The 72,089-nt window shown below is 38.0% G+C and overlaps 1 non-coding gene across 1 annotated transcript; it reads right to left on the bottom strand.

Moving 5' to 3' along the window:
- Positions 1 to 26,864: 26,864 nt before the first annotated feature.
- Positions 26,865 to 26,937, bottom strand: Trnas-aga. The gene has a single exon. It is a non-coding gene; the product is annotated as a tRNA-Ser (tRNA).
- Between the last annotated feature and the right edge of the window lie 45,152 nt (positions 26,938 to 72,089).

The raw sequence follows: 72,089 nt of genomic DNA, 5'->3' as shown, positions 1-72,089 counted from the left end.
GGATTTTTCCGCCCAATAATTGGTACGGAGAAGCCTTCACTCCGCCACCAATGACAATAGCCTAAGACTAATAACTTTCGCTGCAGCTAGAGGGATGGGCATCAGCAGCACCTATTTTGCACGCAAAGACATCCAAAAGCACACCTGGATGTACCCAAATGGAATGAGAAGAATGTTGCCAGAAGCCGGATGTTAGTGTCTGGTACCCGGCAGAATAGAAAGCGGTACAAGGAAGCTAGAGCAGCCTAGAAACGAATTCACCGCAGAAAGAAAAGGCAGAAGACATCATTACTGAGACGCAAAACAGCATGGAACAAAATGAGATGCGGAGATTTTACGAAACTGTCAATGGCGTACGGAGAAAAACTGCGCCGTCTCGCGTCATGTGCAATGACCGCGAAGGTAACTTGCTGACAGACAAAATCTTGGTGGCTGCCAGGTGGAAAGAACACTTAGAGCAATTGTTGAATGGAGAGAATACGAGAGCGTCTGAGAACAGATTAATCATCAGCAACGATGGACAAGCTGTGGAGCCCCCGACGCTAGATGAGGTTAGTAGAGCGATTAAGGAGTTGAAGAACTGTAAGGCTGCTGGAAAAGACGAGTTCCCGGCCGAACTTTTCAAGCACGGTAGTGATCAGCTGTTTGAAATACTGCACCGTACTCTGTTAAGGATATGGGAGGAAGAAGAATTGCCTGCTAGCTGGCTGGAGGGCCTCATCTGCCCTCTGTACGAAAAGGGCCACAGATTGAAGTGCGCCAATTACCGAGGAATGACGCTCCTCAATACGGCGTACAAAATAATGTCGCGTGTTCTGTTCGACAGATTGAGACCGCCATATATGTTCAGGGCCGACCAACGACGGATCAAATGTTTACCTTGCGATAAATCCTTGATAAATTTCGGGAATACAATTTGCAGACTCATCATCTGTTCATTGATTTCAAGGCGGCGTACGATTCAGTGAATAGAAATGAGTTATGGCAGATAATGGTACACAGTTAAAAATAATGACGATTACATGATTAAAGTCATTATATGCCATGTAATCAATTTTGGATATAATTTCAACTTCGGTTACGAAATTTGCTCTAATCATATCCAGCTTTTAACGCTAGCTTTAAAACTGCAGGGGGTGATTCGCTTTTAACATTTCTTGAAAACAGATTTTATGGTATTCCCTTAGTAGGCAAAGATTTGAGATTGTTTATTGAACTGTCAAGTATTTATAATGTGTTCATTTTCGTCTACCATTTATTTGTTCTGCATAGGTTATCAGTAATTTGATTCTTATCATTTTGGGTGGTCAAATCATGTATTGGGGGTAGATAATAGATTTTAGTAGGTTTTTTTTTATACGACTCAGTGAACACACCAACATAACCAAAGCAATAGTTCCGCTGCTATCGTTTTTAAAACCTCCTTTTTAATTTTCAGTTCATTTATAGGTTCTTCCAATAGAAGAATAAATGAAAAAAATGGCACAAACATGATCTATGCAGAAATCATTTCATTTCATCATCATATGCATTTCAAATCCATAACACAACAGATGACAATGCCACATTTTTTCGGCGTCAATCCGGACTTTCAACTCTGCTTTTTAAGTTCGCCAACCTTAATTTATCAGAACATTAGAATAAAATAGTAAATTTAAAGTTTATCGATACCCAATTCATAATAACAAGACTGCAATGTTTTGACACTACTATATCGACGCGAAAAAAAAATTCAAGCTCAAAAAGTTTAAATCGTGTAGGCAAGAAATGTCGGAAAGAGGTGATTCAAATTTTAGACCAAGCCAGGGTAACAATCTGGATATAGGGTATCCGATAAATTACGAACAACAAATTATGGGAAAAAAAAAAAATATTCACAGCTTGCCAATTGCACTTTGGGTAAAAATTGGTGTACAAGTATTTATATCCTTATGATAGGTCTAGAAACGCTCTTATGTAAAAAAAAATTAAATTTTAGTCTTATTTTGTTCCATGCAATGGAAGTCCGATCTAAAATTACAATTGTCACGTTTCAAAACAACAAATTGCCTTAACTTTCACAAATATCAAACGATTTATATGATATTTGGAGCGAATATCCCTTACAAGCATTCGAACCACTATCACATTTGTAACATTTGTTTTGAATTGAGAAAGATATCTTATTACGAACTCCACTTTATTATAAATAAAGTGAAATCATAGAAATGAATAACTACTTTTTGAATCAACTAGGACGATTAAATAAATGTAGCTTTACTTTTTGAATGTGATCTGTGTGGACTGTTCATTTTATAAAGTGGACACTTTGGACATGCAATATCTTTTTAATTTATCAATGAAATCGAAATCGGTTTTCTGTACATCGTTCGACTAATATTATACAATGCTGTGGTAATAAAAAAGTTACCAAAATAATATGATTTCACACTAATAAGGCACAACGTTTAGAACGGTCGATTTTTGGAGGTTATCAAAATCAAGGATTATTAAAAATCGGCAGGAAAATTCGACAATTTATATTTTTTATTTTCAAAAAATGGTTGTACTTAGAAAGCATCATCAATTGGAAGCTTGCTAAAAAATATCAAGTTATTTTTGAAGAAGCAATTTTGCAGATATCATAAAATCATTTTTTATCAATTTTTTTATAAGAAAAATATCTTAAATTTAAATGGAACTGATATGAGTAGAATTTTAAGGTTTAAAGTACGTCCAGACGGAAGTAATAATATAGTATTTATTACAAAAATAACTTACGCCTTCATAGAGTTGCTGATTTAGTCCCCACGTCATATTTTAAGCACAATAGGAAAACAAATAATTTATTTTCAGAAGACCACTCAAAGCACAATGACAATCATCAAGATTGGGAACACTGCATGAATTAAATCAAATTTATTTTGCATGTATTATTTTCAGAATGTGTTATTCTGAGACTACCTATCAAAATATTTTGAGAAAAACGCTTACAGTTTGCTCTAGATCGATAAATATCGATAAAATCGGTATTGATGTTTTTAAAAGCTCTACCTTAAGTTGAATAGTAAAGGATACCAACATACAATTTGTTCATTAAATTTAGGATTTTTTTCATGCGAAAAATAATGCTTAAACTTGACGAACAGTTTTTCTTAGGAGTTTTTGCAAAAACTATTTAGTTCTTCAACCGAAAGCATTTTGTAAGTTTCTGTATTTTCATAACATTGTAGAATAATAGTTGAACGATACACAGAAAACCGTTTACGATTTCATCAATAAATAAAAAAGATATAGCATAAACAAGGTATCCACTTTATAAAATGAACAGTCCTTACAAATTGTTTCATGAAGCTTTGTAAAACAGTTTATAATTCGCTTTGCCCTAAACCGATGCTTAAACCCTATTATATCAAATCACAACTAGATGGTTGAATTACTTATACGTTATCGAGTAGTTCTACGTTAACTTTCTGTCTTTAATATAGACATTACTCATTCCTAGTAGACTTTTTGGCGTGAATGCTAATTCACCTTACGGTTACCTCACTTGCAACACATGTAGCCAATAAAATTCAGCATCCGAAAGTATAAGATGATAAATTCAATCTAATAGAACATAAAACGACCTCCGGGTACAACATCGCTATAACTGGTATAAACTGCCAGTTTTGCCATTCTCCAGCTGTGACAAAGTTTCATTCATTAACAAGTGCGAAGTACAAGCGACCTGGTGTCGTCATCGCCATAAATCTCACTGTAGTCAAATATATCAAGATTAATTGTTTTCAACAAAGCCGGTGAAGATGCCGACCGGATGCTGCACCATGACAACACTCGTTGGAAGTGACTCTTGTTTCACAGGACACTTAAACGTATCCACTCCCTGTGACCTGAGCCAAAATCGTTTCAGTGCACCGTAAAGCGGTGTATCTTCGATTCTGAGTATCGTTGATAGCCTAGCTAAAGCAGAACTTCAACTCTCAACTCTCTTAGCAAAAGCTTTTTCACAAATCGATATTTATTCAGAGCTATAGTTTTATACAAATTATTATAGACTTATAATGGTGTTCGTCATGTTTGTTTCAACTTAAATCACTTTTTTGTAGGATTTTGTTTTACCTGCTATCGATAACTATACTCGTACTGGATATAAAAATATAATATAAAAATATTTAAAACAGAATGCATATAAAAGTAGATTGTCTGCAGACAAGCTCACGAAGTTACTCCGTCTCTCGGTACCAAGTACCCTACGTTAGTGTTTACGCAAAAAAAAAAACAAAACATTTTGCTCAACGTTTCGTTCAATTGGCTTCTCAAAATGTAGTGTCACTACACTACTAAATATTTAGTACAGTGCAACAGGACACTCGGATTACCGTGCTTTAAATTTGTGTGCGAGCCGTCCCGGAAAATAAATCGTTCTGGATGAACTCCCTTATCGTTGCTTGTGTGTATGGGCGTTAAAAAGACAATAAATTTCAGGCTTATTCGATGAATCACTCCCGGAGCGCTATTTTAGTGCGACCACTAATGTACTCACTACTGTTCACCAGCGCTCTCACTTACACCGTTATGGTTGAGATATATTAACAGTTATCGACAGCCGTACCGTGCTGGAAAAGTTCCTTATTACCACATCATTAAACAGATGGTGAAGGTCGAATGGTTTTGTATATCTGCTGGCCGTATCCAGTTGGTTTTGAATCTAGCGAACGTCAACGTAATTACCGTTGTGGGCGCTATAATAATGTGTTTATTGCTTGATAATTTGTTATTGAATTAGTAAATTATGAACGAGGCTACGCTCAAAGCTACTACCTATAATATAAACAACATCAGAATTTGGAAGCTGCACCAATAGTTACATTATGTGCGGAGGTGAAGATTGTTGGAATGAATGTACAGTCACCCCACAGTTATGGATAGCACACAGTATGGATCAAAGTTGGCTTAAACGGAGAATATCTTATTAAATAGTGTTACAATAATGCAGAACACATTTTATCTACGTGAACCATAAATCTGTACAGCGTTACAATCAATCATAACTTCTTCTAGCATATTTGATTCGTCCGTATGAAATAAAGTATTATCCGTAGGGTAAATTATGTATTTTGGACAGGCTAAGCATATGTCTGGAAACGGCGATCGATTTACTTCATTAGATACTAATATTTTATTACGTAATGTTACCTATATGCCTAATGTCTCATTGTACTTTGAGTTTCTAAGAAACAAAAGCTTACAAACTGTAGCATTAGCTTCCAAAATAGCGTTGTTCAGCAGTCTGTCTGTTATACATTTTGGACACCAAATATACATTTTGGACACCCTCATGTGAATATAATTTGGACAGGGGCGTTATCTCAATATCCATACAATGGTTTCTTAATAAGACGGTCATATCATAAAATTTTAAGAGTTGGGCATTTTTTTTAATTATCGGACAGGTTTGGGCCGGAGGTTCTCCGATTTGCATGAAATTTTTACCAGAGGTAGAGCTCGTGGATACATGACCAAAAGTGAAATTCAAAAAAATTATAGTGGCTTATTTTCCCTGAAAATTCTAGATGAATTTTCACGATTTTCCTATATACCTCAAACTTGAAAAATTAATATCTCCTGAACTATGCATCGTAGAACAAAATTTTTTAATGAAATCGAAAGGAAATTTTCTCAGCAATCTATTAAAAATATAAAAAGAAAAACATTTCTCAGAAAATTTTTCACCATGGAAAAAATTGTCGGAAAAATAGCCAAAAAACTATCGTCTGTATCATGAAAAAATTTCAAAAAAATATTTTTTGTTTCATCAATCCATACTCTAACTTTCGTCCATAGGCGCCAAAGTGGTATCTTTTACCGTTTAGGCGACAGAACTGAAAAACCGATGACCACCCGCACGCTTCCCATATGAAAATGTGTTCTATTGTGGAGCTCATAACCGTGCGCTGACGACGAACAGTAATTTACACGCATTGTAAGTGTAACGCAGTAAACCATCCTTCCTTTTCCAGTCAGAAGAAGCTTTTCGTCAATCGGACCACTCCCCATTGGTCTGTTGGGTGTTTTGTATGCCCTTTATTCGTAACCTTTACTATTGATACTAACAGTCTTTAATTGAAAACGATCCTAACATTTAATAATATTGGTAATGATATAGGTAATAGGTACTGACTCTCAGTATCATATATTTGCCAAGAAAAAAAAATTATACAAACATAAAGTGTTATTTGTAAATTACTTGCTTTTTTAAATTTTGATCAATTTATCAATTGATTCGATAATGAACAAAATGAACAGAACTGAAAATTTATTCGCGCGCTTCTAAATTTTCAGTTTTGTTTTCTATACAAAATGATATGTTTGATATACATTCTGATTGTTGCTTGGAAGAATATAGTATAGTTTTTGCACGTATATAATATCAATCAACTGTATTACGGGACGCCATCTATTGTTCCGTTGATGGCTGTTGTGGAATATTCCACTGCCAGTCAGCGTGCAGCCTCTTCAGTTGGAGCCAACACAACAGCGCGCTTAACTGTATTGAGCAAACGCGCGTAATGGATAATTTTTGTATGTTTTATCTGGCCGTATCGTGCACTTATATAAGACGCACCCATTTAACTTGTAAGAATGTAGTTTCTCTCGTTTCCTTACCGAGTAGGCATGCTGCCTCTCAGTGGCAATGAATCTATTGAAGTGAAAGTCGTTCGTTTGATTTGTCGTCCGTTGTATCGTAAAAGACACAACGAAAGAAAGACGTCCGGGCCGAAACAATACATATACATATTTACAATATATTGATAAGTTTTCAAACAAAGTGGATTTTGAGATTTGATCATTCAAACGTTAGCATAACGATTGATTGTAACAAGAATTTCCCGTGCGGCTCCCATAGAGGCTGTTAGCTTTAATACTAAATAACGTTGCTGATGAAGGGCACACAAAACACCAAACTGGCACAATGGAGAGTGGTCCGATTGACGAAAAGCTTCTTCTGACTGGAACTGGAAGGATGCTATACTGCGTTACACTTACAATGCGGGTAAATTACTGCCGCCGTTAGCGCACGGTTATGAGGCCCACAATAGAACACATTTTCCTATGGGAAGCGTGCGGGTGGTCATCGGTTTTTCAGTTCTGTCACCTAAACGGTAAAAGATACCACTTTGGCGCCTATGGACGAAAGTTAGAGTATGGATTGATAATACAAAAAATATTTTTTTGAAATTTTTTCATGATACAGACGATAGTTTTTCCGCTATTTTTCTGACATTTTTTTACATGGTGAAAAATTTTCTGAGAAATGTTTTTCTTTTTATATTTTTAATAGATTGCTGAGAAAATTTCCTTTCGATTTCATTAAAAAAAATTTGTTCTACGATGCATAGTTCAGGAGATATTAATTTTTAAAGTTTGAGGTATATAGGAAAATCGTGAAAATTCATCTAGAGTTTTCCGGGAAAATAGGCCACTATAATTTTTTTGAATTTCACTTTTGGTCATGTATCCACGAGCTCTACCTCTGGTGAAAATTTCATGCAAATCGGAGAACCTCCGGCCCAAATCGTCCGATAATTAAAAAAAATCCCCAGTTTACATGTGACTTATTCATTTTTACGCCTATTGGATGTGTATATTAGTGATAATCAATAATTTAATTTAATGCAAGCAAATATCATCAGATCTACGGAATGCGCCTGCAAATATGCTTGCATGCAACAATCCAATGTGTTTCATCAGATGACCAAATTATATCAACTGAACAAAAATCGTAATCTATTTTGGACATCATCTGATTCATGACTTATATAATCATGTTAAGATTTTAGATGAAGTTAGCATCAATTTTAGACATATTTTATCATATTGCCACTTTTAAACTTTTTATCAATGCCAATTCTGAACGCTATGATTGCATTTAATGTATGTTCTTGAAATGTTCATCCTCTTGCATTCGTAGGTTTCATAGATGTTCTGTTGATACAATTTACAATTTGGATATGTTTTAAGCCAATTTGTAATTTTTATGAAAATGGTCACCAATAATAAGTAGCATAGTGTATTAATAATGCAATACATGATTTTCTGTACAAAGATATCCCACCATCTAATTGGAAATAAGCATAGAACGACCAGCCTGTCCAAATTATATGCATGTCCAAGTTATATACGTTACCCTATTCATACAATCGTTGATTCACTATGTTATTAGTTTTTTTTTTTTGAAGATTGTACTTACAGTATTTTGGGTTTCACTCTCATCCATTTGGGCGGAGGTACGGTTACTGAATCAACCAGGACACTGAACCTGTAATTAAATGAAATTCTTCAATAGTGTACATAGGTGTACATAATCTGGGTTTTTGAACTGGCTTCCCATTTTTTTTCTTCTCTCTGGCTCTACGTTCACCATGAAACTTAGCGCGCCTTTTCAACTTAGTATGCATTTAGCATTCCATAGTTATTAATTGATAATCTATGTAAGGAGTGTCGGTAAATATTCTTTATCGACCGGACCAGGAATCGAACCCGCCGTCTCCGGATTGCTGATCCAAAGTCTTAATCAATAGTCTAATTGGAGACCCGCTGACTTGGACTTGCCCAAACTGTGAAAACGACATCATTCACCGAAAAAAAACGCGAAAATTTCGAAACATACCACAACAGGTAGCGAATTCCGGCGCACAATCCCTTCGGGGAGAATAAATTTTGTTCCCCTTCTCACCAGCAAGAAAATTTCTCTTCGAAGAAATTGTGCGTCGGAATTCGTTACCAGCTGATGAATTCCGGCGCACAATTTCTTCGAAGAGATTTCTTGCTGGTAGGCAATGGGTGAAAATTTCTTCTCTTCAAAGAGATTGTTCGCCGGAATTCGCTAGCAATTTATCAAAAACGCGATGGAAAATACATAAAGCATTCTTCCTAGATAATTAACTTTTAGTTAAACATAAAATAAACTAACTTACCTTTACAAAACAGCTGAAAATTACCGTAAAGCTGAAGTTCTCCTGCACACCGAGCTGCTTCTCGCACTGCAAAAAGATAAACAAAACAAATCGTCTACCGCAAAGTCAAGCGCAAGATTTGAAACGAGTCAAATCTTCCGGTTGACTTTGCGGTCGATGTTGCGTTTAGTACAATTTAGTACCAAACCGCAAACTCAATCCGGATGCATTGTGCGTTGATCCATATGATCACGGCCATTTAAAATAGTTGTCAAAAATCCGGATTGCTAACCGGATCCATTGTGCTCCGGCCTTTATGAATAAACGATAAGACGATTCCGAAAGAAACGCCGAAAAGTATACTTTCACTAACACACCATTCGTTTACTTCACAGATAAATTGCTTTTATAGTGTTCTGATCCATAATATGAGTCGATTTGATCCATAATAAGGACCCTCCTGTTCCACTGATCCACATCTGTGGGATGGACAACGTTTGAAATTTCTATCGAAATCGACACTTTTTCGTAAATAACCGCGATATTTTATGTGTATTCCTAAAAACAACTATATTCTGCACTGCCAGGCGGGTAATTTTGTTTTGTACAAGGTCACCATGATTTGTAGTCATATTTGATTCTAAAAAATGACCCTTAGCTGATCCATAATTGTTGGGTGACTGTAGTTTTATCATTTTCACCCAAATAAGAAACCTGTTTACGCAATTTCAGCGTTTGTGCTATACCACATCGTTAATAACAAGAACCATACAGATTGTGGATTGTGGCCGTAGTTTTGTAATACAAGTCTTATAGTTACGTGTGAGAGTAGGTGAAGTATCATAATTCAGGTTGTACCTTATCATTAGGGTTATATCTTCTGTATTCAAATATATGAACTTTCAAGGGAGCTGAAAAGGATTTCTTTGTGGTCACAGTTTTTTCACCTCTATGAGAGTAATCTTTTCAAGCTTTTTTCCATGACTTTAGTGAGCATTCAAGTTCATTCAAGAAACTATCAAATAAATTGAATACTTCAATATTCTAAATATCTATATATTCAGGTAAAATGGTCTTCGTGTTAAGTTGTAGAAAAAGAACCGAACTGTATCTGGAACATTTCTGAGAACAACATCAGATTGAGGAACCTCACATTTACTGGAAAAAACATGATTAAATTCTTGTGACACGCAAAAATGTTACTGTGATCGATGCACACAGGAAAAAAGAACAAACGACGCCAATAAAAATGACCATGCCTAAAATTTACTTATGAGTTTATCAATTGGTCATATCAATTAGTGAACAGCAATTTCATCGATGAATTCATTTTTAATTGGTTTTATTCGGCTCTCCCATTTTCATTTATTACTCTTTTTTGTTGACAGCCATTCAAGCTTGTAGTTCTGTTCGTGATTGCCATCTTCTTTCTGCTGATGCTTGATGTCCCGATCAATACTGGACATTTTTTTCCAGAGTATTAAATTACTATCGGGCAATTCACTGCCTTCCTTTCCGTCACATATGAATGATTAATGCTCACGAAATTTTTCATCCCCATCACGTGGGTAATTGAGTTAAAATGCACATGTACATATGTACATTGTGCGGAGCCGAGGTTATTCGCTCTAGCGTTCTATACTAATATTCTGCTGCTTTATTAATTACTCAATTAAGAGCAGATTTCGTGGAGTAGAGAAAAAGCGTTCAATATAAATTGAATATTTTATTGAAAAAAAAAAAAAAAAATGACTTCGAATATTAAACTTTTCTCATCGGCATTACGGAAATCTAAGGGGAGCCAACCTATAAAAAAAATACACGACGTGACAAGGAAACACAGCGCAACAAAAATATATTTTTGCGTGTCTCAAAGATTAAATAATGTGTCTGTAGTAGATTTGGGATTGCTGAATCTGATGTTGTTTTCAGAAGTGTGCCAGCACGTTACAATTTTCAGCATCAGGCCGCAAAAGTTGTGTAAAACACTAGTTTTAGTGGTGTTTGTATAAAAATTAAAGTAGGATTTATCTTACTTAACTCAGTGATATAATCCATTCAGCATGCAGAATAGGACTTCAACTTTTATTTGAAACTAGTGGTCCCGGCAAACTTCGTCTTGCCATCAAGTAGGCTGTTGAAAAACACTATGCAAGTCCCGTGTAGAAAATGTCAAATTAGTTTACTCCCGTTTTCTCCACTATCCCGAAGACTTTATTAATTTTTTCTTCGCACAAACACGTCGGAGCCCTGGACGAATTCAACAGTTAAAGAATCATGAAAGTCCAATCACCCGTTCTCAAGTTATTTCGTGACATACAAACATCATTCCATTTTTATTTATATAGATATAATCTGATTAAATCGATTTTTTTAACATGCTTGCAGTCTCCATACAAAATTATTTATTTACATATAAGAGACTATAGGGTAACCAATATATTTTGGACCCCTGGTCCATTTTCTTGCAAATTTACAAGTTTGATTCGATACATTCATTATTTCTTATATCTAGGTGTTCTGTGTTATTAGACAACACTATCATCCTGATGCCGGATAGCTCAGGATCCAGGCCATTTAGAAAGATGGCACCTCCGGCAAAGTTGTTCAGTAGCTCAAGCGCTACCATAATAAAAGCTATGAGATTCAAAATGTTGCCATCAGGCGGCGCTAGTGAGCATAGAACTTTTGTTTTGCGTATAGCTCAGGATCCTGACCACTTAGAAAGATGGCGCCTCCGGCAAAGTTGCTCATTAGCTCAAGGACTATCAGTATTCTAGCCAAGAGATTTGAGATTTTGCCACCAGGCGGCGCTAGTGAGCTTAGAACTTTTGTTTTGCGGATAGCTTAGGATCCTGACCACTTAGAAGGCGTCTTCGACAAAATTGTCCATTAGCTCAAGGACTATCATTATAAAAGCTATGAGATTTAGGATTTTGCCACCAGGCGGTAGTGAGCATGAAACTTTTGTTTTACGAATATCTCAGGATTTTGCCACCAGGCGGCGCTATTGAGCATATAACTTTTGTTTTGCGGATAGCTCAGGATCCTGACCACTTAGAAAGATGGCGTCTTCGGCAAAGTTGTTCAGTAGCTCAAGGACTATCATTATTTTAGCCAAGAGATTCGAGATTTTGCCACCAGGCGGCGCTAGTGAGCATAGAACTTTTGTTTTGCGGATAGCTCAGGATCCTGACCACTTAGAGAGATGGCGTCTTCGGCAAAGTTGTGCAGTAGCCCAAGGACTTTAATTATTCCAACCAAAAGATTCGAGATTTTGCCACGAGGCGGCGCTAGTGAGCATAAAACATTGGAACTCCAAAAGTGATGGTACGGGCAAACATTCGAAAAATTCATCAGTAATGTTTAGATCGACGTGTATCTGGTTTCTAACACAAGCAAGCAAGCTGGCTTGCGACTGGAAAATGCATAAAAGATAAATCGGCCCCAAATTTACGTCTTTGCTATTTCGATATTCTCTCATGGTGTAATTTAGAGGCTTCGCTTCCATCTGCGCTCCTCCATTCTCCTATACATCCGAGGCGGTTTTGAAAGGGCTACAGTTTGCAGTAGCCAATGTGGGGATCCTCACCAGGTAATTCGGTAGATTGTTGTAAATTGTCGTTTGGTGGTCGTAGCAAGAAAATAATATTGGCAACTGTAGTGTTGTACGACGAGACATACTGCTCCGAAGCTGCCCGGTATCCGGATCATTTTGAATGTTGACTGATTTCATCCAATTTAGAACAGCTCGAAAATCATTTCCTTTGCATCTTATGATCTGGAGCGCAGACCGGAACGCGATCTGCGAGTATGCTGTAGGGTGACTGTAGCATCGATACGATATTGCATGATGTGTCAGCCTCAAATCAGCCATACAATCGCTATAACAGATCGTGTTGTTTCTGCTGCACAGTCTGTATATCGTAGTGACTCTCGCCACCCTGCTCTCGTAAACAATTATCTTCTTTTTTTTTTAGTATCATTTCAAACATTACATTTATTTCTTATATCTAGGTGTTCTGTGTTAGACAACACTATCATCCTAATTTGGTAAAACAAATCTAAGATTTTATTAACTTTTTGTTAATAACATATTACATTTCATTTGCCGTAGCAGTTCAGATTTTTTACAGGTGAGTTGATTTCGCCTGCTTATAAGAGAAAAAAAAAGTTTTTAATATACTTAACCTGACTTAACCTAAACATATAACGCATTAATCGTGGCAATAGAAGATTGTGACGATTTTTGCCTGAAATTATTGATTATTTTATTTGACATTTGTTCCAATGTTTCAACACTGGATTTTCTATGTAACTCATTGGTACTATACCAGGGAGGAAGCCTCAGAATCATTTTCAAAATTTTATTTTGAATTCTCTGCAGAGCTTTCTTCCTGGTATTACAACAGCTAGTCCATATTGGTACAGCATACAACATGGCTGGCCTGAAAATTTGTTTGAATATCAAAAGCTAGTTCTTACGACAAAGTTTTGATTTTCTATTAATAAGGGGATATAGACATTTTACATATTTATTACATTTGGCTTGAATGCCCTCAATGTGATTTTTGAAAGTTAAATTCTTATCTAGCATGAGCCCTAGATACTTAACTTCATCTGACCAATTTATTGGAGCGCCTCTCATCGTGACAACATGTCTACTTGAAGGTTTCAAATAAAGAGCTTTTGGTTTATGTGGGAATATTATTAGTTGAGTTTTGGAAGCATTAGGAGAAATCTTCCATTTTTGCAAGTATGAAGAAAAAATATCCAAACTTTTTTGCTATCGACTACAGATGACACGTAGGCTTCGTACTTTGGCGGAGAGGCCTGTGTCATCCGCAAACAAAGATTTTTGACATCCCTGAGGTAGCTCAGGTAAGTCAGATGTGAAAATATTGTATAATTGTCTGGAGTTCTGATAATTAACCTGAAGTGTACGATTTGACAGATAACTTTGAATTATTCTAACAATGTATGTTGGAAAATTAAAGTTTTTCAATTTTACAATCAAACCTTCATGCCAAACACTGTCGAATGCTTTTTCTATGTCTAGAAGAGCAAGACCAGTAGAATAGCCTTCAGATTTGTTGGAACGAATCAAATTTGTTACACGTAAAAGTTGATGAGTGGTCGAATGTCCATGGCGGAATCCGAACTGTTCATTGGCAAAAATTGAATTTTCGTTAATGTGGGCCATCATTCTGTTCAAAATAACCTTTTCAAAAAGTTTACTGATGGAGAAAAGCAAACTGATTGGACGATAGCCAGAAGCTTCTGCAGGATTTTTGTCTGGTTTTAAAATTGGAACAACCTTAGCATTTTTCCATTTGTCAGGAAAATATGCTAATTGAAAACATTTGTTAAATATATCAACTAAAAATGATAAGCTACTTTCGGGAAGTTTCTTGATGAGGATGTAGAAAATACCATCATCGCCAGGAGCTTTCATATTTTTGATTTTTTTAATAATAGTTCTCACTTCTTCCAAATCAGTCTCCCAGGCATTTTCGAAAACGTTCTCTTGATTGAGAATATTGTCGAACTCCTGAGTAACTTGATTTTGAATTGGACTAGTAAGTCCTAAATTAAAATTGTGCGCACTTTCAAACTGCATAGCAAGTTTTTGAGCTTTTTCGCAATTAGTCAGTGTTTTCCTCTTTCAATGCCGGTATTGGTTTCTGAGGTTTTTTCAAAAATTTGATAGGATTGAGAATCGCTTCATGGGATATTTGAAATGTAACAGGGACATGATCAGAATCAAAATCAGCATGAGTAACTAATTGACTACAAAGATGACTAGAGTCGGTTAAGACCAAATCAATCGTAGATGGATTTCTAGAAGAGGAAAAACATGTGGGGCTATCAGGGTATTTAATTGAGAAATATCCTGAAGGGCACTTATCAAATAAAATTCTGCTGTTGGAATTACTTTGAGAATTATTCCATGACCGATGTTTGGCATTAAAGTCACCAATGACAAAAAATTTTGACTTATTGCATGTCAATTTTCGCAAGTCAGTTTGGAGCAAATTAACTTGCTGTCCAGAGCATTGAAAAGGCAAATAGGCAGCTATGAAAGTATATTTACCAAACTGTGTTTCAACAGAAACACCTAAAGTTTCAAAAACTTTAGTTTCAAATGACGTAAGCAGTTGATGTTTTATACGCCGATGAATGATGATTGCAACTCCCCCACATGCCCCATCAAGTCGATCGTTACGATAAACAAAAAAGTTAGGATCTTTTTTGAGTTTAGATCCAGGTTTTAAATAATTTTCGGTAATAACTGCTATATGCACGTTATTAGCTGTAAGAAAATTAAACAGCTCGTCCTCTTTACCATTCAGAGAACGAGCATTCCAATTTAAAATTTTTAAATTATTATTTGGATCCATTAGAAAAACGTAATCCAATAACAATTTGATTTGTAAATTTTACACCTACTTGGACTGCTTCAGTCATAGTGGTGGCTTTGAACATTGCATCAATCATGAGATTCAATTGTTCAGTTAGAAAATTAAAATCAGAGGCAGACATATCACCTGATGATTTCTCATTGGACGAAGAAGCGGAGTAGGAGTTACCTGTGGGGTTTTTTTTCCATTTGATTTGAAACAAGTAGAATGGGTACTCAAGGAACGAATAGGGGAAGAGTTCGAATTACCTGCTACGATGTCGGCAAAGGATTTACCGTGGGTAGATACATTCGAAATTGAAAGATTCGAACGGCTACCCGACGGATTAAAATTTGTTTGTGAATGAGCATGATTATGATCTTCCTGGTGGGAATGATTTTTAATCAAGCGACCGTTAACTGAAAAATGAGCATTGTTCCGGAAACGACTGTTATCGTAACGGATATTATCCTTATTCACGGATATTATCCTATTCATCTGCCTGGCACGAGCCTCAACGACTCTTTTGCGTGAAGGGCATTCCAAAAAGTTAGCTTTGTGAGGGCCCTTGCAATTGGCGCTAGTGAGCTTAGAACTTTTGTTTTGCGGATAGCTTAGGATCCTGACCACTTAGAAGGCGTCTTCGACAAAATTGTCCATTAGCTCAAGGACTATCATTATAAAAGCTATGAGATTTAGGATTTTGCCACCAGGCGGTAGTGAGCATGAAACTTTTGTTTTACGAATATCTCAGGATTTTGCCACCAGGCGGCGCTATTGAGCATATAACTTTTGTTTTGCGGATAGCTCAGGATCCTGACCACTTAGAAAGATGGCGTCTTCGGCAAAGTTGTTCAGTAGCTCAAGGACTATCATTATTTTAGCCAAGAGATTCGAGATTTTGCCACCAGGCGGCGCTAGTGAGCATAGAACTTTTGTTTTGCGGATAGCTCAGGATCCTGACCACTTAGAGAGATGGCGTCTTCGGCAAAGTTGTGCAGTAGCCCAAGGACTTTAATTATTCCAACCAAAAGATTCGAGATTTTGCCACGAGGCGGCGCTAGTGAGCATAAAACATTGGAACTCCAAAAGTGATGGTACGGGCAAACATTCGAAAAATTCATCAGTAATGTTTAGATCGACGTGTATCTGGTTTCTAACACAAGCAAGCAAGCTGGCTTGCGACTGGAAAATGCATAAAAGATAAATCGGCCCCAAATTTACGTCTTTGCTATTTCGATATTCTCTCATGGTGTAATTTAGAGGCTTCGCTTCCATCTGCGCTCCTCCATTCTCCTATACATCCGAGGCGGTTTTGAAAGGGCTACAGTTTGCAGTAGCCAATGTGGGGATCCTCACCAGGTAATTCGGTAGATTGTTGTAAATTGTCGTTTGGTGGTCGTAGCAAGAAAATAATATTGGCAACTGTAGTGTTGTACGACGAGACATACTGCTCCGAAGCTGCCCGGTATCCGGATCATTTTGAATGTTGACTGATTTCATCCAATTTAGAACAGCTCGAAAATCATTTCCTTTGCATCTTATGATCTGGAGCGCAGACCGGAACGCGATCTGCGAGTATGCTGTAGGGTGACTGTAGCATCGATACGATATTGCATGATGTGTCAGCCTCAAATCAGCCATACAATCGCTATAACAGATCGTGTTGTTTCTGCTGCACAGTCTGTATATCGTAGTGACTCTCGCCACCCTGCTCTCGTAAACAATTATCTTCTTTTTTTTTTAGTATCATTTCAAACATTACATTTATTTCTTATATCTAGGTGTTCTGTGTTAGACAACACTATCATCCTAATTTGGTAAAACAAATCTAAGATTTTATTAACTTTTTGTTAATAACATATTACATTTCATTTGCCGTAGCAGTTCAGATTTTTTACAGGTGAGTTGATTTCGCCTGCTTATAAGAGAAAAAAAAAGTTTTTAATATACTTAACCTGACTTAACCTAAACATATAACGCATTAATCGTGGCAATAGAAGATTGTGACGATTTTTGCCTGAAATTATTGATTATTTTATTTGACATTTGTTCCAATGTTTCAACACTGGATTTTCTATGTAACTCATTGGTACTATACCAGGGAGGAAGCCTCAGAATCATTTTCAAAATTTTATTTTGAATTCTCTGCAGAGCTTTCTTCCTGGTATTACAACAGCTAGTCCATATTGGTACAGCATACAACATGGCTGGCCTGAAAATTTGTTTGAATATCAAAAGCTAGTTCTTACGACAAAGTTTTGATTTTCTATTAATAAGGGGATATAGACATTTTACATATTTATTACATTTGGCTTGAATGCCCTCAATGTGATTTTTGAAAGTTAAATTCTTATCTAGCATGAGCCCTAGATACTTAACTTCATCTGACCAATTTATTGGAGCGCCTCTCATCGTGACAACATGTCTACTTGAAGGTTTCAAATAAAGAGCTTTTGGTTTATGTGGGAATATTATTAGTTGAGTTTTGGAAGCATTAGGAGAAATCTTCCATTTTTGCAAGTATGAAGAAAAAATATCCAAACTTTTTTGCTATCGACTACAGATGACACGTAGGCTTCGTACTTTGGCGGAGAGGCCTGTGTCATCCGCAAACAAAGATTTTTGACATCCCTGAGGTAGCTCAGGTAAGTCAGATGTGAAAATATTGTATAATTGTCTGGAGTTCTGATAATTAACCTGAAGTGTACGATTTGACAGATAACTTTGAATTATTCTAACAATGTATGTTGGAAAATTAAAGTTTTTCAATTTTACAATCAAACCTTCATGCCAAACACTGTCGAATGCTTTTTCTATGTCTAGAAGAGCAAGACCAGTAGAATAGCCTTCAGATTTGTTGGAACGAATCAAATTTGTTACACGTAAAAGTTGATGAGTGGTCGAATGTCCATGGCGGAATCCGAACTGTTCATTGGCAAAAATTGAATTTTCGTTAATGTGGGCCATCATTCTGTTCAAAATAACCTTTTCAAAAAGTTTACTGATGGAGAAAAGCAAACTGATTGGACGATAGCCAGAAGCTTCTGCAGGATTTTTGTCTGGTTTTAAAATTGGAACAACCTTAGCATTTTTCCATTTGTCAGGAAAATATGCTAATTGAAAACATTTGTTAAATATATCAACTAAAAATGATAAGCTACTTTCGGGAAGTTTCTTGATGAGGATGTAGAAAATACCATCATCGCCAGGAGCTTTCATATTTTTGATTTTTTTAATAATAGTTCTCACTTCTTCCAAATCAGTCTCCCAGGCATTTTCGAAAACGTTCTCTTGATTGAGAATATTGTCGAACTCCTGAGTAACTTGATTTTGAATTGGACTAGTAAGTCCTAAATTAAAATTGTGCGCACTTTCAAACTGCATAGCAAGTTTTTGAGCTTTTTCGCAATTAGTCAGTGTTTTCCTCTTTCAATGCCGGTATTGGTTTCTGAGGTTTTTTCAAAAATTTGATAGGATTGAGAATCGCTTCATGGGATATTTGAAATGTAACAGGGACATGATCAGAATCAAAATCAGCATGAGTAACTAATTGACTACAAAGATGACTAGAGTCGGTTAAGACCAAATCAATCGTAGATGGATTTCTAGAAGAGGAAAAACATGTGGGGCTATCAGGGTATTTAATTGAGAAATATCCTGAAGGGCACTTATCAAATAAAATTCTGCTGTTGGAATTACTTTGAGAATTATTCCATGACCGATGTTTGGCATTAAAGTCACCAATGACAAAAAATTTTGACTTATTGCATGTCAATTTTCGCAAGTCAGTTTGGAGCAAATTAACTTGCTGTCCAGAGCATTGAAAAGGCAAATAGGCAGCTATGAAAGTATATTTACCAAACTGTGTTTCAACAGAAACACCTAAAGTTTCAAAAACTTTAGTTTCAAATGACGTAAGCAGTTGATGTTTTATACGCCGATGAATGATGATTGCAACTCCCCCACATGCCCCATCAAGTCGATCGTTACGATAAACAAAAAAGTTAGGATCTTTTTTGAGTTTAGATCCAGGTTTTAAATAATTTTCGGTAATAACTGCTATATGCACGTTATTAGCTGTAAGAAAATTAAACAGCTCGTCCTCTTTACCATTCAGAGAACGAGCATTCCAATTTAAAATTTTTAAATTATTATTTGGATCCATTAGAAAAACGTAATCCAATAACAATTTGATTTGTAAATTTTACACCTACTTGGACTGCTTCAGTCATAGTGGTGGCTTTGAACATTGCATCAATCATGAGATTCAATTGTTCAGTTAGAAAATTAAAATCAGAGGCAGACATATCACCTGATGATTTCTCATTGGACGAAGAAGCGGAGTAGGAGTTACCTGTGGGGTTTTTTTTCCATTTGATTTGAAACAAGTAGAATGGGTACTCAAGGAACGAATAGGGGAAGAGTTCGAATTACCTGCTACGATGTCGGCAAAGGATTTACCGTGGGTAGATACATTCGAAATTGAAAGATTCGAACGGCTACCCGACGGATTAAAATTTGTTTGTGAATGAGCATGATTATGATCTTCCTGGTGGGAATGATTTTTAATCAAGCGACCGTTAACTGAAAAATGAGCATTGTTCCGGAAACGACTGTTATCGTAACGGATATTATCCTTATTCACGGATATTATCCTATTCATCTGCCTGGCACGAGCCTCAACGACTCTTTTGCGTGAAGGGCATTCCAAAAAGTTAGCTTTGTGAGGGCCCTTGCAATTGGCGCATTCAAACTTTCTGGTATCTTCTTTCACAGGACAGTCGTCCTTAGCGTGAGAAGAACCTCCGCAAATCATGCATTTAGCATCCATGACCATGTACCATGACCCCACTTTTGGCACCGACGGCACTGAGTGGGGTTCTGGTAATTTCCTCCAGGTTTCTGGAAATGTTCCCACGTCACACGGACATCGAATATGAGTTTAGCTTTTTCTAAAGCTTTGTTAAAGTTCTTTTTTGTTAAAGTGAACTAAATAATATTCTTGAGAAAGCCCTTTCCGAACAATGCCAGATTGGGTTCTCTTTTTCATAATGATTAGTTGGACTGGGGAAAATCCAAGTAAATCATTTATTCCATTTTTGATCTCTTCAGGTGATTTATAGTCACTTGAGAGACCTTTCAAGACAACTTTGAACAAACGTTCAGTTTTGTCGTCATAAGTAAAAAATTTGAACTTCTTCTCTTCAAGATGTCTGAGAAGAAGTTCACGATCTTTAATAGTTTACGGCAAAACGCGACAGTCTCCTTTCTTTGCGATTTGGAAGGAAACCTTGATTCCCCTAATGGAGTTCAAGATCTCCTGCCTAAATCCCCCAAATTCGGAACAACTAACCACGATTGGCGGCACTCTTTGCTTCCTCACTTGAATCAAAGAGCCTGGGCTAGAGGCTGCTTCGATTTGGTGTTCGGAAAATTTGTCTAGAGCATCGAACTGATTGCTCATTTCGATACAATTATTCATTTCACCCTTGGAAGAAACTTCGCATTACGGGGAAACGTCCTTTCTTCCATTCTTGCCACGTGTAGTGACAGCTTTGAAAACCACTTTTTTGGAAGGAAGTAGTGAATTCAGAGATTCACCCTTCCTTTTGTTAGTTGTTGATACCATGTTTAGTTAATAAACGAGAAAGACGTGACCTTCGAGAGGTTTTTCCCCTAAACGGTGTCCAAGAAGGATTACCACCGCTAGCTTTCGCCAACGGGTCCAACGAAAAATCGAAGGCACAGGTCCTAACAAGGATCGTAAAGGGATCAATAGTAGAAAAAATAGTACTGAAAAGTACTGTTTAAGAAGCACTGAAAAGTACCGTTTTTAATTTTAGCACTGAAAAGTACTGTTTGTGTAGCACTGAAAAGTACTGTTTTATTGCTTTAGGCAGTTTTTAAGAAAACTTCCAAAAGCAGAGAGAATTCGTGTACGCACAGCACGAAGGTACGATGCGCACTGAACGATTATCTTCTTGTGATTTACTTCTCGAACTGGTTTTAGTTTCCGTTTTCTGTTTGAGTCTACGGAGGTACGGCGCTGCCACCTCCGTAGTCGCGAATATTGCTTGATGCGAGATATCGGCCGGATTACCGATTGAACCATTCCAAACTTTGCATCCAGTGCCACATTTGCGTTGCTGCCCTCATTGTTTGATCTTGATGATAGTACAGAGGAAGTTTGTGATACATCGTACCACATATTCGTCACCGTATCACAGTTGGTGACTCCGTATCTTTTGTCTGCGGTAGAATTGAGTAACGCGTCGATATTCGACTGCTGTGTCTCATTCCGTTCAGATCGATTCGCTGTGGGATCTTCCTGCATTAGCTTCATTTTATCGAATTGCGACTCCTTCACGTTGATTGATAGTCTGTTGTTGTCTGTTTTAGAGAGAGTAATTTTCTTTTCCAGTTGCTCTTTTAGCAATCTATATTTGGCTTCCATAGCCTTTCGCTCCAAAGCCAGAGCTCGTTCTCTGCCTCAAACGCACGCTGCTGTATTGCGCGCTCCGCTTCCAGTTGCTCCAACTTTAGTGCAATAAGTGCAGATTTGCCTCTGATCGTTGAGCATGAACCGCGACTTGTCATCGGTCGCTCGTTGCATGAATCGGGGCGCGAACGGTTACCGCAGTCTCCCGATTCTTCTTCATTTCTATCCATCGGGAAATCCATATTCTGCGAAATTTCTTTAAGTTTGTTACGGGAACAATGGACTCATTGCCGAACTCTTTTTAGCAAAACGCAAACTCCGGGATGTTGGGTGCGAGGTAGCTTAAAGCTGAAACATTTTATTTTTAATTAGATTTAAGAACAAGCTTACAAATTTCGGTTTCGGAGCCTGTTTCCATTGTATTGTGCGCATGATTCGTGATTGTCTATCAACTGTGATATTAGTTGTAGGTTAGAAATAGTTACTAATCGTTTTATATAATAATAACTTACAAATCGCACTATCTATGATTGTTTAGACATAAGTTTTAACGTTAGGTTTAAGTTCAATTGTAAATAATTGTGAGATAAAGATATAATTTTATGCTCACAATAGTTCCAATATAAACCCGTATCACTGAGCACAGCGAGCCAACAAACTTCCTATTCTTCTCTCGTGTCATCTGTTCATCATTGAATTGTAAATCTATCGCTGTATTCTATTCTCACGGCGGGGCAGTGTTGGCAGCAACACTAATAGTTTTCGATTTTAGACAGGGATACAATGGATTTTTGATTGATGGTAATCAATTTTAAAATTAATCAATTTTTGTATTAGTGTACATGAAGTACCAGTTTTACAATAGTATCAGTGTGGACGTAAGAATATAACCTTAAACGAAGCAATGGTGCGAAAACTTCAACATATTCAAGTATTTATGCTTAACATTGACGAATGGTCCACTTACCCCACTGATACACTTCCCCCACTGTACCTTACCTATTTTTTCACTTCTTCACTTTTCGGAGAATTTATGTGGTGAAAACGTTTTAAAATTCACTATTAAAATTGTAAATTGGAATTTGGAATTTGCTTATAGTCAGAGTACGATTTATTTTTTTAGAATCGCTTCGTGGGAAATTAGAAATGTAGCAGTGGTATGATGAGAATCAAAATCAGCATAGTTGACTGAAGTCGATTAAGACCAAATTAATAGTAGAAGGGTTTCTCAAAGAGGAAAAACAAGTAGCAGTTAGTAATTCGTAGTAGGCAGCAACAAGTGGCAAGAATACATCTTTATTATAGTATCGATGTTTTGAGAATTACCAACCCTCTTGTAGAAGCAAAGGTCACATTCCGTATGCATTTGTCGTTGATGACGAAATAAAGGCTTTCCGACGAATCAGAAGATTTTTTCCCGATCAGCTCATTTGCATGAAATGAGCTGTTAATCTGCAATATCGAATGATTATGACAGTATAAAGAAAATATGCTTTTAATTAAATCAGGCGGATATTCTGTAATGAATATGATGGAAGATTTGCAATGGCTTGTATAGCCGCAATGTCTATTTTTATCCAGTACTCCAAATTAATTATGAAATTTAAGCTTCCACAAGTAATGCAATATATGTGTACACCCATAACCTTCAGGATCAGCAGTCACACTTTCAGGTGTAATTAAAATTAATTGCACGTCTGTCCATGGACTCCTTCCGCCACTTCTCGTCTGACATCGGTGAGGTGTTCGATTTCTGCAATCAATCAAGGCACGTGTGCACCTTTTTGTAGCAATTGTGTTATCGAATGACACACTTCAGTGAGCCAAAAAAAACTTGATAACATCACGTATGCTTCCGAGCATGACGCAACCCAAGCATTGATTCAAGAAACATTTTCAAGGAGAAAATTATCACTTCTTGATGTCCTACTCGAGAGTATGAACCGTGGGTGTAGTCAGGGGGGCATTGCCCCCAAGTAACACAGAGAACATCTTCTCGGTGAGCTATCCGAAAATGATGTTGTAATCAGATGTTAAAGATGAAATCCAATACATCTTCTGTTCTAAAACAGTTCTCGAGATGTTTTAGAAGAACATATCCATTCTGCAAGCTCAGATCCAATGTTTATGTTATATTCCTGATTGACAAACGTATATATTACTTAATTTAAGCACTCCCCATAACCAAACTTCAGTTTATGCAAATTTAGTTATAAAGTTGCTCTTAAATACATCTTTCGTACATGTTTGTTTGATTGTTTTGATAGAGATGTTATAGTTATGTTTTTTCTGTCAAATGAAAAACATTTTTAGCATGTGTCTCTATGACATCTCAGTTTCTCCCCGAAGATGGATGCAGAAACTTGTAGCAAAACTAAATCTGTAGCGAACAAATAAGTAAAATGGTAGTTAATGCAAGCGGAGAAGAAAAATGACTGAACATATACACGAAAATAGTGCGCAAATGAAAGTTCTTCAGATGTGATTTGTTCCAATGACAACGAGCATTTCATCTCAACGACGAAATTTGACATTTTCAATGAATTGAGCAGCATTTATATTTGTTATTTTGAACATGTACTGAATACGTAGTTATAACTTCATTCAAATATAAAATTGCTTCCAACACTCCAACACAACTGTCTTCTTTTCCAAAGCAATGCCATGTTACAGCACCGATCAGAAAAATTAAAAACTGTAGAGCTTTCATTGCAAGCAATTGACATTTAGCTGAATTATGGTTTTCAGCACAAAACGCCAGGAATAGGTTCGACCCAGCTAAAAGGTTTGTTTTTTTTTTATATTACGTTCTATTGAAAAAAAAAAACACATCAACCCATTGTATTTTTAGGTACCTAATCCAATAACCATTCCAAAAAGTTTTAACCTACCCGGTAGGCATCTAATTGAATCCACCATGTTTCTCGCTTGTTCCTCCAAAGAAAAAAAATCACACAATCGGATATATTTCACTGAACTTAAGCTGCAATTGCGCATGTTTTAAATGGCGCATCAATAAACAAGGAGTACAACACTCAGTTTCACCTAAATTATAATGCGGCACCTAAAAAAACATACACCATACATGCACAAATATTACTTTATATTTTAAAACTCGTAACTTGCAAAAACAAATATCCCAAGTAAATCTCATGCAGCAAAATGCTTGTTTTTCATCACGTTATTGGCACCATTTGAAGTCAATGGATGATTTATTTTGTTTTTTGTTTTTTGAGCTGTCGAAATATTTCAAACACCTAATACACAAAATGCATTTGTATTCTAATACGGAAAATCACGTCTTGATAACTTGATAACAACTTATTGGTATTAATGATAATGAATATGATAATGAATATAACTTTTATATAACTCATCAGAATGCTATGAGAAGTATGAAGTAGGTATTTTAAAACATCTAATTGGACTATGAAAGATGTTTTAAATCATTCACCGCCTGCGCTTTTTCGGTTATAAAGGAGTATGATATTTAGTATTGTTCATTCGAAATAAAACAGCGGCGATGTATGAAAGGTGTATTTTGACCACGTTTATGACAAAATGTGTTACTTGCCCCCCCCCCCCCCTTGGCTAACAAAAACAAAATCAACTGGTTTGTTGTTTGAATTAAAAAATATGGTCTTCAGCATTCATGTTAAAATTGTGTTATGATAATAAACTTTTTGAATAAATCTTGGAGTCTAACTTAAAATCAGACTTCTTCCAAAGTTCTTACCAGAAACTATTCGGAGCTTTTATCAACAGTTCACAATTGTATCTTGTTTTCGAAAAGCGGTTATGAAACTCAAAATGTTTTTGACTAGCATCTGTTCGTTATCTTAAAATCAATTCATGGAGGAACACTTCAAAGAAATCGTAAAGGAATCCGATAAGGGATAATTCCACATTTTCGTTATGTTCTTCAATGATGATACCATATGCTTTGGGGTAATCGAATTCAATTTGCCTCCGAGCGTCGGAGCCTTTCAAGAGGCTCCGCAGCCCCCCAAACCGCCTCTGACGAAAATCCTGATCACGCCCACGGTATGAACATTCTCGATAATCACACGCCGAGAAGTGGCAACTTTTCAACTCCCACCTATTGTCCCTCGTAGCAAAGGTTCCGACCGGCAGAGGCTCACTTTGTTCGTTTATGCAGCGAATTGGAAAATCGCTTTTCACCTTCATCACTATCATCAACACCATCTCTTTCTCGACTGGGGCCATTCAATGTTGGGGGCGGTTTAGATAGATACTGCCGAGTCATCATCGTTATCATCAGCGTCATCAACAAGAACAACATTGTCCATGTTTTGTGCCTGTGCCATCGTTTGTCCTTCGTTGAAAATTCCTAGCTGAACTGTGCATATGAGGCTGAATCGAGTGGGACTGACTTCTGCTGAGACATGTGGAAAAGAAACAATTGTGAGAATTTATTGATTCTTCATTGGAAAGTGTTTACTGAAGTTCTGGTCTGGGAAAACAAAGTCATCATTTTTCATCGGTTTTATCACACTCGTTGCTAGGTCTGAGGCAGGCGGTAGCTCGATCCAGATAGCGCACATTCTCAGAAGAGCAGTGTAGTAGCCCACAAGATACTTTAGATGATTCCTGTTAAAAATTTGTGGGCGATGTGAGGAATGATAACCATTCTAGAAGACACAATAATTGAGGATTAGACTTGTAAGCATCCTACCTAATGAGCATGAGCATAAGCATTGATGACCGTGCATTTTGTAGTTGCTACTCCGTGATTGGCCAGAATAATCAAAGTTGCACAAGGAATCATTAGATATAGCTTGGAAGTAGTTTGCCATATGCCACACAATGTATCATTCATTTCTTATATCTAGGTGTTCTGTGTTAGACAACACTATCATGCTAATTTGATAATACAAATATAAGCTTTTATTAACATTTTGTTAACAACATATTACATACTTGTTTTTAATTATGAATCGTGGTTTACGGCTAACCAGCCGAGTGGAAGTTTAACAACTACCAAAAAGCTAAACATTACATATAATTTGCAATTGGATTAGATGGACAAATTGATGTGAAGATTTGCGAAAAAGTTACACGTCCTCTCAGTGAGAATCGAACCCACGACTCCCCGATCTCTAGTTGGGGCGCGTTACCACTACGCCATGAGAGGACTCATGAACGCAGAAGTTAACCTGAATTCGATTTCAGCTCAATAATCACGTGGTCCTTTTTCGCAAAGTGCACCTCTTTCGGAAGAATTAGATGCCCATCCAAACACAACGCTTTCTATATATATCCAATGCCTAGCCCGAGAGCGCATTGTTTTTCAGGTATAGGAATAGCACACTACACTAGCCAGCAACTGCGCTGGCTGAGGTATCTATTGTGTGGGCTTCCAATGGGTCGCGACGTTCTCTAACGACCGGTTACGGAACATGAGTCCGTTGCTCGATAATCCAATTGCAAATTATATGTAATGTTTAGCTTTTCGGTAGTTGTTAAACATATTACATTTCATTTGCTGTAGCAGTTCATATTTTTCACATGTGAGTTGATTTCACCTGCATATAAGAGAAAATAAAAACACGTTTTCAATTTACTTAACCTATATTAACCTACACTTTTTTATATATTAAACTTTGGGAGGGATTACACTAGTTTACAACATTTCTGAACTTAGTAAGCTGAGCTTCATTTTCAATGTAAAATCGTACGCTGAATCCAAAAAAAAATGTCAAAAAAATTCACAGTAGAACAGTTTTTGAGATACGCTCAATATTTGATTTTTTTGGTTTTTCAAAAAAGTACATTTGCTAAAATTGATGTATCTCCGGATTTAGAGCACCAAATCTAAACTTTTTTTTAGAAAAATAAAGCTAATTAAATGTGCTTTCTACCGTCTGAACATCACTTTGTTGTGCAAATTACGGTTTTCTAGATATTTATGGCATAATCAAATTTTTTCGATATTTTTGAGTAAAATTTAACCAAATTTTCAACTTTTAGCTAAGTTTTAAGCACGATGCTGATGTTTTAAAATTCGTTTATCATGTTGAACTCAAGGTATGTAAAAAACCAAAAGAAAAAAGTACCTAATGACTGAAATCGGTTGAAAATTGAAGATGTTATGGCATTTTTTGTAGAACACTTGAATTTTGAAGTTTTTACGATTTTCAAGCGATCTCAACAACATGAAGAAAATTTAATGCATTTTCATTTAGATTTGCTTAAACTTTCAACAGTTAATAAGTCTTAGTTAAGATTTAATGTTGTGTTATCAATCCATAATTTTAGATCACGACTAATCTGTAAAAAGGGCGTTTGTATTAACAGAGCTTCTACTTCACTCAGAACATAAGTTTTATCTCTACTAATTATCTCTACAACAATCAGTTCATTTCATATATATCAAAGCTTCCTTAAATTAAGCTATAAATTCACATGTAAAAAATATATGTTTAAAAATGGTTGTTTGAATCACTCCGTCTGTTATGCTTGCAATTTGTTTCTCGAAAGAGAAACCAACAATAATCGCCCATCATCACTTCATCCCAAAATCCTTGATAACGACGTTCCATTATTTTCATTTGCTGATGAAAACGTTCCCCGTGCTCATCGCTTTCGTCGCCGAGGTTTTCAGGGAAAAATTTCAAATGCGAGTGTAGGAAATGTATCTTCAGAGACATATTCACACCTGTTAAAATAAAATGTAAAATTTTACAGCTGAAAGTAAATAAAACAAAACTTTAAAATTTATCCATTCTCTTGTAGTTTTTGAGTAAATCGGCTACAATTTCTTCATAGTCTGGGCTCCTGGTGTTCCCCAAATACTCCGCAACTACATGCTGGAACGATTTCCATGCTTCGGCTTCATGATTGTTCAATACGGTGTAGAAATCTTCATCGTTTAACATTTTTTTTTAATTTGAGGACCAACGAACACACCTTCCTTAATCTTGGCATCCGACAAGTTTGGAAAAATGGATTTCAGGTATCCGAAAGCTGGTCCTTCCTTGTTAAGCGCCTTTACAAAATTCTTGAACAACCCAAGCTTTATGTGCAGTGGTGGGAGTGTTATCTGTTCCTTCGCTACGAGAGGATGGCACCTTACATTCTCTTGACCAATTGTAAAAGACTTTCGTTCGGGCCTATTTTCCCGAACGTAATGTTGTTTACGTGCTCGGCTATCCCATTTGCAAAGAAAACACATGAACTTAGTATATTCCTGTTGCAAGCCAGTCAACATTGCAACAACTTTGAGATCTGAGCATATTTTCCAATTATGTTGGTTGTAGCATATCAGGTCAAGTATAAAAGCCATCGATTCGTATGATTCCTTCATGTTCACGGCATGAACTAGCGGAATCGAAGGCGTATTGTTCCCTTGATGCAACAGAACAGTTTTTAAACTTAATTTACTACTGTCGATAAACAAACGCCATTCAGAAGGATCATATGGTTCACCGAATTCTTCAAACAAGCCTCTTATGTCATGGCAAAAGCAAGCACTGTCTTTTTTGGAAAAATATTTTCCAAATTTTTCATGACGCTTTCTGTAGGAAGTAACTTTTGTATCAGCAGAAAGAAAGTTTCGTGCCATCAAGCGCGATGCCAACAATTCTGATTTTTCTTTTGATAAGTCCAAGTCCCTTATCAAGTCATTGAGTTCCGCTTGTGTAAACAGCATCGGCTTTCTTTCGTATTCCACGTCGCTTTCATCAAATTGTGGTTCGTCACTGTCATCCACTGAAGGCTCTCGTTTTCGCTTTGGACAAACAGGATAAGGAGATGAATCTTCATGTGGAATCGGTTTTGTCATTGATTGAACTTGTGGATATTCAACTGCTTTGTGACGTCCGTGTTGCATGACTTTGGTTAAGCAGAAATAACAATCCGCTGCATGACAAAATGGTTGGCGCCATATTGTCGGTACAACAAAGGACAAATGGCTACTGGTACAAGATTTGTTAGTTAGTTAGTTAGTAAATAGCACTTGTTAGTCATTTGAATGTAGAAAATTAAATAATTACCTTTCTCCAGACATCCATCTAGCCAAGCATGTTTTGCGCGAACTACACACAACGTTTGGAGTCCACGTTTTGTCGAGGCTTTTGGGATCAGTTTTGAAATAAAGCCGATATGCAGTTTGCAATGAACTAGTAAAATTTACCAGTGTCGTAAAAATGTAGTTTCCGCAGACGAAACACAATTTTTGCGGATCATTTTTGCACTTAAATTCACGCTTTGCCGCACACATTGTTTCACTATGTTCAACAAACAGTACTACCTGTCAACAATGTTTTCCCTGCGACGAAAGTGCTGTCAAAATCATTTTGTCATAACAAAGTTATAACGTTCAAACGCCAAACAGACAAGCAGCATAAACTTATCATTAAACTTGAAACCACATCAAAAATAGTTATAACTACATCAAAACAGTTAAAGGACCAAACATTTCAGGAATCAGTCAGGAATTTATATTTCTTGTATCACATTAATCGCCATGATCATTCAGCCGTTGAGCCAGCAACACTGAAGAAAGCTTGACATCGCAGTAGCCTGAACTTTCGTATGCCATAATTGAACACGGATGGCTTCGGAAATTTTACAGTATGTAGCCAAGGTTGATACATCTTTCACGTTCTCAAATGAGCCCATGGCCTTATTTTATACACGTATTCATTGTAGTTTGTTTGTTGGATTTAATATTGAATCATAAAAAGTTCATCATCATCATTATTAGCTTGAAATATATCAAGACTCCATGTTAGTAAAACTGGCCTTTTTTAATATATACGCAAACACATAAATTCTGCTTTTACATACGCCCTTTTCATTAATTAGTCGTGATCCAAAATTAATAACTGATAAAACGGTTAACAAAGCATGGAATCTGTACTAAGAGTCATTCAAAGTGAAAGGATTTAGTGAAATTTATATGGATTTCGTCTTGTTGTTTTAAAAGGTCAAAACTTCAAAATTCAAGTGTTCTACAAAAAATGCCATAACATCTTCAATTTTCAACCGATTTCAGTCATTAGGTACTTTTTTCTTTTGGTTTTTACATACCTTGAGTTCAACATGATAAACGAATTTTAAAACATCAGCATCGTGCTTAAAACTTAGCTAAAAGTTGAAAATTTGGTTAAATTTTACTCAAAAATATCGAAGAAATTTGATTTTGCCATAAATATCTAGAAACCCGTAATTTGCACAACAAAGTGATGTTCAGACGGTAGAAAGCACATTTAATTAGCTTTATTTTGCTAAAAAAAGTTTAGATTTGGTGCTCTAAATCCGGAGATACATCAATTTTAGCAAATGTACTTTTTTGAAAAACCAAAAAAATCAAATATTGAGCGTATCTCAAAAACGGTTCTACTGTGATTTTTTTGACATTTTTTTTTGGATTCAGCGTACGATTTTACATTGAAAATGGAGCTCAGCTTTTAAAGTTCATGACTTTCATTTTTATTTGTAAACTAGTGTTATTAGAGTATGTTTAAAGCTACAAATGAACTTTAACACTTCACACTTTTGCAAAAAAAATAAAATACTAAAATCACTAAGGTGAGCAAATACCTTTAAACTCTAATATGTGTTGCTTATCTTGACAGATAGGCCTATTTCGTCTGCGACTTACAGATTTCTTCAGTGTCGAGTGCTCGACTTGAAGAGAACATCGCATGGATCTATTATTTATACTAGAAAAAGTGTGTGGGTATGTTAGAACTAGATTCTACCTGTAATCGTATACAGGAGGTCATTTTTTTAATTGTGTACCTAATCAAATGAAAGGATTGTCAAAATTACAAATTCCTGCTTGTTTGGCAGGTGGTCAATCAATGTGTTTATGTATTGTGTGTGTGAAGGTTAGGTATAAGTCTAAACAGCCAAGAGTACCCATTTCCTTGATCTTTGTTTTGTAATTTATTGTGGTTTTGTTTGAAAATTTCTATGCTTTCCGCTACGTCAAGCTTCCAAGGATTTGAAATATGACGTAAGAGTTTGATATTTTTTGTGTTAAGGAAATGTTGTTCATTGTAAATATGTTCTGCAACTTTTGATTTGAAATGGTGTACATGTCCTTTTTCTGTGTCTTTGTGTGCTTTAGTAACTTCTGCTACATGTTCTTTAAAACGTGTATTGAGAGTCCGTTTTGTTTGTCCTATGTAAATTTTATTGCAGTGGTCGCATGTAATTTGGTAAACGCCTGATTTATATAAACTGTCAAATGGGTCTTTTGTTGAACCTAGGAGAGTTTGGAGTTGGTTGTTTCTACTGGTAAAAACTAACTCGAAACCAAACTTTCGTAGGATTGGGCGTAGCTTTTTTGTTTCATCGTTGTAATTGACGGCTATATGTTTGAGTGTTGGTTGTTCTTGTGTCAGAGTAGTAAGTGAACGTTTGTATTGTTCTCGTGTTCTTTTGTCGATGAGTTGTTGTATTGTTTGTCTTGTGTAACCGTTTAATTGTCCTGTTTCAAAAATGTAGTTAAGTTCCTTTCTTCTACCAGTTTCACTGAGGGGGATTGTTAGCATTCGATGTATCATGTGATTGAAGGAAGACATTTTGTGTTGGTGTGAGTGATTTGATGTGTTTGGAATAAGTGTTAGTTGGTTTTCTATAGATTTTAAATGTAAGTGATGAGTGTTCCTTTACAATAAGTAAGTCCAAGAAAGGCAATTTGTTATCCTGTTCCACTTCGTAAGTAAATTCAATGTTTTTGTGAGCCTTATTGATTGTTTCTAAAGTTTGGGGTAAGATGTGTTTTTTAACTATGCTGAAAACATCATCAACGTAACGCCACCAGATTTCACAAAAAATATCAAAAAAATTTCAAACAAAACCACAATAAATTACTAAACAAAGATCAAGGAAATGGGTACTCTTGGCTGTTTAGACTTATACCTAACCTTCACACACACAATACATAAACACATTGATTGACCACCTGCCAAACAAGCAGGAATTTGTAATTTTGACAATCCTTTCATTTGATTAGGTACACAATTAAAAAATGACCTCCTGTATACGATTACAGGTAGAATCTAGTTCTAACATACCAACACACTTTTTCTAGTATAAATAATAGATCCATGCGATGTTCTCTTCAAGTCGAGCACTCGAGTTTAAAGGTATTTGCTCACCTTAGTGATTTAAGTATTTTATTTTTTTTTTGCAAAAAGTGAAGTGTTAAAGTTCATTTGTAGTTTTTTTCTATCTTAACCTAAATATATAACGCATTAATCGTGGCAATAGAAGATTGTAACGATGTTTGCCTGAAATTAGAAAATTATTTTATTTGACCCCTCTCATCGTGACAACATGTCTACTTGAAAGTTTCAAATAAAGAGCTTTTGGTTTATGTGGGAATATTATTAGTTGAGTTTTGGAAGCATTAGGAGAAATCTTCCATTTTTGCAAGTATGAGGAAAAAATATCCAAACTTTTTTGCAATCGACTACAGATGACACGCAGGCTTCGTCCTTTGGCGGAGAGGCCTTGAAACGGATTTACAACCGTCTCATTCAGAACCCTATCCAAATTGAATTTGCGCCTGCAAAATAGGCAACCCTAATGTAAAAGTGCTCGAATCGATAGTTGTTTTAAAAGTATTAAAATTTTGGTTAAAGTCCAGTCGGAGGATAGTGTGTGTTGGTTAAGTAGTACCAGGAAAGTAAATTTTTAATATGAAATATGTAATCAAGAAATTGAACCGGAAACCTAAATGAAAAGAAAAAAAAAGAAATTATAAGGGGTCCTGGAACGGAGATCAAATCTACTCGATCTTTCCCGTTCAGACCACCGGACTGAGAAGATCGTTATAAAGTGAATATTTCAAAAGAAGCTAATTAAAAGTGTTTGCTAAGTTTGCTCAAAGTATGAAGTTCTAAATCTAATTAAACAAAGTTTAATGTGAAATGTTTTCCTAAAGCTATTTTCAGAGTGAAGTTTTGCTAAAATTCCATTATTAAAAAAAAATCGTGAGTCTAGTTGTGGAAGAAATTCTATCAGGGTGAGCACATGTTAATTGAGTTTTAATTAAGTGATATCTATTTACAATTTAAACAAAAAAATAGGAAAATCAATCGTGAGTCATTAATAGCCAGTAAAAATACGGAGAAGAAAAGCCTAGCTGAATTGTGAGGTAAATTCAAGAAGTGGTATTGGTGGTATTTTTGGTGCTAATAAAGTTTGGATTTCACAGTCACCAGCAGTGACCACACCGCCATTGGGTGGTTAGTGGAGGTGTATAGTGTGGAGGAGCGAATCGTCGCTAGTGCATGCGAGTCCATCACCGCCAGCACAGAAACCAATAGCACCTATCTTCAACACGTGTGCTAAGGATCAGACGAGGGGCGATCCCCTGGGGATATTTTTCGCCTCGTGGCTCCAGGCCACTAAAGATATACCCAGAGAGCGTGGCCAACGGTGTAAGGAGTCCGGCCTCGCGAGCACCACCCGTCACCACGTGGTTGCAGAGATTTGCGAGACGTCTGAGTGAGGAAAGTCTGCCACCGCCGGAGTGAATCGCCCTTGACTCACGTCCCGGGAAAAACCCATGGTAATCAGGCCGTCTGATCCGTGTTCCATCCACCCCATCATCGGGATCCATCTCGTCGTGGTGTTGTTTACATCGACCGTCGCGGGATCGAGCTTCGCCCGAGCTCAATTCGTGGACGACGCCCATACGACGACCCCGAACCTCGTGCTGCCGTGAGATTGAAGCAGTACGATCCTCCACAGTTTCATCGGGGCCTACCATCCCGACTCTCGAAAGTGATCGTGCAAGAACCGACGGCCGGCGGCCGTTATCCGCCAGGTAACCCACGAGTCTACGGAGAGCTGTAAGTACCAAAACCATACCACGACAGTAGTGAACCGATTTGATACCACCACTAATAACAGTAACGGCCGATGGGATTGTAATAGTAGTGAAAACGAGATTAATTTGTTTCGACTCACAGAGAACCGATAAATAGATTTGCAAGTGACGTCACTGATAGGATTTTTTTTAATAAATTGTTGCAAGCTCAAGGAAATGTTGCAGAGATGAGAGATAGCTAGGAAAGAAGTGTTGCATGCAACCAAATACAAAATTCAAACTGCAAAGTAGCTTTTGAAACTAATTTTTTTTTCTAATAATAAATAGATTTTTGAGAACTATTTAATTCTTTTGATCAGCTTCAAAAAAAATTTTAACTTAATTTTATGAATAAACTTTGGGAATGTTTAAAAGAACTTTTAGTGAATAGTTTTGAATTTTGCGTTGGAAAGGAAAACCAATTTTGGGAAGGAAGCTTGGGAGATTTGGAAGGTAAAAAGGAGGTGGATTCTTCAAAGGACTAGATCTTGAGTTAGCTGGGCAATCAAACAGTGAATTCTGGCAGACGACTTACGTCGTCTGGCGTTAAAGCTAGAATTTTGGAGGTCCTTGCAGGATCCTCCTTACAGCCTGTGTCATCCGCAAACAAAGATTTTTGACATCCCTGAGGTAACTCAGGTAAGTAACACCAGCTCTTATAGGAAGTCTTTCAGACTTGGAGTTCTGATAATAAACCTGAATTGTACGATTTGACAGATAGCATAGCATAGCATAGCATAGCATAGACTGACTGTACATGTCAATGGTTGCTACTCCGTGATTGATCGGAACTGGTAAGAATTGCACTACGATCCAAATGAATAAGGGATGGGAGTTTCCGCTTACTCTCGAAGTGCAATTTTAGCAGATCTAATATTATTGATCAATAACGGCGCCGGCCAAGTCCTTACAGTCAGTTGAGATGGGGAAGGAATGTTAGGGTGTAATGATTGTTGCTTCTAGAGACCGAGAATACCTCTGCATCTCCACAATCACCACGGGAAGGATGTTTATTATTGAGGGAAGAATAGATCTGGGAGTCACCTCTGGTCGATGATGCGATCCATGGACAAGGGGGAAATATACGACTCATATTTAAAGCTAGTGTTGTACTTTTGTCTCGAGTAGTTTTTGGTAGAAGCTTTAAAAAATACGTCAACATCTGTAATGTCGAACAATTCAAAAGAAGTTTTAAATAATGACGAAAACTGAAAATTACATGTATATATTTTAAATTATATGAAACAGGAATAATGCCGACACTTGTAGTGACGAACTATACATAGTTTGTTTGAAAATTAAATATGAGTATTACTGCGCATTTTGTCTCGATATGGTAGAAGTTTTAAAAAACATGTCAACATTCACAATGTCGAACAATTCAAAAGATAATTTTTAATAATGTCAAAAAGAGACAAATATATGTATATTGAAATTGTATAAGAAAAAAGCATAATGCCGACACTTATAGTGACGAACCATACAAAGTTTGTTTTAAAATTACTTAAAAGTTACGCCTTCAAGAAAATATGTGTTATCACAAGCATGAAACGAACTCACCAGTTGATAATCCATCCTCGACTGAACACAAAACTGACACTGACAGCAAAACTTCTTGGCGTCCCGAAAACAAACCGTCTTGCTTGTGCCTTCCAAATACCTACCCAGCAAGACGCTCCAAAACAGAAAAAAAATCTTTGGAGACGAAAACACGCGCGAAACCGTGAGCCAAATCTATCGGACGACGCAAAACCGAACTGTCCTGCTTGGGCTTCACGAAGCACTACCCAGCGAGACGCTTCAAAACAGGAAAAAAATCTCTTGCGACGAAAACATGCGCGAAACCGGGAGCCAAATCTATCGGACGACGCAAAACCGAGCTGTCCTGCTTGGAGTTCACGAAGCACTACCCAGCAAGACGCTTAAAACAGGAAAAATAAATCTCCGGCGACGAAACCGGGAGCCAAATCTATCCGACGACGCAAAACCGAGCTGTCCTGCTTGGGCTTCACGAAGCACTACCCAGCAAGACGCTTCAAAACGGAAAAAAAAAATCTCCGGCGACGAAACCGGGAGCCAAATCTATCCGACGACGCAAAACCGAACTGTCCTGCTTGGGCTTCACGAAGCACTACCCAGCAAGACGCTTCAAAACAGGAAAAAAAAATCTCTTGCGACGAAAACATGCGCGAAACCGGGAGCCAAATCTATCGGACGACGCAAAACCGAACTGTCCTGCTTGGGCTTCACGAAGCACTACCCAGCGAGACGCTTCAAAACAGGAAAAAAAAATCTCTTGCGACGAAAACATGCGCGAAACCGGGAGCCAAATCTATCCGACGACGCAAAACCGAGCTGTCCTGCTTGGAGTTCACGAAGCACTACCCAGCAAGACGCTTAAAACAGGAAAAAAAATCTCCGGCGACGAAACCGGGAGCCAAATCTATCCGACGACGCAAAACCGAGCTGTTCTGCTTGGGCTTCACGAAGCACTACCCAGCAAGACGCTTCAAAACGGAAAAAAAAATCTCCGGCGACGAAAACATGCGCGAAACCGGGAGCCAAATCTATCCGACGACGCAAAACCGAACTGTCCTGCTTGGGCTTCACGAAGCACTACCCAGCAAGACGCTTCAAAACAGAAAAAAAAATCTCTTGCGACGAAAACATGCGCGAAACCGGGAGCCAAATCTATCGGACGACGCAAAACCGAGCTGTTCTGCTTCGACTTCACGAAGCACTACCCAGCAAGACGCTTCAAAACAGGAAAAAAAAAATCTCCGGCGACGAAACCGGGAGCCAAATCTATCCGACGACGCAAAACCGAACTGTCCTGCTTGGGCTTCACGAAGCACTACCCAGCAAGACGCTTCAAAACAGGAAAAAAAAAAAAACTCTTGCGACGAAAACATGCGCGAAACCGGGAGCCAAATCTATCCGACGACGCAAAATCGAACTGTCCTGCTTGGGCTTCACGAAGCACTACCCAGCAAGACGCTTCAAAACAGGAAAAAAAAAACTCTTGCGACGAAAACATGCGCGAAACCGGGAGCCAAATCTATCCGACGACGCAAAACCGAACTGTCCTGCTTGGGCTTCACGAAGCACTACCCAGCAAGACGCTTCAAAACAGAAAAAAAAATCTCTTGCGACGAAAACATGCGCGAAACCGGGAGCCAAATCTATCCGACGACGCAAAACCGAACTGTCCTGCTTGGGCTTCACGAAGCACTACCCAGCAAGACGCTTCAAAACAGGAAAAAAAAACTCTTGCGACGAAAACATGCGCGAAACCGGGAGCCAAATCTATCCGACGACGCAAAACCGAACTGTCCTGCTTGGGCTTCACGAAGCACTACCCAGCAAGACGCTTCAAAACAGGAAAAAAAATCTCTTGCGACGAAAACATGCGCGAAACCGGGAGCCAAATCTATCGGACGACGCAAAACCGAACTGTCCTGTTTGGGCTTCACGAAGCACTACCCAGCAAGACGCTTCAAAACAGGAAAAAAAATCTCTTGCGACGAAAACATGCGCGAAACCGGGAGCCAAATCTATCCGACGACGCAAAACCGAGCTGTCCTGCTTGGAGTTCACGAAGCACTACCCAGCAAGACGCTTAAAACAGGAAAAAAAAAACTCTTGCGACGAAAACATGCGCGAAACCGGGAGCCAAATCTATCCGACGACGCAAAACCGAACTGTCCTGCTTGGGCTTCACGAAGCACTACCCAGCAAGACGCTTCAAAACGGAAAAAAAATCTCCGGCGACGAAAACATGCGCGAAACCGGGAGCCAAATCTATCCGACGACGCAAAACCGAACTGTCCTGCTTGGGCTTCACGAAGCACTACCCAGCAAGACGCTTCAAAACAGAAAAAAAAATCTCTTGCAACGAAAACATGCGCGAAACCGGGAGCCAAATCTATCCGACGACGCAAAACCGAACTGTCCTGCTTGGGCTTCACGAAGCACTACCCAGCAAGACGCTTCAAAACGGAAAAAAAATCTCCGGCGACGAAAACATGCGCGAAACCGGGAGCCAAATCTATCCGACGACGCAAAACCGAACTGTCCTGCTTGGGCTTCACGAAGCACTACCCAGCAAGACGCTTCAAAACAGAAAAAAAAATCTCTTGCGACGAAAACATGCGCGAAACCGGGAGCCAAATCTATCGGACGACGCAAAACCGAGCTGTTCTGCTTCGACTTCACGAAGCACTACCCAGCAAGACGCTTCAAAACAGGAAAAAAAAAATCTCTTGCGACGAAAACATGCGCGAAACCGGGAGCCAAATCTATCCGACGACGCAAAACCGAACTGTCCTGCTTGGGCTTCACGAAGCACTACCCAGCAAGACGCTTCAAAACAGGAAAAAAAAACTCTTGCGACGAAAACATGCGCGAAACCGGGAGCCAAATCTATCCGACGACGCAAAACCGAACTGTCCTGCTTGGGCTTCATGAAGCACTACCCAGCAAGACGCTTCAAAACAGAAAAAAAAATCTCTTGCGACGAAAACATGCGCGAAACCGGGAGCCAAATCTATCGGACGACGCAAAATCGAACTGTCCTGTTTGGGCTTCACGAAGCACTACCCAGCAAGACGCTTCAAAACAGGAAAAAAAAATCTCTTGCGACGAAAACATGCGCGAAACCGGGAGCCAAATCTATCCGACGACGCAAAACCGAGCTGTCCTGCTTGGAGTTCACGAAGCACTACCCAGCAAGACGCTTAAAACACGAAAAAAAATCTCCGGCGACGAAACCGGGAGCCAAATCTATCCGACGACGCAAAACCGAACTGTCCTGCTTGGGCTTCACGAAGCACTACCCAGCAAGACGCTTCAAAACAGGAAAAAAAAAACTCTTGCGACGAAAACATGCGCGAAACCGGGAGCCAAATCTATCCGACGACGCAAAACCGAACTGTCCTGCTTGGGCTTCACGAAGCACTACCCAGCAAGACGCTTCAAAACAGAAAAAAAAAACTCTTGCGACGAAAACATGCGCGAAACCGGGAGCCAAATCTATCCGACGACGCAAAACCGAGCTGTCCTGCTTGGACTTCACGAAGCACTACCCAGCAAGACGCTTCAAAACAGGAAAAAAAAAAATCTCCGGCGACGAAACCGGGAGCCAAATCTATCCGACGACGCAAAACCGAACTGTCCTGCTTGGGCTTCACGAAGCACTACCCAGCAAGACGCTTCAAAACGGAAAAAAAATCTCCGGCGACGAAAACATGCGCGAAACCGGGAGCCAAATCTATCCGACGACGCAAAACCGAACTGTCCTGCTTGGGCTTCACGAAGCACTACCCAGCAAGACGCTTCAAAACAGGAAAAAAAACTCTTGCGACGAAAACACGCGCGAAACCGGGAGCCAAATCTATCCGACGACGCAAAACCGAACTGTCCTGCTTGGGCTTCACGAAGCACTCATGAATTGTACGATTTGACAGATACCGAAAAACCGGGTGTAATTGATCAGAAGGGTGAAAATGATCATCGTATCACACGATTTTATTTCTTCGTAATGGAGCATAAATATCAATGTAAGCTGCAGTTAATGAACGTTGTTTGTCATAACTATTGTCGAATTATGTGTTGTGAAGTTTTTTGCGTTGAGGAATGTATATTACTATGAAAATAATGTAAAATTTTAAAATCATGCACGGTGCAGTATTGACAAACACCTATAAACTCCTATTTCTAAGCAAGGATTTGAACATGGTATAAATCATCACCAAAACTCGTACTAATTACCTCAAATGGTTGAAATAATTGAATTTATGTTAGATATCATTGATTTCCTTAGAAAATTGCATACGTATAGGCGTTTTCAGCGTAATTCTTGAAATTTAACTATTCGTTATTTATATAAACATTGCATTGTTAAGATTTTGACAAGCATATTCGGATTCAGGAAGCTCAAGTTTATCATGTAGAGTTGTTTTGAAAACTAACAATAATGGCATTGATAAGTGATCAATTTCACCCCGAAATGAGATCCCCTGTTTTTTTATTTTAGAGATATTTGTTAACACTAAAATGACATTTGTTAGAAAATTTCGGTATATGAGTCGCTGAGGCTCACCTTCGTACTTGTTTTCCTGCATTTAGTTGTTTGGCATTGTTAAAATTATAGAAAAGAGACTAGAAAACCGTAAAAAATGATCAATTTCACCCGAAATTACGGTAGCTTTGAATTATTCTTACAATGTTTGTTGGAAAATTAAAGTTTTTTAATTTTACAATCAAACCTTCATGCCAAACACTGACGAATGCTTTAATTTGTCTAGAAGAGCAAGACCAGTAGAATAGCCTTCAGATTTGTTGGAACGGATCAGATTTATTACACGTAAAAGTTGATGAGAAGTCGAATATCCATGGCGGAATCCGAACTGTTCATTGGCAAAAAATGAATTTTCGTTGATGTGGACCATCATTCTGGGGGCCCAGATAGCCGTAGCGGTAAACGCGCAGCTGTTCAGCATGACCAAGCTGAGGGTCGTGGGTTCGAATCCCACCGGTCGAGGATCTTTTCGGGTTGGAAATTTTCTCGACTTCCCAGGGCATAGAGTATCTTCGTACCTGCCACACGATATACACATGCAAAAATGGTCATTGGCATAGTAAGCTCTCAGTTAAAAACTGTGGAAGTGCTCATAAGAACACTAAGCTGAGAAGCAGGCTCTGTCCCAGTGGGGACGTAACGCCAGAAAGAAGAAGAAGAAGACCATCATTCTGTTCAAAATGACCTTTTGAAAAAGTTTACTGATGAAGGAAAGCAAACTGATTGGACGATAGCTAGAAGCTTCTGTATCATTTTGGTCTGGTTTTAAAATTGGTACAACCTTAGAATTTTTCCATCTGTCAGGAAAATATGCCAACTGAAAACAATTGTTAAATGCTACTTACTGGAAGTTTCTTGATGAGTATGTAGAAAATTCCATCATCGCCAGGAGCTTTCATTTGTTTGTGTTTTTTAAAATAGTACTCACTTCTTCCAAATCAGTCTCCAAGAATTTTCGAATATGTTCTCTTGATTGGGAATATTTTCGTCGTCCTAAGTAACTTGATTTTCTATTGTACTAGTAAGTCCCAAATTAAAATTGAGCGCGTTTTCAAACTGCTTAGCATGTTTTTGAGCGTTTTCGCAATTAGTTAGTAATAATTTGTTTTCCTCTTTCAATGCCGGTATTGGCTTCTGTGTTTTTTTTAAATTCTAGATAACTTCCAAAAGGGCTTAGAGCCAGGGTCCAATTGAGAAATTTTATTTCAAAATGTTTGTTTCTTAGTTGTGAAAAATGTTTCTTGATTTCTTTCTGCAAATCCTGTCATATAATTTTCATAGTAATATCGCGAGTGCGTTGTAATTGCCTTCCAAATGGATCAAGAGTTTAAGATTATCGTTAATAATCACGAATTCAAATTTAACTTCACATTTTAGGAATTGCAATGCTCCTGGATTCAACAATGGGATTTGTTAAAGTTTCAAGAGCATTGTCAATATTGTAACTAATGGGGCAGCCCCCTATCCGGTATCAATGAGACCCCTTTCTACACTGCCTCAGGGTCGGCATATGCGCGTGATAATCCGCGACCAAGAAAACACTGGAATATGCACTTTGCGACACTTAAACCCACCTTATTAGCTTTTCTTGCACACAGGTACCTTCTGGCTTCCCACTTCCTCACTGGCTATCTCTAACCTTCCACTCTCTTTCTTCTTCCTTCTTTTGGTGTCGGGGCCCCTTCTTCGTTCCGCAACCTCACCTCCGTCCTTCCCTCGTCACCGCTGACTCGTTCCTCTTTTCGGATGGACTGTGATCGCGACTATTCTCACCACCGTCCTCCTGATCCTTCACTTTCCTCGGATAGCGTCGCAACTAACAAAATGGCGGTCACTGACGCAGCCCAAAACACTTTCTCGCCCGTTTTACAGACTTGAGCGTAACGTACGAGTAATACCGCGTACTTCGCGGCGGTAGGACCACTCAAGGTCTTCGGGTCTACATCTCGCACTCCAGTCTACGATCTACGGCAAGGCAACGGCCAAGGTCACTCCAAGGTCACTGAGGGTAAAACCGAGGATAACGCTAAGGGTAAAACCAAGGGTCTTGTGGGCATTTGGGGATCGAATATTGGTTTTAGTGGTGATGGGGACAATTGGGGCTCTAGTCGAGGGTCTGTTACCTGGATGATTACGGTTAATCCACAGGGCTACTCCTTTCTTCTGCGTTCACGACTTTTAAGCTTTATAACACTTTTTCCTGTTCGACGTCTATCTCGCTTAACAATTAGCTCGATACTGATCCAAAGCCACGGTGGATGTCCTTCTAAGAACCCTTGACCAAGAGTTTCCCGCAATATTTGGATTCGCCCAATCATGTACTAGACAGCTAAAAATATGTTGTAAATTTACGTTTATTTTCATGCACATATTTTGAGCATCAAAATAAACCTAAATTTCAACGACCAATCAATTATTTTTCAATCGAATTCACTTAAAATTTACACGATCATGTAATATTCAACCATTTCTAGTTGAAAATTGAATGTATATTCATTTAAATTTACATGATGCTGTAACAACACACGAATTTGATTTATTTTTACAGTAAACTTCAGTTTACATCACATTGAAAATAAAATATTTTTTTCTGTGTACCTTTCCCTACCCCCAACTTCGTAGCACTTATGAGGGTGTCACTGAGTCGGAGGCCTCTCATTAAGTAAGTGCTACATCAACATTTCCTTCCCCAATCCCAAGTTACGGTAAAGATGAGCGTGGCCGGGAATAGCGGTACCGTTTTGATTCATATTACGGACACTTAAGGACTCAGGGAAATATAACCCAGCATAGATCATACAAAATAAATCATTCTGTATGATTCCTTAACGCTATCGAGCGTCGGAAGCCCTTTACTTTCGAACGGTGGGTGAAGAATACGCTTCCGCAACTTCAATAATTTTAAATAAATCAAAATGTGTGGCCTTTTCATGATTCTTATTCCGGACGCTTCCTCACTTTTGCCTCATATTCCGGACACTTTGAATCGAATTCCGGACAGCTCATGATAATCATTAATGGAACAGTCAAATCATCAATCAAAATCGTTAAACATCCAAAGAGACATCTAAGGTAGTTGGGCATTATAAATTTTCAAAGATATTTATGGAGAAAGTTTACTAAAACGAGCCTTGAAATTGAGAACTTTTGAACAGCAAAAATTGAAATATTTCGCGTGAAATGTTTCCCATACAAAGTAGAGTGTCCGGAATTTGAAGCTGTCCGTAATATGAATCAAACCGGTATTCATGGTTTTGGTATTCTTGTTTCAGATTAGATCAAGGTTAACTCCCAAGCCTTGTTCCTGAAAGCAGTCTAGAGACTTTCAAAGATAAAACATGAATATAGCTAGTATCCAATCTACGAAGTATACCGTAACTACGGCAACGGTAACGGTATATTTGGATTCGCCCAATCATGATTCTTTTTACGCCACCCCCAATGGCCGCCCATTCTGCTCGTCCTTTTAGGCCTAGTGGTGAGTAGCGGAACTATTCTCCATGTGGCTGCATGCTGTCCAGTGGGCGATGTGTGGTGATGCTAACAAATACTCAAACGCCAAGCAGTGTTTCAACAGAAACACCTAAAGTTTCAAAAACTTTAGTTTCAAATGACGAAAACAGTTGATGTTTTATACGCCTATGAATGATGATTGCAACTCCCCTACATGCCCCATCATGTCGATCATTACGACAATCAAAATAGTTTAGATCTCCTTTGAGTTTAGATCCAGGTATCAAATAGGTTTCAGTAATAACTGATATGTGTATGTTATTAGCTGTAAGAAAATCAAAAGAACGAGAATTCTAATTTAAAATATTTAAAATATTTGATTAGTTAATTTTACACCAACTTGGACAGCTTCAGTCATAGTGGTAGTTTTGAACATTGCATCAATCATTTGCTTCAATTGTTCAGTTAGAATAATAAAATCAGAGGCAGACATATCACTTAAAGTGGGTACATTATAAGGGTTCTCATAGTATGAATAGGGGAGTAGTTCAAATTACCTGCTACCATATCGGCAAAGGATTTTCCTTGAGTAGACCTTTTCGAAATTAAAACATTCGAACGGCTACCCGACGGATTAAAATTAGTTTGTGAATGAGCATAATTATGATCTTCCTGATGGGTATGATTCATGATCAAGCGATCATTAACTGAAAAATGAGCATTGTTCGATACTCTACAAGGGTAATTCCGGAAACGACCGTTATCGTAATGGACATTATCGTTCATCTGCCTGGCACGAGCTTCGATAACTCGCCTACGCGAAGGGCAAGCCCAAAAATTAGATATATGATTGCCCCCGTAATTCGCGCATACGAACTTTTCGGTATCTTCCTTCACTGGACAGACGTCCTTAGCGTGAGAAGAATCTCCGCAAATCATGCATCCATGCGGCAATGTTTTGTACCATGACCCCACTTTTGGAAACGATGAGTGGGGTTCTGTAAATTTCCTCCAGGTTTCTGGAAATGTCCCCATGTTACACGGACATCGAACATAAGTCTTTCTTTTTCTAAAGCTTTAATATTATTTAGATCTTTTTTGGTAAAGTGAACTAAATAATATTCTTGAGAAAGCTCTTTCCGAACAACGTCAGATTGGGTTCTTTTTTGACGTTGGATAACGTCCTTCGGCAACATATTATGGGGGTACAATTTCAAAAAACGAAAAATTGAGCATGTAACGAAAAATGGTCAGGTTTTGACCGCTAATAACTCAGCCATTTGTCGATAGATTTTCAATATTTATACATCAATCGATCGGAAATTTATCTACGCGTCGATTCAAATGGAGGACACTATTGATTATTGGCAACAAAATATTGAAAAATCGTAAAATGTTGACCCCTTTCTTATCTAACCAATCACGTTCAAGCACATTTTTGGGTTACGCTTCCCACTATAAAAGCGCACCGGTCCTGCTTCTTCCCTCAGTCTTCTTTTTGCGGTCGGACTGTGCACACGGTCGGGCGAGTCATTTTCGCTTTGCCTTTGCACCCGCCGTCACAGTTCAATTTGTGTCGTCGGAAGAGGAAGACGCAAGGTTGATTTGCGGCGGCGATGACGATGGCTTGGGCGCTTCTCCGAGCAGTGAACTACTGCCGCTCGGAAAAACGTCCAAGCCGTCGTCATCACCGCCGCAAATTTATCCGCGCTTGCAGATTTCGACTTTGAATTCAGCATCGGTGGTCAAGAAGCAAGCCCGCTAGGAACGAAATACCACAGGCCCTCTGAGTTGCTGATCCGAGGAGCTGCTTCTAACCGAGCGTCGGACTTGTGAAATCGCTCAAGATTTTAAATGTGAGCATCGTTTGCAGATTTCGACTTATGCCCGGTAATCAACAATCCGTTGCTCTTGTGCGCCATCCACGTCACGTCATTTAGCTGGTTCGTCGTATAAGCAAATCGGCGCTTTTCAGGGCCATCAAATGTGTTGAAAAGAGTTGAAAGAATAATATTTTCGACCTTATTACATCTTATATTTCTCAATCAATCTCACAGCTTCATACAAAATTTAATTTGTCAGGAATAATTGAAGGCACGACAATTTGATACTGTATTCGTGGACGCTGCTGCAGTGCCGTCACAACATTTCACAACGATTGTAAAATAGAGTGGCATTTCCAACAGCTTCTTAGACTTGCCATATTTTATGAGAACATATGTAACAAAATTGCGACATATTTAGAATGCTTCTGAAAAGAAATTCTCATTGAACAATTTTCATCATTTTGGCACCCATGGATCAGAAATTTTCCTTCATACAAAAGAAAACTATTGTTTATCAATAGCTAACCATTGAATATTAGGAATTTTTCTACGAATCGACTCCATTAATTCGTCCCCTTAATGCTACAACTAGATAACTCGAAAATTAAAATTTTGAGATGTGCAACTTTGAAAGTATGACCGTTTAACAAGGTGATGGTTAATCGCAGAGATTATGATTGAAAAATAATCTTTAACTTGTGTATTTTGAATCACACGCTTAAGACCTGTGGATATTTTGCAGATCTAATTAAGAAAAATGTTTTGACATATTGAAGTCAAAAATTTCAAATTTCGAGTTATCTAGTTGTAGCATCAAGGGGACGAATTAAAACTATTGATTTTCATGAATAAACTATTGAAAAATCGATAAATATCATGTCTTATAAAAGCATATTTTTCTTGTGTATTCCTAGCACAGACATCATTGCTCGATATCTTAGCCACTTTCGTCATGCAAAGGGAAACGCCCCTTTCGGCCTTCTTCTTACTCCTCTTTATTCTATCGTGTTCAGTCGAAGCCAACCCGCGACATCAGTCAATCGTCGACCAGCAACCGGAGAAGGACTCCTATCGGAATAAATTTTACACATTCGTCGCTGCCGCTGCTTCTGCTCTTGTTTATTCTCAACCCAAGCTAAATGCTGCGGGTGAAGTCGCTCATCATGGCCATGGGCATCCAGCTACACCATCAAATTCGTGGAGAACTCGTCTAGAAACCTTGAAAATTGCCGTCGGAGGAGTGAGCAAACCAACGAAAACAACGAAGCACAAAATTACCGACTGCATTTCGATTTAATCGTCTTCGGTAATCTTTTGCTGTGTTTCTGTCTAACAATGGATTGATAACCCAGTTCGATCGACGGTGACTAGCCCCAACCGTCCTTTTCAGGACGACCATTTCATTTTGAAAGAGTTGTGAGAATTTTCTACCGTGAAGAGTGACATTACTGGTGATTGGATGTGATTGATTCAGATTTTGGTCAGTAATTTGCATGCAATCATTCATCACGGCTAAATAATGCTTCTGGAGAATCACAGTGTCAAGAAATAAAATTCCCATTGTGTGCGCGGTCAAGTAAATCGCGAACGGCACTTGAATTAAGAATCTATCACGGTTTGCCTCGCAATTAGTGATGATTGAATGATGCCGTTGTCGTCTTCGCATGCTAGAGCGATCAGTATCAACTTGGCGAACAAAGAGCTAAAACTTATCAGCAACAGCTTTGTTGACGTTTTGATTTGGTAAGAAATTGTCGATCGAACCGAAATACACACACAGAGAAGACTGCAAAAATGCTAACGCCGCCCGACCCGAGCGACGGGAACCTAGATAAACTTTGTTTGCCATTTATCTCCGTTGAAAACTTATCATTCGAAATTACAATTGATAACTAAATATTAATTATTCAATAGTGGCCCTGTAAAGGGTTGTTGTTTGAAATTGTGCTTCAATGCAATTTAAGCGCCTTCGCCACGGATACGACGAGCCAGCTGGATGTACTTCGGCATAATGGTGACACGCTTGGCTTGGATCGCGTACAGGTTGGTATCCTCAAACAAACCTCTGGAATCGCAGAACTGAAAATTTAATGGGTTGTGCACTACATATATATAATGCTAGTGATACATTTTTCGCATCGATATATTGAGTGGTACTTGAGATTAACTTTTCATATGGAGAGGGTGATTAAAACACCGTCCCGTGGCCTTAATCAAGAAGTCCTGATCTATTTCACCGCCAGCAACAACGATTGCTGTGGCGCACAAGATTCGCAAACTCTGCACCTGTTATGATGTGGAGCTGGGCTTGTCAGATGATTATGGTGATCAGCGCAAAGCCGAGATCACTATAATGAATTGTCGGGCTCTACTGGTTTGCTTCTCCATTTCTCCGGATACCACAATGAAGCAGAAGAAGTTCTTTATGGTGCGAAACTTCTCCGAGTATCAAAAGGAGACCATGCCAATCATCGTGACAGGTAATTTCAACATCGATTTGAGCAAAGAGGAGAACACAGAGTTAGCGGACTTCATGGACAAGAGCCTCAACCTCACTATTCGGAATCCACTAAAGCAACCAATCTTAGTGGATCATGAATGGACCTAACGTTCAACCGGTATATTTGGAGAGCAAAAGATACCGCTCATGCTTCATCTTCCATCGACCGGTTCTATCGGTGTTGAAGTGTTAACCGGACCAACCAAATAATAACACTCAATGTCCATAATAGATCAGAATTAACATGCAACAAATAGTTTGAAAATTGATCAGATTTTTTGTCAGTACCTAGAAATCTTTCATAAGTTCGTGACGGTCCTAAATCAGGAAATAGAAGAAGCTAACGTTATCCAACGTCAACTTGGCGGTCGTATCTCGGAAACAACCTCTTACTTTTTAATAATAATTACTTGGACTGGGGAAAATCCAAGTAAATCATTTATTCCATTTTTGATCTCTTCAGGTGACTTGAGAGACCTTTCAAGACGACTTTGAACAAACGTTCAATTTTGTCGTCCTAAGTAAAAAATGTGCTTCTTCTCTTCAAGATGTTTGAGAAGAAGTTCACGATCTTTAAGAGCTTCCGACAGTCTCCTTTCCTTGCGATTTGGAAGGAGACCTTGATTCCCCTAATGGAGTTCTAGATCTCCTGCCTAAATCCCCCAAATTCGGAACAACTGACCACGATAGGCGGCACTCTTTGCTTCCTCCCTTGAATCAAAAAGCCTGGGCTAGACACTGCTTCGATTTGGTGTTCGGAAAACTTGTCTAGAGCATCGAACTGATTGCTTATTTTGATGCAATTACCAGTATCCATTTCACCCTTGGAAAAAAGTGTGCTTTCTAGAGAATCGTCTTTTCTTCCATTCTTGCCACGTGTTTAGTGACAATTTTTAACCCCATTTTTTTGGAAGGAAGTTGTTAATTCAGAGATTTACCTTTCCTTTTGTGTGTACTTGCCACCATATCTAGTGAATAATGGGTCCAAACAAGGATCGTAAAGGGATCAATAGTAGAAAAAAATCAGATGGGGTTGTGTACAAGCCATATACAAAGACCGCTTGACGTTATCTACACCATATTATTTGTTGCATGTTGATGGTTACTGATTTCAATTCCGCGGCGATCCATGATTTCTTCATATTGTAGATTTGTTTGACTTTTGAGGCATGATATGCCATCGTAGCTACGAATATCCTATACGATATTCAAATAGCAAAATTGAGAAAATTGAGAATAATTGCTCTGAAGAGAATCGCTCTTAACGAGCCTTGCATTCTCCGCGGCTCCCCCAAATCAACGTGATTATTTCGGTGAGAACGACAAACAACCCAGACAACCAGAATGTACGTATAACAAAATCACCTTTAGCGTTATGCGACGCTTATATGTGCAAAGTTTCACGCATAAGATGTCGCGAAAAGGCTTTATACGTACAAAAGTGGAGGCGATATACGTACACATTTTATATGATGAAACATAACATGCAATGCAAGTGTGTAGATTTACTTGCAAATTAGTCTGTACTCTTATGCGACTTAATTTATGAAAACAAAGTTTATTTGACAGCTGCTATGGATTGATCCGACTTACTTTGTAAAACTATACGGAACGAAACAGAATGTACGTATGAACTCATAAAATAGCGTTTTATGCGAGGAAACTCATCAATCGAACGATTTGATCCACCATGTAGTGCGGGAGTGATGCAGTTTGTACAAATAAACGACTTTGTTCGCATACTGCTATGCGACTTCTGGTTGTCTGGGAACCGCTGTGAATTCGCTGATGTTTCGCTGCATGCACAGTTTGATGGACGTGCCTTAGCTACAGCGTCGCAATTTCCAAGCGATTTTCTTCGCGTAAGTCTAGATGGTTTCATTTGAGAGTGCTTGCGTTTTGTCGCTGACGCCGAACATATTATTTTAGTCCCAAGGGATTGCTTCGAGGATCTCTTTATGTTGTCTCTTATAAACGATTGCGAAGCTCACCCATACAAATGTGCACATCAACAAAGCAGCTGATGCAAATGTGGGGAAATGAACCAAGGAACACAACGCATAACTTGCGTTTAGTTCTGAAAACAAAAATGATTCAAACTTCTTTTTTTTTGTGTCTGTTATCTATGGGTTGATTATTCCAAGAAACATTTAGTTTTATGTAGCTCATAATGGGTAGTATCCACTTCGTAAGTACTGTGCAAAAGGATAGGACAAGTAATGGCCAAGAAGTACTTCAGCTGTCCAAATTACTTGCGCTGTATCCAGTTGACAAGTAGAGCTGATTTCGTAACATTGGTAACGCCTGCCATACATATCAAATGGACTGTCACTATTCCGTACGGAAAAATGTGCCGCTCAATGATTTTGCAAGTAATAGTGACACTTCGCTCATTATGGATCAACTATCAAAATTTCTTTGGTAATTAGCAACAAATTGTACTTGACCGCTCTACTTAGGATGTGGATACCAGGCTTTACCATCTAACAACTTCAGCTGATTTCATTGCGCTTCGTGCGTTTTGTACTGCTTTCTCTCGTAAGGTAAGGTAAACAGCCGAAAAATATACATGTGTGAGTGGAATTTGATACTGGAGTATAAATTATGCTCCAGATAAGGAGGCACAGTTTAACTTGTCAAATACCATAGTGAAAAAATAGGATCAGAAAGTGGGTACCAAAACGCAAAGTACCAAAATGATGCGAGGAAGCGCCGAAATGTATGCAGGATGACAGCCATGTCAGTCCCCTGGATATAACAATTCTCAAAAACTCATATCTAGGACTATAGAGAATTTAACTGAAAATTATGGGATTTTGCCCCACTGTGTCAGGCTAAAGTAGCCATGGTCGTTGAGCCTAAAGTAAGTTATATCAGTTTCTTGAGTAATTGTTTTGTTAATGTCTACCCGATGTTGACATTCTTATATTTTCCGTCATTTGAATTATACGCGATTACAATGAGCAATTCTCGCTGAAACCAGGCCACCATGGGTACCCATCGTTAGAATTCCAATTTTATGTCACTGATCGCTAGTTTTCGATAAAACTTAAGGGTGGTCCTTTCTGTTTTTTTTTTCAAATTGTTTGCGAAAAAGCCTATTTTTTGATAAATCTTGGGTATTTCGTCACGTGATAGGCCTCATATTTCGCTTGGAACACATAGCAAACTTAGTGGCAACGTATAGAGAAAAGATATAGCTTTCATTTAAACTTGGAAAAATTTTGGCAGCCATTTTGAGTTTGGCCGCTATCTTGAATTTTGTTAGAAAAATCGTTTTTTCACCATTTGCGCACCGCTAATTCTGAGCTCACCATCAGAAAGCTGAGGAAAAATTGCGTAAGATAGGCTACAGAAACTAGGTGAGCAATGATATTTACCCTATCAAATGAACGATTTTCTAAGTCATGTTATACGATTTTGACGTATATGGCGAATGCAATCAATACAAACATCAATTTTTGTACAACTAAGAAGCAAGTTTTCAATCGTTGGTGTTTTATTCGAGTCGAGTAAAGAATAAAAATATTATTTTGAGTGATAAAATGTGGCAGCCATTTTGGATTTTGACGCCATCTTGATTTTTCACCTTGGTAGCACTCAGCATTTCGAATTTAAAGGCTACCAATAAAAACAAGGTTACGTATACTCTTCTTATTATTATTCTTCATTTTCCTGACGTTACGTCCCTACTGGAACCGAGCATGATACTCAGCTATATTAGTTATAAATCCAGGTTATTGAACAGGAATTTTCTTTTATAATGCGATTTCTGACAACAGAATAATTCTTCGACATATCTTTGAATTCAGTGAAAATGAATAAATAAATTCAACAAATGAAAACCGTCCAAAAATATGGATTGTAATCAACAAACATATTTTTACCATATTCGTTGTTGTTCATTGAATGAAGTTTATAGATTGAGCGTCGGGACATTAGTAAGTCTTGTGGTAATATCTGTAGTTCTAACGTAAAACATTGACAAAAGTGCATTAATTTAGAATGGAAATCTTAAACTTTGAAGCAGAAAACATCCTTGATTTTCTGAGCCATAAATTATCGTTTTGAGTACCACCCAACATGCATGTGAAAAATAGCGAAATTGAAAGAGGAGATGCAGGTTTTGTTCTAATGTTGGTTTTTAGCAGTTGAATGATTTTTTACCATCTCAGTGCTCATCATGTTGAATTATGAGGCCTCCGTGAAAAAAACAATCAGATTCTATCTTTCTTATCTTATCTCAGCTGTTCAACTGATTGTTCGTTTCTATCAATGGTTTTAGACCGAATAAATGCTATTTTTCAAAATAAGCGTTAAAAAACCTATTTGATAATTTGTTTTCAAAGCTAGTTTAGCTGAGAGGCTGGCTCTGTTCCAGTAGGGACGTAACGTCAAGAAAAAGAAGAAAAAGAAGAAGAAGAATAAGTGTAACGGTAGAATGAAAGTCTACATGTTGAGTGCTAACAAGGTGAAAACTCAATCTACTACTTTATACCAATATGGCGTCAAAATCCAAGATGGCCGCCAGATTTTATCACTCAAAATAATACTCCTATTGTTCATCTGTCTCAAATAATACACCAACGATTGAAAAATTGTTTCTTTGTTGTACAAAAAATGATGTTTGCATCGCTTGCACTCATCATATACGTCAAAATACTAGAACATGATTTAGAAAATCGTTCATATCATAGGGTAAATACCTTTGCTCAGCTAGTTTTTGTAGCCTATCCTACGAAATTTTTCCTCAGCTTTCTGATGGTGATCTCAGAATTCAAAACTAGCGGTGCGCTAATGGTGGAAAAACGATTTTTCTAACAAAATCCAAGATGGCGCCAAAATTTTTCCAAGTTTAAATGAAAGCTATATCTTTTCTCTATACGATGCCACTAAGTTTGCTATGTGTTCCAAGCGAAATATGAGGCATATCACGTGAAGAAATACCCAAGATTTATCAAAAAAATGGGCTTTTTCGCAAACTGTTCAGCTAGCTGTCGTAGGGTCCACCAATTTGAGAAAATAGAAAGGACCACCCTTAAGTTTGATCGAAAACTAGCGATCAGTGCTATAAAATTGGACTTATAACGATCGGTGCAGATGGCGGCCTGGTTTCAGCGAGAATTGCTTAATACTCTCCATATCGGCTCACTACCACCAAAAAGAAATTTTGAATTTGACAGCGGGCTTTGTTAATCCCAACGAAAAAGCCTCCAGTTTCGCCTTAACCCTCTCTTTCCCATGGTAGCACAGGTGATCCACCGATTTTCAACGAACGCGGGCTAAACAGAATTGGTACGAGTAGCTCAATAATAATTGAAATAAATTTATACGTTCATTTGTGAAATAAGTGACCTAAGGGTCAAACTATTGAAAAACAATCAACTAACTATTGAAAAACAATCAAATTATTTTATTGTGGTTTTGAATAATATAGCTTATTTGGAACAACTTTTGTTCACGCACTTTTTTTAGAAACGCCATTTTGATAGCAAAATTGTCGAAGAAAGCTGTGGGAAAGAAAGGGTTAAACACTCAGCCAAATTCTGTTCTCTTAGGAACACAACATCCGAAAGAAAGAGAAAATTTGTTCTGTAACGTGAGATCATGTTGCTTTTGGGATGATACTCATTATCTACATCCATCTTTCAAACGCACCGGCTCTTATCACGTGTATCTAAAACCATACCGTGCCATGCTGAAACATCACACAGCATTGATTGACGCTTAACCAAGACAAGACAGTTCTGCAGTGCATGCCTAGCGGTCTCTCTGATGGATTTATAATGTTCACGGCTAAACAATTGTGAGAGGATTGTGGCTAGTATGGGAAATCGGAATTGCGAGAACCGTCTGACGCTCAATGATAAATGAATACGGGAGATATCCATAGAATTCCCAGTTTCCGTTTCAACGATGTCCATTATGCGTGTAGAAACATGAATGGAGCTATTTGGAAAGGTAATTCAAACGAACGTATCCCAATACTACAATGAGTGCATCTCTTATGCAAAGTGATGTGTGGTGAGATAAATTAGCTTCTCGTATAAATGTTCCTTCGTGATTAAAAGATTTTACTTACGAGGTTTTGTGTCCTTTTGAGCAGGTGCCGTAAATAGCTGTAAACACCTAAGGGCCGTTCACTTCACCTTCTTCTAAGCCGTAAGCCACGTTTAGCCATATGATTCGGCTTTAGGACATTTCGTCGAAAGACATTTGGTGGAAAGTACGTTTGGTCGAAGGGACATTTGGTCGAATAGCTTTAAAACATTTCGTAAAATGATATTTGTTCCAAAGACGTTTGGTTGAGTGGACATTTGGTCGGTAGATTATTTTGTAATGAAGTCTTTAGTCAAATAAATAAAGTTGAAACGAACTAAAAATGTTCACACAACAGATGAACATTGGACTGTTTAAAGCATACTTTTCATCAGAAGCCAATGATGAATCTATCAAAAAGATAATGATTTATAATGTTTCTAATCAATTATCTTATTCTTCAGCTGTTGTTGGATAGAAAGACGGGCCGTTTTATTTCATCCGATAAGAAATTAAAAACAAAGTTTGTCGATGTTGATTTTTTTGTTGAATTTATTATTTCTTCAAAATTTCATCGCTCTTCATATAAAACCGCTGATTTTTATCCAACGGTACTAGATGTTAATGCTCGGAAACCTTTCTGATTCTCAGAACTAAACGCGTACGAACGTGATTAAGAATTTGAAATGCGGCGACCAGACTTAGAACGAGCATAGAGCTATACGTCGAATTGCATGCCATTACATTAATGAAACGCTTCTGATGAAGTGCATCAAAATAACCTCTATTTTTACGTGTTTCTACTCATCATGAACTAGGTTATTGTGTCTTCCAGCTAAAATATATAGAAATATAATAAGTAGATAAATATTTCAAACGAAAGCAAAAAAATAATAAATAAATAAGTGAATCGTGTTTATTATGTGTATCGGGTGAGGTGAAAAGAATCAACTCCGGTGACAAATGTTGAGTTGCTTCCTTTTGAAATCAGCTTGTCGTGATTTATCCGACTCGCAGAATCAGCATGAATGAGAATAATAGCAGAAATGTAAAAAATACACATGGTACGCAATCACTGTGTACTAGCGGCAAAATGTCACATTAAAAAAATCGTTGTTCAAATGCCCTTTTTACCGGCTTTAGGACATTTCGTCGAATGACATTTGGTCGAATGACGTTTGGTCGAATGACATTTGGTCGAAAGTACATTTGGTCGAAGAGACATTTGGTCGAATGGAAATTTGGTCGAAAGCTGATTTTTATATTCTTTTGAATAATCAGAATTATTACCTGTTGTTGAATAGATAACGTGTTATTTTTTGTAGTTATATTTTTAAATTACATACATCTTTGTATTTGTTAGTGATTCAAAGTTATGTCAAAATGTAGACTTTCGATAGTTTTTTTTTGTACATTGACTGAAATATTTAGATCTAGTGAATTTATTATTCTTTTAAAATATCATCATTCTTTGTCAAACTACTCAACGATGTGAACATGATGGTTTGTTGAATTCATTATTATTTATAAATATCATCGTTCTTTGTTATGAATTGCTGGTCTTCATCTAATGAAAGCATTGGGCAAGAGTGCTGAGATCTTTCTTTCCATTTCGGATCTTGCAGCTGACGAACGTGATTAAGATTTTTGAATGCGGAAATCAAACTTAAAACGGCAGTAAAAAATTGCTTCAAGGAAATTCTTTATGGCGAAGTGAATGTTATATATTTAAACTCTACATATGACCAATTGGCTTATTGTGACCTCCAGCTTAATAACATTTCTTAAACAAATATATCACTTTGCTGTCGGTGGTGATGGCATTGGGTTCATTACAGAGCTTGCGATAGAAGCTTTGAGTAATTGAACAAGAAAATTGTGTTTATTCTATGTATCGGGCAAGGGAAGACGAGTTGGCTTGTCTATATTTAAGATCAACTTATTTCAAATCGCAGAACATGCCTAAATAAAAAAGCAGTATGTTGATCAGTATGATTGGAGAGTAGAGTCCATCAAATTGAAAAAAAAAAATGCTAACCGATTGTTGGTAAAATGGTTGATACTTGTTACAATTATTCAATCACTCTGTGTATTAGCGACAAAATGCTACTCTCGACGATTATGACATTAAACGTAAAAATTTGCTTCCATACTGTTTAGATTCGACCATATGTTCTTTCCATAGAATGTCGGTTCGATCAAATGTCTTATGCTTTCAATTGCGATTAAACCTTTTCGACCAAATGTCCATTCGACGAAATGTCCGTTCGACGAAATGTACTTTCGACCAAACATCATTCGACTAAATGTCATTCGACCAAATGTCTTTCGACCAAATGTCATAGATTCCTTTTTACCAAATGCCATATGCTTCTCCAAACAATTAAATTCTTTTCGATCAAATGTACTTTCGACCAAATGTCATTCGACCGAAAGTCATTCGACTAAATGTCTTTCGACCAAATGTCATACATTTTATGATTCAACCAGGTTTAAGGCCTAAGTGGGGGTGAAGAAATCGGCCCTAAGAGGATCTAACTTTGCTAAAATATCTAAAAATCAAGAGTTGTTCCATCAAGATTATGGTGTCCCTCCTCTCTGTACCTCCATCGATGGCCATCCCTGATTCTAGTAGCCAAAAATAGGAAGCTCTTTCGTGGTTTTTGTAATCAATTCATTTTTGTTTGTCATTTTGTAACAAATTAACTTATCACGAAAGGTTTCACTGATCAATGATAAGAAATTTAAAAAAAAAACTCTTCATAATGATCCGTTCAAGTTTTGACCTAAAAGTTATCCTATCCTTAATGTTTTTCCCATACCCTTATAAATATCCGACTAGGCGGGAATCGAACTCACGCTTTGTAGCACATTACGTCTAAACGACTGACACCGTTAACCACTCGGCTAGGAGCCCATTTTTTTATCATAGCTTTTACTGTTGGCATAATTCATGATCATTCATTTCATTTATTTAGTTAACATCTAAACAGGTAACACTGAATCAACAATTTCACGCCAAATACTCGGATCGTGGCTCGCCTAACCGATACGCACTTGATCCGCCCACCTAGCTCGCTGCGCTCTACGCCTTCTTGCACCAACCGGATCCGACGCGAACACCATCTTTGCAGGGTTGATGTCCGGCATTCTTGAAACATGTCCTGCCCATCGTATCCTTCCAGCTTCTGGATACTGAGTTCGCCATAGAGTTGGGCGAGCTCGTGGTTTATCCTTCACCGTCACACACCGTTTTCTTGCACATCGCCAAAGATCGTCTAAACACCCGACGTTCGAAGACTCCAAGTGCTTGCCGGTCGTCCTCCGCGTTTCATGTCCGTAGAGGACTACCTGCCCTATGAGCGTCTTTTTTTTTTTTTTTTTTTTTTTTTTTTTTTTTTTTTTTTTTTTTTTTTTAAGGCACTCCGTGCTCGTGGCCACTACTGTGCCGGAATCAATTTATCTGTATCTTCCTTACCGATACAGTTCTATTTTTAGCTAATCTATATTTACATCTGCTTTCACTCTCTTCTGCTCTTTTGCTCTCACACCGAGCAGGTAGGAGAGTGCTCTGCTGTTGGTCCAATCGATTTCCATAAGCCATAGTCCATTGCTCTTGCGGTGGTTCGTTTTGCCGTGTTCCTGAGTCGTTTGAGGCTAGCTGCCTGCGAAGTGGGTCAGTTTGTCTCAGTCACCATCTGATACTGACGGAGGATGGATGTGTTCCCCTAAGCACAGTCCTCCGTGCGGCGTCTTCTGGTGGCTGGACGGGTTATTTTTTGGAGGGGCTGGGAATTGAATCCATGACCTTCCGCTTATGAAGCGAAAGCGTTACCTCAAGGCTACGGACCCCCCTGTATGAGCGTCTTATACATGATACATTTGGTGCGGGTGTGAATCTTTTTTGACCACAGCTTCTTATGGAGGCCATAGTAGGCCCGACTTCCACTGCACTATGGTCCAGGAATCAGTTTTAAGCGGAAAGATGCATTTTGAGCTTTAGAATGAAACATTAGACAAAAACGGTCTTCTACAAAGTTGTTTGTATTATTTGAGCCCTTTGTTTGGTGTTATTGAAAATTAGGGTGGACCACATTTTCCTAGAAATTGTGTAACTAACTTTCTTATTTGTAGAAATTATATTATACATGCTTCAGCAAAGTTGTAGACCATTCAATTTCAAGCAACTTTGCCAAAAAAAGTTTTTTTGTATCTCTTAAATTGACCGATTTAGAGCTTTTTTCCTACGGTGACATAGGGTGGTCCGAACAAAACTGGTTTTCTGGCTCTAGAGTTTTCAATTCAAGTTTCTCATCAAAGTAGTCTATCAAACACTTTTAGAGCTTTAAAAAATGCGTAATTTGGTGAGTGAAGAAACTCGCTATCTCCTTCCGTTTAGGAGTTATTGTTGTTTTTCTCTCAAAAACATGCCTACTTTGATTGTGAATTTCTCTGATTGGGGCAAACATAAAAAATATCTTTTGACGGCATTCAAAAGACAAAATAAAATTGTGTATTATATCAAAAAATTACAGATGTGTTATTTTTGTAACTCTAATAAAACGTCTTGAAAGTCAAATATTTTTTATCACAAAAACTTTAATAACTTTTGAACTAAAATAGATATCAACAATATTTTTGCATGAAAATTTGCGTTTTGTTAAGTTCTAAAAGTCGTTCATAGACGACTTTGACGAGAAAATAATATTAAAAAAACTAGAGTTGAAAAACTTATTTTTGTTGGACCACCCTGTGATGATTAGGAAAAAATGCTCTAGATTGGTCAAATTTTGAGCTACATAAAAACTTTTTTTGGCAAAGTTGATCAAAATTTCAAGTTCTACCGCTTTGCCTTAGAGCGTATACTAGTATTTTTGCAAATAAAAAAGTTGATTATATGATATGTGTGATATTGTGGACCACCCTAGTTTCAAATAACACAGTATGAAAGCTTACATTTTTAGAAACAATTTTGTAGAAGATCATTTTTGTCTAAAATTTCATTTTCATGCTCAAAATGCCAAATAATAAAGAAATACATGCTATAAAAATCTTCAAAATAGTTTTAGAGCCCTATCTTTCTTATTTCAGATTTCTCGTCAAAGCAGTCTATGAACGACTTTAAGAACTTAACAAAACGCAAATTTTCATGCAAAAATATTGATGATATCTATTTTAGTTCAAAAGTTATTGTAGTTTTTCTGCTTGAAATCCTTTGTTTTTCAAGGCATTTTATTAGAGTTACAAAAATAACACATCTGTAATTTTTTGATATAATATACAATTTTGTTTTGTCTTTTGAATGCCGTCAAAAGATATTTTTTATATTTGCCCCAACCAGAGATATTCACAATCAAAGTAGGCATGTTTTTGAGAGAAAAACAACAATAACTCCTAAACGGAAGGAGATAGCGAGTTTCTTCACTCACCAAATTACGCATTTTTTAAAGCTCTAAAAGTGTTTCATAGACTACTTTGATGAGAAATTTGAATTGAAAACTCTAGAGCCAGAAAACCAGTTTTGTTCGGACCACCCTATGTCACTGCTGGGAAAAAGCTCTAAATCAGTCAATTTAAGAGATACAAAAAAACTATTTTTGGCAAAGTTGCTTGAAATTGAATGGTCTATAACTTTGCTGAAGCATGTATAATATAATTTCTACAAATAAGAAAGTTAGTTACACAATTTCTATGAAAATGTGGTCCACCCTAATTTTCAATAACACCAAACAAAGGGCTTAACTAATACAAACAACTTTGTAGAAGACCGTTTTTGTCTAATGTTTCATTCTAAAGCTCAAAATGCATCTTTCCGCGTAAAACTGATTCCTGGACCACTGTGCACTGATGATGCGTCTCCGTATTTCACGGCTAACGTTATTGTCAGCCGTCAGCAAGGATAAAAGGTAGACGAACTCGTCGACCACTTCGAATGTATCCCGTAACACTGGTACCTAGACGAGCCCTGTCGCGGTCGGCCCCACCAGCTAACATGTACTTTGTCTTGAACGCATTCACCACCAATCCAACTTTTGCTGCCTCGCGTTTCAGGCGGATGAACAAGTCTGCCACCTTTTCAAATGTTTGGCCGACAATGTTCATATCATCCGCGAAGTAAACAAATTGACTTTATCTCATAAAAACCGTACCCCGGCTGTTGAGCCCGGCTCTCCGCATAACACCTTTTAGCACAATATTGAACAACAGACACGAAAGTCCATCACCTTGTTGTAGTCCCCGGCGGGATCCAAACGAACTGGAATGTTCGCCTGAAACCTTCACACAATTTTGCACACCTCCCATCGTCGCTCTTATCAGTCTCGTGAGCTTCCCGGGAAAGCTGTTCTCGTCCTTGATTTTCAATAGCTCTACGCGGTCGATACTTTCGTATGCCGACTTGAAATCGAAGGAAAGGTGATGCGTTGTGACCTTATATTCAAGACAATTTTAGAGGATTTGCCGTACAGTAGAGCTCTGGTCAGTTAGTATTTGGAAACTTGCAATCAGAAGACAGTTGTCGATAGGCCGTCAACAAAGCCGGATTGATAACTTCCCACGAACTCGATTACTATAGGTGACAGACGACGGAAGATAATCTGGGATAATACTTTGTAGGCCGCATTAAGAATGGTGATCGCTCGAAATTTCTCACAATCTAACTTGTCGCCTTTCTTGTAGATGGGGCATATTACCCCTTCCTTTCACTCCTCCGGTAGCTGTTCTGTTTCCTAGATTGCGCCTATCAGCCGTTGCAGACAAATGACCAGCCTTTCCGGGCCCATCTTTATGAGTTCAGTTCCGATACTATCCTTACCAGCAACTTTATTGTACTTGAGCTGGTGAATGGCATCCTTAACCTCCCTCAAAGTGGGGGCAGGTTGGTTTCCATCGTCCGCAGTACCGACGAAGGCATTTCCTCCGTTGTCCGACCTTCATTACCTTTGCTCTCAACGCCATTCAGATGTTCGTCGAAGTGTTGCTTCCACCTGTCGATCACCTCACGCCCGTCCGTGAAAATGCTCCCATCCTTATCCCTGCACATCTCGACTCGCGGGACGAAGTCGTTACGGGATGCGTTGAAGTTCTGATAGAACTTGCGTGTTTCTTGAGACCGGCACAGCTGTTCCATCTCCTCGCACTCCGTTTCTTCCAGGCGGCGTTTTTTCTCCCGAAAGAGGCGGGCTAACCTGAACATTTAGATCTCCTATGATGATGGTGACGACGTGGCTTGGGCAGCTGTCGCACTCGCCTTCGAGCTGCGCGTAAAAGACGTCTTTGTCATCATCAGTGCTTCGGGAGTGAGGGCTGTGCACGTTTATTATACTGAAGTTGAAGAACCGGCCTTTGAGCCTCAAATTGCACATTCTCTCATTTATCGGCCACCACCCGATCACGCGCCTCTGCATTTCATCTATCACTATAAAAGCTGTTCCCAGCTCGTGAGTGTTGCGACAGCTCCGGTAGATGGTATGGTTACCTCTAAACGTTCGCACGATTGATCCATTCCAACACACTTCCTGCAACGCTACGATGCCGAATCCACGGTCCTTCAGCACGTCGGCGAGTATGCGTGTGCTCCCTATGAAGTTGAGAGATTTATAGTTCCACGTACCGAGCTTCCGATCGCTAGTCCCTGTACGTCGCTGTGGTCTTCGCCGATTGTCCCGGTTCGTATTCTCTCGTTGATTATTCGTTGCTTGATGTTTTTACAGCTGGCTTGCAGGGCCTGACACCAACTCCCTAGATATCCGGAGGACCAATTCCCCTAAATGTTCGGAGGACCATAGTGCGAAGTTAAGCTTAGAGTCCTTCTCTAGCAATCATATGATGATCAGCCGCCCCTGACATGGGGAACAGACGCGGTTGTGAGCCGCTCCTAAGATGGAGTACAGAGCTCAAAGTTTGCAGAAGCAAAAGCAAAAGCAAACAAAAGGAAAGTAGGGGGGACTTTCCTGGTAATTGGGTTGGTTACCCGATCTTCCCCAAGGTTACTCGTATCCCGGCCAGTAGGAGGTAGAGATAGAAGTTGCTGGGCAAGAGGCTAAGGACCACACGAAGGGGTCTTTTTTATTCCTGCAGGTACGCGAGGTACCAATGGTACCCAGTGTCTAGCCATTTACCAACTAATTCATGATAATTATAAATTTATAATTAAACGTGAATAAATTCAAGCAGCTCTGGAATTGTTACATGGGGTTCAAATTCAGTAGTTCAAAAATAAAATAAAAAGCTAATCTTCTTTATTTCAAAGAAAATTGTGCCTAACATTCAGTCATAGCATTTCCATAAGAGTTAGGTCGTCCTGGGCATTTTCGGGTTTAGCGAAAAACAAAATTATTTGGACCCAATAAAAAGGTTTATTTGGTGATACAAAAACATGAACGAGGTCAGTCCCATTGATTTGCAAAACTTGTGGCTGTCGGTGTGGCCACAAATGTATTCATGGATGCATCGAGCCTGACTGCTCTGATAGGAGATCCCTCTCTCTGGGGCATAATATTTCACTTCCGTTTCAACGCGTCCAAGTTTCTGAGCACGCGGTGTGGCTCCTTTCTTGAGCATTGCCATTTCCCACTGACAATGACCACCTAAAAGTGCGGATTTAGGATTATGGCATGTTTTCCGCCCAGCAAATGCGTGTAACTTTTTTTCCATTTCTTCTCTGATTGTACCACACATTCGTACGTCAACAGCATGCGCCACCGCAGAAAGAAAAGATACCGAAGCGTTACACCAACTTTCCTTCCCTCCATTTTCGCCCACTTTCCCACCAGGAGCAAGCATTTTTCGGGAAATTGCAGTGGCGGTGCATATTCATTACACGTTTGGATGAGCAATTTAGCAATTTTGCTCCATTTGCATTTGAAGGAGAAACCAAGAGAGTGTGGTGCCGGTAAAGTGTTTTCGAGCTGGTAGAATGAAGCCAGCCAGCAGCCAGCCAGCCAACCAGATACATTGTATGAAATGCTTCCTGGAATGGCGTTATTTATGATGCTTCAGCATAAAGTGGATGAGTGTGAAATATTTCCGCACTGGGGAGTTTATTCATCGCAACTGGGAGACAATTATATTTGCATTTCTGCGCAATGATGGATGCGGTAGCTGGAATCTGTAGAGTGATATCAGAAAGGTTTGTTCGGGATAGAATGTAGACGCAGACATTTCAGTGTGAAAGCATAACCTACACTGCGGAACATTGTTTTGTCTTAAAGTGCAGATGAATCGAAGCCAAAATTTCAAATTTTCAAGGGATCAAATCTGGAGAACCGAACAGCTGTTTGAGAATGGATTGATCACCACCAGCTAGTGACCAATCGATTAAGTTTTCAGCTTTAATGGATGCTCGGTTCTCCAGATTTGTGCTCTTGAAAATTTGAGGTTTGGCTTCGATTCATCTTCACATTAAGCACCAAAACATCAATTGACGCTTTGTATAAATGGGCTGTTTGGTAATCCAATCCGCATGGTTTTTAGAGATGGATAAATTATGAAAAAATTCGAATCCCAGCCGAGCTCGTGGATTTTTTTTCATAATTTCACCGATAATTTATCCATCTTTACCACGCGAGTTAATTAATTTACCAAAATATCGGTATTTACTTAACTATTTGCTGATTCCATTGCCGTTTACAAAAATATATCACGTCTAGTTTCTTACACACTGGCTAACAAAAATGCATTATTTACCGATTTCAGTCAACTTGCATGCAAATTTACCAGCTGATATAACAATTTATTTGCCTAATTTGCTATAGATTTCAAACTATATGCGTTGAAGAAAATTTTCAACAATGTTCATGATATTTTCGATGCTATTTATTTTTCTGATGTTTCAGAAAATTGTTGTATTTTGCCACACCTATGGAAAGATCGAAGAAATGTATACGAAGGGCAAACCAAAGTGAATTTCACGTGAAAGTTTAAGTCATATTATGCACCTCTAAAAATTCAAAACTCTAAAGATACTCAAACATTTTATTCTTGGTGCGCTGTGTTATTGATTTAATTTAAAATAACACATTATATTTTTGTAATTGTGCGTTTGTCAACACAGCTTCAAATATCACTGAAGATGTTTTTGATATTTTATTCTATTAATTTTAAGAACTCTCGACATGGATCAATCATTACAAATACAGCATAGGTTTAATCTTAGCTTACATAGAGGAAACATCAAATATTTTCGATGATATCAGAAAATATATTTTCCGCATTGCTTGTATTACATGGTCGCCGTTAAGTCAGAGTGGACCAAGTACAAAACTTGGGAAAATTGGATTATTCTCTCATTAGATGCGAAATTACCTTACCTCCGTTACACTTTGATCAGATTTGAAGAATGCTGTAAACTGCGAGAGATATGTAATAAATTTACTTTGGATGATCAACAAAAATCGATAAAAGTGTGCAGTCCACTGGTCCACTCTGAACGCATATTTGAATATTTCTGGTCTTCAATGCCCTGACTCTGCGAAACCTTAATTTTCAAGCTATCGTTATGCCACTGATTTTGGTATTTACTATATGGATTATTTAAGAATTTACGATACTGGTGTCGAAGGGTCTCGATAATCTGTTTATCTTAGAGATATGCACCCAGTTTGACCATGCAGGCATTAAATGATTGTTATTTTCCAAGAAAATGTTCAGTCAGAGTGGACCAAGTACACATAGTCCATCAAAAAATCGTTCTATTAGAGGTTTGAATTATGATTTTTAATGATTATTGCTTCACATTATATTGTTTGAAAGTAACATAAAGGCGTGTAGAAATATTGTACCAAAATTTAAACGAGTTCAAAAACTACAGAGCGTAAGACTTTAAACCCGTTTTTCTCGAAATATAAAAATGTCACTTGGTCCACTCTGACTTAACACCGACCACATGTAGGAGTAAAAAACGTTGAACAGAATACCGAAAAAATTGGAGTCCTCAAATGATTGTGAATAATTAAATATTCAATCGAAATATGAAAACTGCAAATAATGACATACATTGTGGCAAACAATAACTGGAACTGGAACAGAGTCTGATTCTCAGCTCAATTAGTCATAAAAACTGGTTATTAAATAGTAATTTCCTTCCAATTTTGCTATATATTTTGTCTAAAACTGTCGATTTAAATAAAGAATCAATATTATGAATCATTTGCCACAGATAAACAAACGTATCACTCAGAAAAAAAAAATGACTCATAAAATCAAGTGAACTTTAAGCTCAGAAACATGAGGCTTCCTCTATAAATTAATCCACTTTGGCACTGTTTTCCATTAGGGATGGTACACAAATTATGTCACGCTAAATTTCAACTTTTTTGACCCCCTTCCCCCCTGTGTCACGTTTTTTGTATAAGTCTTCCAAAATTTTGTAAGGCTTGTAACGCTTGGCTTGACCCCCCTTGGAGCGTGACGTAATTTGTGCATGATCCCTTAATATCACCACAAGGCTTTCTAATATCCCATCCCGGAATCTATACACTTTATTCAATGAACAACATTGCACATGGTTAAACATTTGTTTGTTCTTTTCAATCAACGGTTTTAGACGGGTTTCATTTATTAAAATATCGAGTAAAATTCCTGAATTCAAAGGTATGTAAAAGAATTGTTATTTTATAAAAAAGCATCATAAACATTTTTTATAACTGTTTTTATAACTAACTAGTGTCCCGGCAAACTTTGTCTAGTAAGCTATTAAAAAACGCCAAGTACAAAATGACAGTTCCATTTACATACGTTTTTTTCGACTGTCCCGTGCAATAGCGTGTGCTGTTTATAGACACAAACACCTCAAAACTCTTTAGGATTATGACTTTTGAAAAGTTTTCAAATTTCGACAGCCCGTTTTCAAGCCATTTCATGACATACAAACATCATACCATTTTTATTTATATAGTAGGTAGATTATGCTGAGAAGTAGTAGAGCTCCACAGCGCGCGTTTTAATTGTGATATAATTTGCCCGATGTTTTATCTCAATTGCTGTTATTTTAACATCTTACCGCCTATGATCTATAACACATTATATTATAAAATTCTTATGGAACAATATAACTGCGTTTTTTATGATCTTGTATGTTAACATATTTCTAACTTTGATCAATTAAACATCATTTAATATAAGACGTGTATGTTGTATAAAAGCACTATATTAGCTCACAGGGCGAATTATAGTTTTGTTTGGCTTATTGGGTTTTCGTTTTCTTTTTTTTGCAAAAAAAAAATACGGTTTACTAGTGACACACTTTTTAGACTAACGAACAGACAGCAAAACTTATACAACTGTCACTAAGACTTTCATATCGCCGGTCCTGCGTTGAAAAACATTCCGCATCATCTGCATTCTAGCGCATCAGGACATTGTACCGTGCTCGCATGTTATACTCTATTGCACCACCAATAGTGGTCGACGGTCGGTCGAGCAGTTGGTCGGTCAGTAGGTACAACCGTGCATACCCGATCATAGAGACTTATCAGAAAAATAACCCAAAAATGTCAACAACAACTATTGTTACGTGTATTTAGATAGTTGTAAAAATATTGGTATAAGGTCACTTAACAATTATATCAGAACTATAACTAGATCAATGATAATTATGAAGAGTACATGCGACATAATTTTATGTTGATAAAATCTAGATATTCTAGCAATAACAACATGTGATCTAATTTATAATGAACTAAGATATGATTATTATTTCAATTTCTATTTATTATATATAATTTGATTACGGTAGAGGTTTGAATTAACAGTTTCACGTATAAGATGTCAAAAAAAGCCATATATGTTCAAAATTGGAAGTAGTATACGTACCGTAAAATGGGGTATCTTTGATAATGCGGGTAATTTTATTAGTGCGTTACCCACCACATACTAAACGAAATATCATAATTTCTGTTAATCGATTAGGCAAAACGAAAGCAAAACTGAAGAATATTAGTATGACACTTCATGTAAGAGCTGTTTTCATTTGAATCGAGAACATTTGAGACTTTATATACGAATATTAATTATTGATAAGAATTTCGCTTTTTCGAAACGCTTACAAACAATCTGTGCTACGATCACTGTTTGATGTAGTTTTTAATAATTTGCCACTTATCTTTAACCGCCTAGTCATTATAGAACTTGAATATGGTCTCAAATCTCTTAGCAAAAAGCTTTTCACAAACTGGGACCGTATTTGTAAACTAAGTCAGAAAATTCCATATAACGCTAAACGCCTAGAGGTATACAATGCCCTATGAATGTTATGTAATTCGTCCAATTTTGTTCGATTTATACTCCTTTATCAATGTTACACCAAAACAGAAAACCGACTTTCGATTATATGAAAAACTACAGGGTAAGATCCCCCAATACCGGATACTTAAGCCACTTAATTCATAATTCAAGAACTATTGGTTTTATGTAATCCTGTTACCTATTTATGATAAACATTACCATTTTTGTAGCTTACAAAAATAGATTTGAAAATAAAAATATGAATTTTGACAGCACATTCTAATGATACATTCTAGTACCAAATTGACCAATCCTGAAAGGTGGCACCCAATACCGGACACAATCTGGAAATGGCTCAATTTCTGTATATTATGTGTGTATTATATACATCATCGAATGTTATTACTCCAGGAATAGAATTTCATAACCAATTTAATATATTTTCAACATTTACAAGCACTATTTGATTTTTACTTTGCCTGCACGGTGTTCATCAAAAACCTCTTTCGTGTGTAATGGAAAATAACACATTTTACGATGCTGTTCTGATTGTTTGTTCTTCTTATTTTTATGTTTGATACCATGATGGACGGAATCCATGAAAAATGAATTCATTTTGAGACACTGGTGCAAAAATTTCAAATATATCATATAAAAAACCAAGCTGTCCGAAACTGAGGGAAAGGATATTCTGACTAACATTGTAGTTTGTCCACATTTAGTTTAAATGTAGTACAAAATACATTCATACCTTAAAATTATGATTGTATTCGATCATGCTTCTGTGATCCAAACTATTTTGTTCAAAATAATTACTAGTTAGGTTCAAATTTAAGGCAATACGTCAACTTTTTAAATTTTTCCAAACACCTTTACTTTTTATAAAAAGCATGCATATTTCAAGGATGTGTCATTCTACGCAAACATTATTCTCCACTCCGGTATCGGGTACTGTCCGACACTGGGGGATCTCCTCCTATATCCATTCAGAATAAATATTTCGGCAACCTATCAACTGCAATCGATAGCTAGGATGCCAGTAGGTACTTGTTTTAAAAATATGAATTATAACTCTTTGAAACAGCATGCATAAATATTCAAGTTTTCTTCCAAAGAACTATCAAAGTTACCTCGTTTTACGGTATATTGATTTTATTGCGTACTATATGTTACGAAATATTTAGGTCAATTCGAAATTAACTCCGAACGTAGAGAAACTTAAAAGTAGATGGAGTACCGTATACTTTTTAATTCCTCTCCTAAATGCTTATCTTTGACAGATACGTGTATTTCGACTACCACTTGCAGTCTTCTTCGGTGTCAGTTACTCGTATCCACTGTGGATACGAGTAACTGACACTGAAGAAGACTCTGCAAGTGGTAGTCGAAATACGCGTATCTGTCAAAGATATGCATTTAGGAGCGGAATTAAAAGGTATACGGTACTCCATCTACTTTTAAGTTTCTCTATCGAGATTCTGCTCAGAGGATTCGAACATTAATTAAAGAGTTCAGAACGTAGAGTTTTAAACACATCTATCAAACGATTCTATCCACCGTATAATGAGATTGTGATGCAATTTGTACAAATAAACGACTTTATGCGTAAAACTCTTATGTGGTTTCTGGTTGTCTGAGTAGTGTGTAACACATTCTGGTATAACACAAGTTTTGAAATACTATCTCTGATCTTTATAATTGTGTCATTCCTTTCTGATCGGGGCAGCCCCCCCAGCCGCGGGGGTTTCGGCTTGAAAGTTTTAAAAGTTGCTTGGGCAAGAATATTGCATTCAGACGCATATTTATGCGCGCTGCACCTGTCGGATCGAAAAATGTCATCAACTATGCGTGGTATGGCGAGCAACCGACACGAGACCGCAGCGCAGGAAAATTTCATCAGCTGATGATATTATTTTGAATGCAAGAAGTCTTTGCATTTTCATGACGGTATGCTGCTATGCTTTCGTCTGATGTCCAGCATTTCGTCCATGTTGTTGCAGCAGCGACTACTGGTGGTATTCTGCTGGTTTCGAATGCAATTCGAAACTCACGCATAGTTCCGGACAAATTGAATTTTCGTTTTTGAAATTGTTTTTTATTATTATTATATTTCCAACGAGGAATGCAATTTTTGTTAAGCATCTCCCAAATTTGAATGGCAACGTGTCATTGACTGTTGCAACTTTGAGTGAATGTTGTAAGAATATGGCTTATGGGTAATTGTTTAGTACTCCAAAATAGTAGAATCACCGACATTCTTTTTAAATTAGGAAAGATATTATTTTTCCAGGTAACGTAATAATTGTACAGTAAAACACTAGCATCTTGATGAAGTAGACATGTCAAAAATGAGTAATGCCGCGATGTCATCTATCTCCTTGACCTCAGAGGGATCGTTCAAATGTTAAGAAATACGTAGCAGTAGTTTTTTTTTGTTATTAGTTGGTTTTGTAATTTTTGATACTTTTTGTGAAGTATGTGGATTTTAAATAAATTGGTTAATAATAATATTTTATCTGGTTCCTTAGTTATAGTAGAACTTGAATTAGGTCACAAATTTCTTAGTGAATGACATTTTTACAAATTGAGGTCATTTCTGTAATCAAAGTCATGATTTCACATATACCTTTCAATGCCTCGAGGAATGCAACACCCTATAAACTTATTGTACAGTCAGGTCTTCTATTAGACGCTGCCGCCCACTTTACGCCCACCGCAATTTCTCATCTACTGTAATAAAGATTCTGATGAAATTAAGTAGATAAAAATCTCATACTAGAATTCATTTCATTTATATAGCTAACATCTAAACAGATAACACTGAATCAACAATTTCACGCCACAATACTCGGTTCGTGGCCACGCTCGCCAAATCGATACGCACTTGATCCGTCCACCTCGCTGCATTCTACGCCTTCGAAGCGAACACCATTTTTGCAGGGTTGCTGTCCGGCATTCTCGCAACATGCCCTGCCCATCGAATCCTTCCAGCTTTGGTCACCTTCTGAACACTGGGTTCGCCGTAGAGTTGGGGGAGCTTGTGGTTCATCCTTCGCGCCACACACCGTTTTCCTGCACACCGCCAAAGATCGTCCTAAGCATCCGACGTTCGAAGACTTCAAGTGCTTCCTCGAGCATCGTCCACGTTTTATGCCCGTAGAGGACTACCGGCCTTATGAGCGTTTTATTCATGGTACATTGGTGCGGGTGTGAATCTATTTTGACCGCAGCTTCTTGTGGAGGGCATAGTAGGCCCGACTTCCACTGATGATGCGCGTCCGTGTTCCACGTCTAACGTTATTGTCAGCCATCAGGTCGTCAGACGAACTCGTCGACCACCTCGAACGTATCCCGTCTATCGTAACACTGCTACCTAGGCGAGCCCTGTCGCGCTCGGCCTTAGCTAGCATGTATTTTATCTTGGTCGCATTCACCACCAGTCAACTTTTGCTGCCTCGTGTTTCAGGCGAGTGTACGTAGAGGTATGCCACCTTTTCAAATGTTCGACCGATAATGTCCATATCATCCGCGAAGCAAACAAATTGACTGGATCTCGTAAAAATCGTAGCCCGGCTCTCCGCATAACACCTTCTAGCGCAATATTGAACAACAGGCACGAATGTCCATCACCTTGTCGTAGTCCCTGGTGGGATCCAAATGAATTGGAGTGTCGCCTGAAACCTTCACACAATTTTTCACACCTTCCATCATCACTCTTATCAGTCTTGTGTGCTTCCCGGGAAATCTGTTCTCGTCCATAATTTTCCACAGCTCTACGCGGTCGATCGTATGCCGCCTTTAAATCGATGAAAAGGTGATGCGTTGGGACCTGATATTCATGACATTTTTGGAGGATTTGCCGTACAGTAAAGATCTGGTCCATTGTCGATCGGCCGTCAACGAAGCCGGCTTGATAATTTCCCTTGAACTATAGGTGACAGACGACGGAAGATGGTCTGGGATAATACTTTGTATACCGCATTTGGAATGGTGATCGCTCAAAAGTTCTCACAATCTAATTTGTCACTTTCCTTGTAGATGGAGCATATTCCACTCCTGCGGTAGCTGTTCAGTTTCCCAGATTGTGCCTATCAGCCAGTGCAGACAAATGGTCATTCTCTCCGGGCCCATCTCTATGAGTTCAGTTCCGATATCATCCTTACCAGCAGCATTATTGTTCATGAGCTGGTGAATGGCATCCTTAACCTCCCTCAAAATGGGGGCAGGTTGGTTTCCTTCGCCCGCAGTACTGACGAAGGCATTTCCTTCGTTTGCCCCGTCCTTCAATGCTTGGACCTTTTGATCACCTCACGCTCGTCCGTCAAGATGCATC

Source organism: Aedes aegypti, chromosome 3 (assembly GCF_002204515.2).
Source record: "Aedes aegypti strain LVP_AGWG chromosome 3, AaegL5.0 Primary Assembly, whole genome shotgun sequence".
In the NCBI taxonomy this organism is placed as follows: domain Eukaryota; kingdom Metazoa; phylum Arthropoda; class Insecta; order Diptera; family Culicidae; genus Aedes; species Aedes aegypti.
Note: the sequence above shows the minus strand (reverse complement) of the source record. Positions and strands in the feature narration are given on the sequence as shown.